General features: G+C 35.9%; 1 protein-coding gene across 2 annotated transcripts; it reads right to left on the bottom strand.

The window, feature by feature from the left end:
- Positions 1 to 16,487: 16,487 nt before the first annotated feature.
- On the bottom strand, positions 16,488 to 64,873 carry SMC2 (structural maintenance of chromosomes 2). 2 transcript variants are annotated; one of them, XM_008525753.2, is made up of 25 exons: positions 64,117 to 64,873; positions 63,057 to 63,285; positions 62,274 to 62,423; positions 59,926 to 60,048; positions 58,784 to 58,822; positions 56,075 to 56,185; positions 55,835 to 55,879; positions 54,340 to 54,573; positions 53,980 to 54,129; positions 51,979 to 52,212; positions 50,478 to 50,637; positions 49,856 to 49,973; positions 49,104 to 49,242; positions 48,613 to 48,732; positions 46,521 to 46,725; positions 44,407 to 44,542; positions 42,090 to 42,214; positions 36,904 to 37,097; positions 35,770 to 35,913; positions 31,729 to 31,923; positions 29,667 to 29,867; positions 27,597 to 27,713; positions 24,259 to 24,419; positions 20,313 to 20,460; positions 16,488 to 19,301 (listed from the first exon to the last, which is right to left on the bottom strand). In XM_008525753.2, exons 2-25 carry the CDS (start codon positions 63,222 to 63,224, stop codon positions 19,143 to 19,145), a joined length of 3,576 nt encoding a protein of 1,191 aa, XP_008523975.2. In that variant the 5' UTR covers positions 63,225 to 63,285; positions 64,117 to 64,873; the 3' UTR covers positions 16,488 to 19,142. The 2 variants fall into 2 exon arrangements, with proteins under 2 accessions (XP_008523975.2, XP_008523977.2); XM_008525755.2 differs by having other exon boundaries at positions 64,126 to 64,308.
- Positions 64,874 to 72,089: the final 7,216 nt, after the last annotated feature.

Genomic DNA, 72,089 nt, shown 5'->3' with positions numbered 1-72,089 from the left:
AGACCCGAAACTATGAGACTTCCAGAAGAAAACATAGGCAGTACGCTCTATGACATTGGTCTGAGCGGCATATTTTCAAGTACCATGTCTGACTGGGAAAGGGAAACAAAGAAAAAATAAACAAATGGGGCTTCATCAAACTAAAAAGCTCCTGCACAGCAAAGGAAACCATCAACAAAATGAAAAGACAACCTAACAATTGGGAGAAGATATTTGCAAACCATATATCAGACAAGGGGTTAATATCCAAAATATACAAGAACTCATACATCTCAACAACAAAAAAACCAACAACCCAATTAAAAAATGGGCAAAAGATCTGAACAGAGATTTCTCCAAAGAAGATATACAGATGACCAACAGGCATATGGAAAGATGCTCAACATCATTAGCTATCAGGGAAATGCAAATCAAAACTACAATGAGATATCACCTCACTCTGGTCAGAATGGCTATAATCAAGAAGACAGGAAACAATAAATGTTGGAGAGGATGTGGAGAGAAGGGAACCCTGGTACACTGCTGGTGGGAGTGTAAACTGATGCAGCATTATGGAAAGCAGTATGGGGTATCCTCAGAAAATTAAGAATAGATCTACCATATGATCCAGCTATCCCACTGCTGGGTATTTATCCCAAGAACTTGAAAACACAAATAAAGATACATGTGCCCCTATGTTCACTGCAGCATTATATACAATAGCCAAGACTTGGAAGCAACCTCGGTACCCATCAAGGGACAAATGGATAAAGAAGATGTGGTATATATACATAGTGGAATACTACTCAGCCATAAGAAATGATGAAATGCAGTCATTTGTGACAACAAAGATGGACCTTTAGGGTATTACGCTAAGTTAAATAAGTCAGAGCGAGAAAGTCAAATACCATATGATGTCACTCATAAGCAGAAGATAAAAACAACGAAAAACAAACTCATAACAACAGAGATTGGATTGGTAGTTACCATAGGGGAAAGGGGGAGGGGGAGGGCAAAAGGTGTGATTAGGCTCACATGTGTGGTGATGGACTATAATTAGTTTTTGGGTGGTGAACAAGATGTAATCTACACAGAATTCAAAATATATTACAATGCACATCTGAAATAAAAATTATTTGATAGACTGATGGATGACTAAGATGATGGTTAGATATTTGATAAATAATTATAGCAAAATATTTATTGTAGAATCTAGGTGATGGGCTTATGGGTATTCACTGAATAATTCTTTCCACTTTTCTGTATTTTGGATAAAATTCATAATAAAATGTGAAAAAAAGGATATAGTCAAAATTTGTCCATCTTTTTATGAAGTTGCAAAGGCCAATAAAAATTCGCACCAACCTATTCTACGACCTATGTTTGCAAGATGGAATGTATGTTTGCTTGTGTTTGAATCCATGACTACACATGATTGTTATTTATAAATCTTTTGAACTTGGGAAACTCTTAAATATCAATATCTGAATCTTAGCTCTGTCTAAACTGTTCCTGGATTTGTGAATGTTACCTTAGCTTGGGACCAGAGTGGTTTATATCAGACTAAGTGAGGGTATCTTCAACTTCTTGGCGTAGAAGTATTCATCCTAAGTCCAGATCCACAAGGCACCAATCTGAACAACATGCACTTAACGATTAAATGCACACATAGAGCTAATTTGGCCTATGAAATTTGACTTTTTTTTTTAACAGTATGTCAGTAAATTTGGAGCTAAATTGTTTCTAATTCCATTTTAATGATTCTAATAAAACTTAAAGCCCCGATAAATTTAAGGTAGCATAATTATAATATACTACGATTATAAAGATGTTTTATTTTGCATGAAATACAGATTTGTGAGTACTTAATAATTAGAATGTAGACTTCTAATGGAAATGCAGTAAACATTACTGTGCTATATAGCTTCTTTGTTTTACGGAACTCAATTGTGCATTGTAAATCTGACATTTAAATTCTTTTCAGGTACTTTGTCATATAAATTAAAAAATTAGAAAGAAGTAAAAGCATTTAAGTTAGGCACTGCTGAGATACAATTTGGACTGTATGCAATTTTAATTAGAAACTTTGCTTTGTAATTCATTTGCCATGCAATACCACAAATATGACTTAACAATTGCTTATCATGGATTTTTTTTTTCTGTTTTACAAGGTGATATATATGGTATATGGTTCTCTGTGATGATTGAGAGAATCACCATGGATTTTAAAACTGGTGAAACAGGTGTACCCTTTGAATAATTTATACATTACACATTGTATGTTGAAAAGAAGGGAGCCCCCTCAGTGTCCAACTGCAGAGCTTAGTCTAGGATAAGATGAAGATAAAAAGATTCAATTCAAATGATTGGTGAAGCTATTTAAATGGACACTGATGGGAAGTAATGTAATGTGGACAGGGTTTGGCATGACACTACTTGTATTAAAATCTCAGCTCTATCATTTATTGTCTGTATGTCCTTGGGCACATTACTTAAACAGTGTGATTCTTATTGTCCACATCTACACAAAAGACCGGCTGATACCTACCTTTCAAGAATGTAAGATTTAAGCAAGCAAAAACTTTTAAAGTGCTTATTAGAGAATATGACACAAATATGAACTAAAAAACTGTTAGCTATCCACTTTATCCCATTTCCTATGGACAAATAGGACATTAGCACTTCTTTGTTAGGATTACAGCCTCTTTCCCTACAACATCCAATATAACATTCCTGCAAAGTGATTCTTTCATAAAAGGAGGTGACATTTCGGCACACCTCAAAGACTGATTCTGCCCACAAGGCTGCATTTGTTGGCCAGGTACATCTCAAGGTCAACTGATTGCTTTCTTTCAGTAATTATTTTTCACATTTGCATTATTTTGCATCTTACTTCAGAAATAATTTCAACAACGCTGATTTCAATGGTCACGTTAAACATTTGAAACTGAAACTTGCCTATTTGATTCTGTATTTTAATTAATCCCTTGAGTAGCGGGACTATTTACCGGAGGTTTTTTTGGGTTTTGTGGTTTTTTTGCAGGAAGATTATGTAGGTGATCATTTCTTTTTTAACTTTGCATAACTGAGATGACATTCTATTGCTTTCTCACCTGCTTAACAAAATTGGCTGAATAGAGAATTCATCTCTTACTTTATCCTATGTAGATTCTATTCAAGTATCTTCTGCTATAACTGATATATAATATTGTTAAGGACATATCAAGGCCAGTCAGTTTTTTTCCTTTGTATGGTATTCTTGCCAAAATGCTCATGAAATTCTTTATTTATACATTAAAGTATATATATTAACATTTAAAATTTATATATATTTAGATATTATTTATATATATTTAATGGATTTACCTAGGTGTTTTTCTCTTCATTAAGCATTAAACACTCAATGAGACTTTTTGAGCTCGTCTTTCTTCACCTTAGGAAAACATCTTTCTCTTCTATCTTTATTTTTTCTGGTCCATTTGTTCTGGACTCTTCTTCAGGAGCTAATTATTGTGTATTAGGTCTCTTTTAGCTAAACTCCAAGTTATTATTATTTTTGGTGAGGAAGATTGGCCCTGAGCTAACACCTGTTACCAATCATCCTCTACTTTGTATGTGGGATGCTGCCACAGCATGGCTGATGAGTGGTATAGATCATGCCTGGGATCTGAACTTATGTACTGCAGTCCACTGAGATGCAGCAAGTGAATTTAACCACTACGGCACCAGGCTGGCCCCTCCAAGTTACCATTTTAATTCTTTTTCTTTGTCCTTTTTTCTGTAACTGAAAGAGTACTTTACATTTGTTTTCCATATTATTGATTTGACTTTTCAGACTGACCGTAACTGCTTCTAATGTAAATTTTAGTTCTACTTCTTAGCATCATCATAAATTTTCTTATCTTACGCAGTTTCTCTTAATTTTTCTGCCTCTGAGCACTATTTTATTTCAGACTCTTGTTTTATTTAATCATACCATATTTTTCTTATTTCATAAATCTTGTCTTGTTTCACAAATATTGAGAGAAAAGGAAGGATCTAATTTCTTTTTTTGTGTGTATTTGGTTTTTTAAAAGTTTTACATTTTCTCTGCATTTTAAGTACTTTATTCTTTGTATTTTATATTGCAGGATCATGTCATACACAAATTCCTGTCAAGTAATTTTTTCAGGGTTAATTTATTTAACTTAACTACTGGAAGCATCTTGTCAGTGTCACAATCCAATGCACACATCAGGATAGATGCAGAGAGGGCTGATGGCCACTCTGAGTTTATTATACCAGTGTTTCAATATATACATAGCTTACATCTGTTAAACATACACAGGTGTTCTGGATGAAGTAATTAGCAACTGCCAAGAATTCTTAGTGATTTCTCAAGGAGCCCTCGCTCGGCCTCTGTTTTGATATTATCATGTTATTGCTGTGCTCATATATTTTTATCTCGGAGCAGGCAAGGTCTCCTAGGCAACGGCCCCTCCTGCTCCAGATATCGATACCGTGTCTCCATCTGTGCCCCCAGGCGACCAGCCTGGCTTAGGTTGCCTCCCCCTGGAGGTCTTACCCATCATTGGCTGACCTGCCTTCTCACCTCTGGGTCACAGTTTGTTGGTAAGCCTTTTCCAGTGATTATTAACCCTTCCTGGTTCAGGGGTGGCTACACATCTGACAGCCCTGTGCTTACTCATATGAAGGTGATTTATTTCTTGGACACCCTCACTAACCACTTTCATTGCTGTTCAGGTTTCTTTTCTTAGATGGATGGCTAATAAACTGACATAAATGTGTATGGCCCGCTCAGACTAGGCTGATTTGGAAACAAAACAGAGTCAAGGATAGTTCAAGCAGGAAAGCTCCTATTAGTCGCTAGCCTTCTTCTAAGCGGAATCAGTTTTCTTTATGTAACTTCCTTTGTGTCCCAGCCTCCAGTTTAGATACAAACTATGGTTGTTCCTAGACTTCTTAACAATGTTATCCTCAAAACCATTATTTTAAAAACATGAAATATGCTAGTATAACAATAATATGGATGAATTATTTAAATATAAAAACTCACAATACCACTATCCTATAAGAGATTTCACATTTTTGCATCCTATTTTCCAAACCTTTTATGTAGTCTTTCAAAACTTTACATAATAAGAAAAAAAGTAAACATTTGTAGTATTTTCCTAAAAGCAATCATAAATAAAGCAAAGTGCACACTCATATTTTGACCAAGGAAACCTTTACAAGATGGATGAGATCTAGAGTTTGTTTCTCCCTCAGGATATAATGTTCTCTCTTTCTACCCAGAGGGGAGTGAGGTAGGTCAGTGGGCCATGGCAAAATTAATTCAACATTGTCTGAACACAGTTCAAACAATATCAAAATTATGCCATTCACTGTTGGAACTTAAATAACTAGACATGTGAGAAGCAGCAGAAAACTTGACACGAAATGTTGCCTTAAATTCTTTTGTAAAAATAAGTGAACGGCATCCAAGACAAACTAATGGTCTATATCACGATAAGAGAGAGTGACATAAAAGAACATCACCAAGGAGGGAAAAATGAGTGTGAGCCAATGTTATATCCTTCAAATCTGAGTCTTCTTCTAGGCCAAAGTCGACTTGGCATGTCTAGCTTGTGAGAAGTCTGCTTCACAACAAGGAGTAGGCTGATTACAATATTTAATTCAGAATGCACGATGGAATTTCTGCCAAAGCCAATTAAATAGGAAGATCACTTTCATATCTCCTAGATCAAAAAGAAGCGCGCTCAAATAAAATCTTGGAACTGTATGATACTGACACAATGGAAACGAAATGGTTAATATTAACTGGGAAACAAAGACTAAAACAGAAAGTTTTTCTAAAGGAGTTACTCTGGAAATAGGAATGTGGGTAGAGAGGGGGAGGGATAATTTATTTTCTTTTGCTTTCAGCATCATTTAATTTATAGATATAAAATATAAATTCTGAGTATCTTTTGCCAGGCACATGCATTTTTCTTATATCTTAGAATGGTTAAAATAATTTTAATACCGCAGTTTACAGTTTGAAAAGGAAAAGAATATCTTGGTATAATTCTTAAGATCTAGCACTATTAGTACTTTCTAATTTTGTCTCATGTGCATATAGAATGGACAAGGTATATGTTGTTTGGGCATTTTTGCTTTCTTAGGAAATGGCAAATAGAAGTTTTCAACATACAGCTTGCCCCCATATTTTCTAACACAAGTGATCTACAAAATGATGCCACTCCCCCCCGAAATAATTGCTGCCTGCTTATTTTATATTTTGAATCATACCAATCAAAAAGGTGTGGATTTTAATAAGAAAAGCTCATTTTGAAACCCTTTAACATTGAATAATATATACATGCTGTTATACCAAGTGAAATGGTGTTTTCAAGTACAAACAGGAGTTTGGAATAAGAATGATAATTTGGGTGAGAAGGTAAAAACTAGAACTGAAAACCTATGAGCATGTGTTCTCAGGAAAAAATGTAAAAACACCAAGACTGCTAACGGCAGTTTCAGTAGAATCTGTCACAAACAGGTCTTGTACCAACACATTAATCTGCCGGTTTTCACCCTGAAAGATTCAATGCTAAGAAATTCTTCCATTTGTGGCAGTTGCTACATTTAGAAACTTAACGTGCAACACGGCTTTTTATCTGGATTCTTTGATAATGTTCCCTGTGATATGTCGGGCAGCATAAGTGATTGAAGGGACTCTGCAATAATTAAGTTTACTCAGATTAGCTGGCATTACTCTTCCAAACTTCTGATGTTCCTTTAGAGAAAGAAAAAAATTTATGAGTCAAATTGCTTGTTGGAATATTTTTAGCTAAAAATATTATAAGGGTCCAAATTTCCTTCCCAGACAAGCAGGAGATCCAAGACTTAACCTGGGCTATAGTTCTAGAAACCACGGCTGGACCTGGGAGTGGAGTAGGAAGAGGGATTTGGAAAAAAAATTGTGGTTTGAGGGGAAGAAATGTTCTGCAGAAATACTGGCAAAGAACAAGAGCAAGCCAATTATTAAAGATCAAAAACAAGGCCAGGGTGAAAATGTGAGAATCAGGTTTGTGACCAAGACTTGAATCGGGTAGGTGCAGGAGGGACGAAGGGAGGAGGAGAGTGTCTGAGGCTGGTGAAGGATGAGAGGTGCCTTAAAGGTGCCTTGTTGATTCTGAAACTGTTACCCAGACTCTAAGGGTCAAGTACCTAATGTTGGCCCAACTTCATTCCCATCTGGGGTTACTGACTTAGGTCTGTTGTGTCTGTAGTTACACAAAGCAGGAGGCACCAAAAAGTGCAGTAAATTTTCCGAGTGTGCTTGGAATTGAAAAGCTAGCGAAAAGACAAATTTCACACCATGCATTTGACTTTGAATAAATCAAAGTTCCAATTTAGTAAGGATGGTGCCTTTGTAAGCAAATCAGCAGAAAAAAAAAAAAGCGCAAATCAGAAGGCCTAGATAGTTTCAGGTGTGGTTTCTTTTCCACTGGTTTTTGCCTAAAAATGCAGGAACGTTTAACTATTTCTCTCCTCGTTCAGGAACATTTTAATTGTGTCTCTGGTTACTGCTATAGTTAGAGTTGTGCTAAATTTTCAAGTTTGGATCCTGGTCCATGTCCACATTTTAATAATTTTTGTCACATCATTTTTCTCCTGTTTGATCATTTTCCTTTTGTATTTTAGGAGAGAGTTTCAATTTTAGTCTCCTAATTTCTGATTAGACTTTCTAGCATCAATTTTCCATTCAAATCAGATTTGTTAAGAGGACAGTTTAAAGTCTCATAGACTTTTCTCAGTCCAGTCCTCGACTGCCTTTCCAGCTTCACTTTTTTTATTGAGGTATAACTGACATATAACATTAGTTTCAAGTATGTAACATAAAGATTCAATATATGTAAATATTACAAAATGATCATAAGTCTAGTTAACATCTGTCATCATAGATACAAATTTTTTTCTTGTGATGAGAACTTTTAAGATCTCTCTCAGCCACTTTCAAATACGCAATACAGTATTACTAACTATAGTCACTATGCTATACGTTACATCCTTACAACGTATTTAAAATTATTTTAAAACTGTGAGTTTGTACCTTTTGACCCTTCACCCATTATGTCCAACCCACTATCCCCAACCTCTGGCAACCACCAATCTGTTCTCTGTGTCTATGAGCCTGAGGTCTTTTGTTTCTTTTAGATTCTACATATAAGTGAGATCATATGGTATTTGTCATTCTCTGTCTGACTTATTTCATTTAGCATAATACCTGCAAAATCCATCCATGTTGTCACAAATGGTACAATTTCCTTCTTTTTTATGGCTACATAATATTCCACTGTGTATGTGTATGGATGTGTGTGCGTGTGTATATATATATACACACACACACACACATGCATATACCACATCTTCTTTATCCATTCATCCATTGATGGACACTTAGGTTGTTTCCATATCTTGTCTATTGTAAATAACGCTGCAATGAACATGGGGTGCATCTGTCTTTTCGAGTTAGTGTTTTTGTTTTCTTCTGATAAATATCCAGAAGTAGAGTTGCTGGTTCATTTAGTATTTTTAATTTTCCAAGGAAACTCTAAACTATGTTTTCCATAGTGAGTGTACCAATTTACATTCCCACCAATAGTGTACAAAGGTTCCCTTTTCTCCACATCCTCCAGCTTCATTTCTTGATTCCATTTACATGATCTATAACCTAGTTATATAGAAATATTTTCAGTTCCCCAACATGCCATGTTCTTTCATGTTTTCATGCCGTATGCATGCTCTTCCCTGGAATGCCATTGCCTTTTGCTTCCAGTAACAGTTCATTCAGTCTCCACTCATATAGAAGTAATCAGAGGCTCCATGCCTATAGCTCTGTCTTACAAACAGATCACTTGTGGTTTGGTTACACGTACCATAATGAACCTACAAAAGCATATGCTCTACCTCTCATCCTAGTACTTGAGATTTCCTCAATTATAAATTCATTAATCTTTCTCTTGAAAAACTCTTTAACAACTGTAATACTTTCCATTTAAAGAACACTTGTTGATCTCTGTTGTCAGGTGTGCCAGAGATTAAGGATAAAGAGATGCATCAAACCTTGTCCTTGCCCTCCTGCTCTAAAGAGGGTTAACACAGAAACACTATGGCAAGTGCTCCAAGAGAGGTCTTGAAAGTACTGAGGAAGTTTAGAAGGGGCAATAACTCACTCTACCTGGGCAAAGCTTCGACAGATATGCCATTAAATCTGAGACTTGAACCATGTAGAGAAAATGTCTAGGTGGAGATTGAAATAAAGGGCTTCCAAGCAGAAGAAACAAGAAATAAAGTAGCATGGAAAGTTTGAGTAATCGCAAGAGGAAAAGAAGTAACAGGGACATAGAGTAGGGGTAGTAGTCAGGCAGCTCATGCAATGCAGAAAGTATTGGGCTGGGCAGAAAGACAGCTTGAAGAAGTCCCATAACCTCTGTAGGCCTAAATTGCCTCAATGAGGAAAAAAATGGGGCTGGATTGGGTGAGCTCTTTAGATGCGTACGTACGTAGGTTGGGTGGGGGTGGAATTTGATTTATACAATCTTTCCTACTATGTCCCAGGCACTGTGTTGGGTAGAAGTAAGGGAATTCAAAAAGGGTAGAAAGGAGACATCTAAATAACATTTTGGGTACTACAGTATTAAACAGCAAGGCAATGTACATCACATGTGAAATGGCCTTAGCTAGAATTCAATGATTCAGCAATTCCCCATTGTTTGAACAACTGAGTGCTAGACACTGTGGTAGGCACTTAAAATGCTAGAATAAGCCTAGGCCCTAAGACCAAAGTGTTTGAAGTTCCGTTGGGGTGACAAACTAAGCCGTAGGACAACATGACATATACTACAATTGGAAATGCACCTTTGGAATATTACAGAATAATTTTTATTTATGTTAGTGGGGATAGGGTTGAACATGTTTTTTCAGTACCTCGTATCTGTCAAGAAAATAAAAACATGTACCATGTTCTAATTTAATTTTTCCAGCAATCTATCAATTTGATATTATCAATATTATCGATTTCACATTATGAGAGGCACAGTAAATAGGTTACATTACAATTTACATTTTCAAGACTTTGAGAAACTAATTAGACCCAAAATGGGAGAGCTATTCCAGATAGATTTCCTTAGTCCCAAAATAAGTCAGGAAGGGTGTTTTGAAGCTGTCACTTTTCAGGGATATGGAAAAGCTTTACTCCAAACAAAGTACAGTGGAACAGAGATGAGAAACACTAGTAAAAATGCTACTGTGTAAGGAACCTAGCCTTGTCAGAAAATAATGCTCCTCTACACAAACTGTATAAGTGTATCTCCAATAAGCTATAGTGCAGTCTTTTTCATTGAAGATTTCTGGGGAAGAATCTTAGGATACATTCTCAGAGTCTGTAGCATCTTCTATTTTATTTTTTAATTTTTTTTAAGAGTAGTCCTGAGTTATCATCTGTTGCCAATCTTCCTCATTTTTCGCTTGAGGAAGATTAGCCCTGAGCTAACATCTGTGCCAATCTTCCTCTCCTTTATATGTGGGTCACTGGCACAGCATGGCTGACGAGAGGTGTAGGGCTGCACCCAGGATGCAAACCCCCGAAACCAGGCCGCTGAAGTGGAACGTGCCAAACATAACCACTACGCCACAAGGCCAGCCCCTCTTCTCAGTATTTTAAATTCTGTGCTTTTATTCTGGTAAGTTGAAAAATGAACACATACATACTTGGGGCTCATCTCAATGACTTGCATCTTAAGTACTGCATGGTGATTTCAATGCCAGCATTTATACTTGTCTAAAATCTCTTCAGCGTGAAGTAGAGGTATTTTAATGCAATGGGCTATGAAATAAAAGAACAGAGGTGTTTTAAATGTGTGGATGGTATATTCCTAGTCGGTGATGACCAAATGACATTACAGCATGCTGCACAAGGTTTTACAGTGGTGTAGAGTGAGGAACGTGGTGGGGAAAATGACTCAAAGCATGGTTCACATTAACTTGCTAAAATTGGAAGAACCTGCTCTGCGGCAGATCCTATCATGGTCTCACTCTAAACAACAACTGTATTTCACCCTTTATCTGCATAATTAGATACGTTATTGGGCTAAACTCTGTTTCTGTGGTTGTACTTATTTTTTGTTATTTTACAGTGTTATGAGAATGAAAGCCGAAAGGAGTTCATTTCAAAGTTTATGCTCATACATATTTAAATAAATCTTGTATGGAAAGTTTTTTTCCTTTAGTTTTTACATTATTAAACAATGTTTTAGAAACAGTTGTGTAGTTGAAAGAGCACGAACCTTGGAATTAAACAGACATATTCTGATGCTGCTGACCTTAACTGAGGAAGTAAATTAGCTTCTCAGAACCTGTGTTTTCTCATCTATGAGAATAACAGCAATTTTGTTGCTAAAATCAAGTACTAGATGAAATTATGTGCCTTCAATGTATGCTTGTTTTCTTCCTTTCTTTTCTCTCTTTATCCTGGGACCACATTTTGCCATTTAAATTTCTCAGTAGCAACCCACGGATGAACAGCACAAACCATGGATTAGCAGCACAGTGCGTTTTTGGTCCATTTAGCCCTGATGGAAATTATGTGAGAGAGGGAGTGGGAGATATAGCTTCAAGAATTGGAATTATTTATAAAAGTAAATTACTCATGCTCTTTCTGGTCCCAAAAAGCAGAGATTATCAGGATGTGTTTAACACCTGTTTCCTTACGCTGAGCTAGAAGCAATTTCAGGATAAAAATCTTTTATAGATTTTGTTTTTTCTTTTTCTTCAAATTAACATCTACCTTAAATTTTTAATCCTAAATAATTAGCAATAAAGCAAACATCTAAATTACTAATGGATTTAAAATTTTGTCTTTGATTAAAGTTGACAGATGTGAAATAAAAACCTTTCAACTTTGGAACACAATAGTTTAAAAAATTTATATACTTTTCACACCTACAAAAATAGAATGAGAAGTAATAGATACAATATATAAAAGGGCTGATACTACCGATTATTTTCATTCTTGGGAGGAAAAGTGTCCAGCATGAAATCTTTGCTTATAAAATCTTACTGTGAGACTTCATTACAAGCATGGTTGTTATGACAAAATCTTAACAGTAACTTTCTAAAGTGAATACGGGTCAAACAACCTCATTCTAGTCTGTTTGCTAATCCACGCAGTGTGGTGCATAAGCTAAATATCATGATCTATTCCATCTTTAACTTTTATGATCTTTATACTTATTTATTAAGTGAATAATTCTTGAGATTAGGCATTAATACGTCTTGGACTCTAAAGAGATGCACTCAGCAGTTTACAACCTACGAGAAAAACTAAGATGTATTCAGCTACTATTATTATGAACTATTTTTTGATGCCTTATGAAAGGGGGATAGGAGAAAAGGATCCATAGAGGTAGACTTTTGAGTAGAACCCTGAAAGATGGGTACACTGTTGGTAGGAATGAAATAGAGTGACTGTTCCACAACGACAAGAGAGCTGAGCAAAAACACAAAGAAGAAAGCTGTGTTCAGGAGAGGCAACTGCTGCACATTGGGTGGAATGTAGCATTTATAAAGGCATTAGTTTAAGACAGTCTGGAACTTCACAAAGCTGGCAACTAGAGGGCTTAGAATGCAAAATCGTTTAAATAGGGTAGTCATGTGCACTAGGATCAATACACAGAATGGAGCAAGAATGAGCCTTGAGCTTTAAGAGAACTTTAGAAGATGCTTAATCACCATCAAGTAACAAAGTTCATCCTATAAACCACATAAGAAAAGCCGTCTTGTAAAGGAAAACATGTAAATCCTCAACCCAATGAAGAAAACTCTGGTCCTTAACCGGTGGTAAGAAAAGGAACAGCTTATGCCTACCATTGTCATACATTTAGGGATTAGTAACCATACTATCTCACTAGATTGTTAGAGATGAGCTCTAGGAGTAACCCTTAATCTTTGTTCTGTACTAGGGATTTAAATTTCTCTCTCCTTGCTCCTACCCATGCATGACAAGCATGGAGAGAATCTTGTCCAAGCAAGGCAGAAAGTGAGTATTATCTCAGCTCCAGGTACAAATCCAGGAGTATACCTAATTCAGTCGGTTACATTACAATGGCTAAGAGTATGGGTTCTTTAGCTAGACAGTCCTGAGTTTAAATCCTGCCCCTCACCCCCACTTTCTAGCCGTATTATTCAAGTTTCCCACCTAGAGTTGAGAATAAATACGTAGTTTGAAAACGGAGTAGCATTAGATAATGTGGATATTCTTTCTTGATACTAACAACAAAATGTGACAAGTGATAGCTTTGTAAAAGTTAGCTGCAATGTGGAATCTGAAACCCTATCAAAGTTCTTGTCCTCTGTAACATTAAAATCCAATGGTCTTGGGGCTGGCCCCGTGGCCGAGTGGTTAAGTTTGCGCGCTCCGCTGCAGGCGGCCCAGTGTTTCATTGGTTCGAATCCTGGGTGCGGACATGGCACTGCTCATCAAACCATGCTGAGGCAGCGTCCCACATGCCACAACTAGAAGAACCCACAACGAGAAATACACAACTATGTACTGGGGGGCTTTGGGGAGAAAAAGGAAAAAATAAAAATCTTTAAAAAAAAAAAAAAAATCCAATGGTCTTTTCCGTACTTAGAATGGCTATTTTACCCATGTGTGATCTTGTAACATCACACATTGGTCACTGGAAAATACCACCCACTGAGTTATGGAGATCTTCAAAATGTTAACATATTTCATAATATCAAAAAAAATCCCATTTGTTAATATTACTACCAATGTTATCAGAAAAGTCTTTAAGTACTGAGAGGATGTCAAGTTCACAATGACAAATGTAAGCTTGCAAAAACTCCAGTTTTCATTTGAAAGCTACAATTTTATTATTTGCAACAAATATGTCAGGTTCACATGACAGGCTCACTTTGTTCATTTTTGAGAAATGTCTACCAAATACCATAAACTTAATAACTATAGTTTGTCTTAGTCATCTGTTTAGGTACAAATGGTATTCCATGAAAAAAGCAGTTACTTCAGACTCCAACTGAAATAACTGCATTTCTGCAAAATAAACATCATGTTTTGGTATGTAGCAAAACTGCTTCATACATAATTCCAATTTTAACATTAAGAATATTAAAGACATACTCAGGAGGTTGATATACAAAAAATCTAATTTTTACAGCTTCATCAGACACTCTTAAATGAAACTGCCATTTAAGAAAAATTCAAATGCATGGCAGTGACAAATGCAATCAGCACTCAGTACAATGTTGCACTGCCTTGATTTATGCTAAGGTGACAGCAGTTTTACCGCTCATTGCTTTTGCACCATTCATGCAAATATCAACATGTGAGTTACAAGTTCTTTATATATATTTTGCATGCAATTGTTAGCCCTTGCAAATAATTTCTCCTAATCTGTGGTTTGTCTTTTCACTTTCTTAACAGTGTCTTTTGAAGAGATGTTTTCAATTTAATTTTAATGTTCCATTTATCCTTTTTTTTCATTTATGGTTTGTATTTTTTGCATCCAAGGAAATCTTAGCCTAACCTAAGGTCACAAAGATTTTTCTCCTGTTTTCTTCTATAAGTGTTATAACTATTACTTTTAGGTCTATGACTTATTTTAGTTATTTTTTATGTATATTATGAATATACACAAAATATCTAGCTGTCAGAACCATCTGTTGAAAAAACAACTCGAAAATGGATTATTTTTTATAGATGCTAGATTCAATTTGCTAAGATTTTCAGGACTTTTGTTACTATGTTCATGAGGACTACTGTCCAGTAATTTTCACGTTTTGCAATATCTTTGTCAAGTTAGTATTACAACACTGGCCTCATTAAACAAGTTGGAAGTGTTCCCTCCCCCTTGAGTTCCTGGAAGACTTTGTGTAAGACTTGTGTTATTTCTTCCTTGAATGGTAAAATTTACAAGTGAAGCCGTGTGGGATTGGAGTTTTCTTTGTGGGCAGATATTTAATAATAACTTTAATTGCATTAATAGATGTGAGGCTATCTAGTTTTTGTCTATTCCTGTGTCCATTTTGGTGAGTTTTATTTTTCTAATAATTTTTCCACTTTGTCTAAGTTGTCTAACTTATTGGCATAAAAAGTCATAATTTTGTATCCTTTTAATTTAGGTAAAATCCATAGTAGTAACTTTCATTCCTGATATTATTGATCTGTAATTTCTCTGGTCTATTTGATTGGTCTAATTAGAGATAAAATGATTTTGTTGCTGTTTTGAGAACCAGGTGCTGGTGTCATTGATTTTCTCCGTTGTTTTTCTGTCTTATAAATTGGTGATTTCCACTCTTTATTATTTCCATCTTTCTATTTAATTTGGGTTTACTTTGTTCTCATTTATCTAGAATATAGATTAAAGTAGAACCTTACACCATTGAATTACTATCTGTTTATGTTTTCTAATAGAAGTGTTTAAATCTATCATTTTCTTCCTAACAATTGCTAAAAAACTGAAATGATACAAAGTATGACCCCTGACCATAAAAGAATTAAACTAGAACACAGTAAGATAAAGCTACCTGGAAAATCCCCAAGTATTTGGAAATTAAAAAATACACTCCAAAAACATCCATTGGTGAAAGAAGAAATGTCAAGATAAATTAGAACATAGTTTGAACTTAAAGAAGATGAAAACACAACATATCAAAATCTGTGACAGGAAGCTAAAAGATTACTTCAGAGGGACATTTATAGTTAGTTGCTTATTAGAAAAAAACCCAGAGGTCTCAAATCAATAATCTAAACTTCTACCATAAAACTAAAAAAGAGCAAAGTAATCCCAAAGCAAGCAGAAAAAAGGAAATAAACTAAGAGCAGAAATCAATGACTTGAAGCCAGAAAGACAAGAGGGAAAGTCAATGAAACATAAAGCTGGTTCTTTGAAAAGGCAAACCTCCAGCAAGACTGACAAAAATAAAAAGAGAAAAAGACACAAATTGCTAATATCAGGAATAAAACAAGGGATAGCACTTCAGAACCTGAAGACATCAAAAGGATAAGGAGGAAACACCATGACCTCTACACACAAATTTGACAATTTAGATGAAATGGAACAATTCCTCAAAAAAGCACAAACTATCACAAGTCACCCAAAATGAAACAGATAATTTAAACAGCCCTGTAACTATTGAAGTAATTGTATCCATTTTACCACCCCCCAAAATCTCCAGGCCCAGAGTGTTTCATAGGAGAATTCTACCGGCTATTTAAAGGACTAACACCAATTCTATACAATCCTCCAGAAAATAGAAGAGGAAACATTCCCCAATTCATTTTATAAAGCTAGTATTACCCTGAAACCAAAGATAGTATGGTAAAAAAACAAAAGAAAGAAACTAACAGGCCATGAATATACACAGAAATCGTGACCAAACTATTAGCAAACAGACTCTAGCAACATGTAAAAAAAGTTATACACCATGACCAAGTGAAGTTTATTCCAGAGATAACAAGGTTGGTTTAATATTTAAAAATTAAGCAACATAATTATATTAACAGGATAAGGAAAGTTACAGGATCATGATCATATCAATCAATGCAGAAAACAGCATTTGACAAAATTCAACTCCTATCCACGATAAAGTTATGATCAAACCAGGAATAGAAGGGAACTTCTTTAATTTGATAAAGAACATCTACTCAAAGTCTATAGCTAACATTATACTTAGGGGTGAAAGACTAAATGCTTTCCTCCTAATTTTGGGAAAAAAGGCAATATGCCAGCTCTCATCACTCTTATACAACATAGTGCTAGAAGTTCAAGCCAGTGCAATAAGGCAATCAAAGGCATACAGATTAAACAGGAAGAAACAAAACTGCCCTGATTTACAGATGACATAATTGTGGGAGTGCTGGCTTGCTAGATTACTCTACCATATTGGAAGAAGGATTTTCAAGTCTTTGCTTTTGCATTTGCAGTTAGCATACCTGAAATGCTAAAACAAAAAACAAAGGAAAACACAAGGAACCCTCTCTTCAAACATTTGAGGTCCTTCCTAAAGATAATTTTCACATGTTGTGCGTACTGCTCATCCATGTATCTCTTAAATTTATTATATACAATAGATGCAAATGTTCAAGCTGTCAGAGAGGTGGTGTCATCATGGGGTCTGGAGACCAACTGCCAAGATTTGTACCTTGGCTCCACCCCTCACTAACTGCATTATCACTGTGGGCAAGTTTCTTAACTTCTCGCTCAATTCAATTTCCTCAATTACATAATGCTGATAACAGCAGTTCTTACCTCACTGGATTATTATTAGGACTAAATGTGAAAACATGTGCAAATGAAAACAGTGTCTGATGGATAGAAAGAGCTCAATGAATGTTACTCAAATTAGTGCAGATGTGTGAAATAAATGTCCCCATTCCCCTGAATGTGTTCCCTCTAATCAAATAATGATTACTCACAAAAATTTGATATGTTTGAGGATTTTCATCAAATAGAAAGATTACATGTAAGATAAAAATTAGGAAAATAGAAAATTTGTAGTAGAGGAAAAAAATTAGTACATATGGCAAAATATTCAACCTCATAAGTTATTTATAAAAGGCTGTTAAAACAGCAATGAAGTACTGCTATATAACTAGTAAATCAGAAGTATTAAAATTAACAGCCAGTGCTGGCTAGGTTGTGATCAACAGGTATACTATATTGATGACAGTGTAATTTGCAATACACTTGGAAGGAAATAAACTTATGTCTGTTATATGTGATATTGGACTTCCTGTAACTGAGCATTTACAGCTTTGTCTCTCTCTCCTTCCACAGTGGACAAAACTAATTCCAGATTCAATCCTTTCCAATGTATCCCAAAATATCAGTTACTTGAGTGTTCTCTGACATCCTCAGATATGCATGAGAGTGAAGGATGAGTAATGTTAAACCTAGGGCCAGGAAGTATGAACATGTGTCAGGGAAAGGATAACACAAAGACTAAACAAGTAGCAACAAGGGATGTGGGGCCAAAATAACATACCCAAGATCAGATTAGATCATGTCAGAGCTTTCAAGATTCAGTTTGGAGACACTGCTCTGGTGAAGCACTTCGGATACTAAGAACTATATATAGAGTATTCTTAACAGAGTTTGTTAGCATCATCTTTTGAGTTCTTAAAGGAATTTCCTCCTTTTGAACTGGAAAGCAGAAGACACTAAGCAATATAAAAATCATCAAATTTTGAGTCCTTTTGGTAAAACAGATGGCTCTATTTATTTACATATGAATCGGACTGAAGGAAGAAGAAAAATTTGGTTAGTCTGCTGGCTCCTACGTTCTCATTCACCAATAGATTGCTATTGATTGCATTATGAAAAGGCTGACAAAAATCTTTGAAAATATTAGGAGATTTTAGATAAATTTGCAGCAGAGAAGAGCATGCAACACACCTTTTCCCAAGCTTCTATTAAAATATTCATAGACTTTTAAAAAAATTGGGATTGCAGAGACGAATTACTATGCATACAGAAACATGATATTGAAGCATCATTAAAATGAGAGAAATCTTTCAAGATCTGTTTCCCATCTGAGTTTTACTCAGGGATCTGGCACTGTGTCCTCAAGGAGCTAACTACAAATAGCTCCATGCACGCCTAACAGATTTCTTGGTGTTCCCTTTGTTGGTCCAGCGACTTGCTTTATAATTCTTCCTGACCGAATGACTTTATTAGCAATAGAAAATACACTAATATTACGTTAGGAATTAAGCTTAGTATTTAAAACTATCAGCTATATTTATCCTATAATTTAATTTAATTGGTTTCTTTGTATTTTTTCCTTTACAAACAGAATTTACCACCAACCAGGTATCTCAGTCTCCCTAATATATAAAGACTTGTGTAAGAACATCTGATGACATGCATAAAATCACAATCACAGTAATTGGACCATAGTTAATATGAAGAAAAGAGGAATCTATGCTCATTTATAAGTGATTATATAAAGGAAGAGAAAGTATGCGTTAAGTAACAAAATAACATTACCTTTTTATATAAACAAGTTAGATAAACCCCGAGTTCTTAAAAAGTTTGTTTAAAAAACAGGTCAAGGTAAAGGAGCAAATTTGTATTTGTAACTTCCACATCTGATCATTTGGGTCCTTTTGCCTTGGATTTGGTCTCGTTTGGAATCTTTCCATTTTGACACTGAGTAAATCTGGCTACTGTAGAAACGCCATCCACAAACTTGGTTTTGAAAAGGACGTTTGCATTGTTGAACATACCTTCCTTTAGGGACACCACAATGAACTGAAGGGAAAAAGAAAAAAAGCATAAAAAATACTTTTCATAATATTCTTCAAGTTCACTCCTTTTTTTATACTGGGGTTAAGAACTGTTTGGAGATATTTTGATTTTGCTCTTTCTTTAAATGCTTGGCTCTAAGCAAATGCACAACCTCAAATGCAAGTAACAAACAGTCATAATATTAGGCCCTTAAATGGATTCTAGCTTTCCAAATTCAGTTTTAGCAGTCTCTTAAATTTTACCCTGAGTGCTGCATTACTCGGGTTTACTGCCTCCTGCTGGTTGACTGCCTGTTGCTATCTTCTGCAGCTGGCATCACTGTTTTGTGCTAGCTCTAAATGCCCTAGTGAAATATTTTTCTCTGTGATATTTTAATAATATCAAAGAGAGCTTCAAGTTCCTACAACACTACTACTAGCTCAAATGGAACATTTGCATAATTAAGAAAAGGTCCTACTTCACTGTTATCTGCAAAAAAAAACTGCGATAATAAATACATTCTATGATAATTATGAAACGAGAAGCCCCCCAGAGTTGCACAATGCATTATCTATACAACCATGTTCGGCAGCCCCAGTTCCTGCAGCAACAGTTCAATAAATATACAAATTGCTGTTAGCGTCAGAGGCTTTTCTCTACTTTCTAGCCAGGAGAAATGAAGAACACCCCCTCAAGTACCATATGATTTTCTGACACTAGGTATATTCTTGAAATAGTCTTTTGATTGTGCATCCTCTGGTAGCTAGAGAAAATAACTGCATTAACTCTAAATTAATTCCAAATTATGAAAAAATTAGATTCTCGCTCATGCTACAACCAACAATTGTAATGCTAGGTTATTTCTCTAATAGGAGACCAAACCCTCTTTCCTTCTATACCCATTTGAATACAAGTATACATTTAAAGAAACACACAATGCTTAAGTATTCCTCAACGCTCAATATCTTAATATTAACCACAACTAAAGAAGATTTAGAAAAATACTATTACTGAGACATTTTTTCTGGCTCTTACCTGAGAATGTGTGAAATGAGTACGCAGCATCTGTCCGATATTCTGGGTATGAGAAAGGTCCAAGGCTGCATCCACCTCATCCAGGATATAAATTGGAGCAGGTTTGAAGAGGAGCATGGACAGTATTAATGACAAAGCCACTAAAGACCTAAGAAAAGGAGAGCAGAAGAAAAGCTGCAGAACTTGATTTTACCACTTTTTACCAAAAAATTGAAGCAAATCTCTGTTATTACTATTATTATTGATGAATAGTGTATATTTAGTAGCTGAAAGATAGTCATGGCAAACAAGAATTTTAAGTTTTAACACTTTTATTGTATTAAAATGTTGCTTTTATTTTAGCTTTCCATTTTTCCTCTCTTCAATGAGTTTTATTTTGAATAGAATAAGTTCCTAATTTTTATTCCAGTCAGATAATCAGGATGTTATATTCAGTACCCATCCTTAAGAAAAGATCACGTCAGTGTTAAGAGTTTTTCTTTCCTTCTCCAACTGCTTATTAGATACATAGGTAGCAGGTGAGTGAGGGCTACATACTTAAACTTGTTAAGACAACAGCTACTGGTAAAACAGTAACTGGTTTATAACTCTTTCAAACTTTTACTGTGTATGTACCCACATGCACAGACACACAAACATACACAGGCAATCTATTTTTTTATTGGCACTATTTGAGAATAAGTTGCATAGATTTATGGCCCGTTACTTTAAATACTTCACATTGCCAGAAGTTCAAACAATCCTTATGTGATGGTTAATTTTGTGTGTCAACTAGACTAGATCATGGGGTACTGACATATCCAGCTAAACATTACTTCTGGGTGTGTCTGTGAAGGTATTTCTGGATGAAATTAGCATTTGAATTGGAAGACTCAGTATAGCAGTTCTGCCTTCTCCTGTGTGGGTGGACATCATCCAACCCATTACGGGCTTGAACAGTAAAGAAAGCAGAAGAAAGAATTTCCTAGATTACTTGAGCTGTGACATGGGTATTCTGCCCTCAGTGCTCCTGGTCCCCAGGCCTTCAGACCCAAACTGAAATACAACACTGGCTTTCCCGGGTCTCCAGCTTGCTGGCAGCAAATTGCAGACTTCTCAGCCTCCACAATAAAATGAGCCAATTCCTTATAATTAAATCTCTTCATACACACACACAAACACACACACACACACACAAACACACTACTGATTCTGTTTCTCTGGAGAACCCCAATAGCCTTATTTAAAATTTGTAGTTTATGCCTACTTTTAGATTCTGCAGCTCTTTTTAATTTCTCTTCTAGTTAACCAACCCTTTTAACCAAAGCTGTTTTCATTCTAATCTGATATAGAGTTATAATAATTCTTATTTTTTCTTAAACATATTTTATTAAAAAGTCGTTTAGTTTAACACAAAATATTTTTAATTATTTAACATTAGAATAAAAATTACATTTGCAGCACATTTTTCTGTAACTTCAAACATCTCTTGGTATGCAGCACTACAGTAAATAGTCAATCTAATGCTTACCGCATCCCAACAGGTATTTATTAAGAAACATGTAAGTGGGAAAAAAGTATGTGCACAGTGAAGGGAGTCTAGGAAGGTGAAACTAAAATTTCCAGAAAGAAAATTAATGAAACAGTACGATAAAAATCAAACAATAGTGAGACTGACATTTACCTCCATAGAGGGGAGCTGAAGTCATTCAACCTAAAATTTTTTTCACTGCCTTTCTCTATGTCAAATGTTTAAAGCATTGAGTTTTACACTTAGTCATTCAGAAAAAAAAACTCCCACCAAGTACTAAACTACTATGCTGGATAGTGGTATATCTAAAAATAAGTTTATATCATCTTAACGAAGGAAGTAATGTTTAGGTCCCAATAAGAAAATAAGCATACATTTTTTATTTTCCTCAAAACATTTTCTAGAACTTTGGCAAAAACAGTTAAACATACTGTGATCTAAATTGTGGAATTCAGTGTTCCTTAACAGGCAGCAGAAGCTGTCTTTTAGACTTTTAAAATATTCAGGAATTTTATCATGAATGAAAAATATAGAGTGGACTGGTATTCTGCTCATTATTTGATAAAGGATTTCATAAGGAAAATTGAGAGGTCTTAGTATTTTCTATGTATCTAAGAGTTACACAATGGCGTTATAGGGCACATGAGAACAATTCATGGACTATGGTTTGTACATCCACAGAGGAAAATAAAAAACAAATAACCATCTTCAATTATGTGAATATTCAGTGTTCCCTCAGGAGGTTTTAATTATTTGGCTCTCTGCAGGTAAGGAGTTAGGCCACATGACCTTCTAAGTTTCTCTCAGTATGAATCACTGTGTAATGCTGGGAGAAACTTCCCTGAAGCCCAGACCATGCTATTTCCACACCCTTCATTCCTTTAGGTAGATCCAAGTTTCCGTCGGTATCATCTTCCTTTCACCTGAGAATTTCCTTTAACTTGTAAAAGCTCTGATGGGATCAAATTCTTTCAGCTTTTGTTTTCAGAAAAAATATTTCTATTGCCTTCATTTGAAGAATGTTTCTACTAGGTATAGAATGCTGGGTTGACATGTTTTTTTGTTAGCACTTATAGATGTTGTTCCAGACTTCTGTCTTGCACAGTTTTTGATGAGAAGTCTAAGTCACTCTTATCTTTGTTCCTTGGCATGTCATATGCCTTTTTACCTCTGGCTGCTTTTAAGATTTTTCTCCTAATTACTGGTTTTCAGCAATTTTGTATGACATGCCTTGCTGTGGTATTGTATGTGGGGAGGAGTGTAAGTGTTTATCCTACCTGGGGTTCACAGAAATCAAGTCTGTGGGTTTACAGAACTCATCAAATCTGGAAAATGTGGACACATTATTTCTTCAAGCAATTTTCTTTTTGCCTCCTCCTCTCCTTTTGGAACTCCAATCACATATATGTTAGACTGCTTGATATTGTCCCACAGGTCACTGAAGTTTTGTTTTTATAGCTTGGTGTTTGTTAGTTTAGCCTGAATACATTCTATTGCTATGCCTTGAAATTCACTTCTGTTTCTTTTACATTGTCTAATTGGCTATTAATCTCATGCAATGAACTTTTCATTTCAGGTATATTTTTTTTATCTCCAGAAGTTCTCTGATTCTTTTTTAATAGCTTCCATTTCTCTCATCACTTTCTTTTTTTCCTGTTAATTCTTGGAAATAGTTACTCTAACTTCCTTGTCTGCTAGTGTCATCACCTGTTATTTCTGAGTCTGTTTCCATTTACTGATTTTTCTCTAGGTTATGTAAGAGCCACATTTTCTTGTTTTGTCTAGTAATTTTTCCTAGATGCTGGAAATTGTGATGATGTTGTTCAGTCTCAATTTTGTTGTCTTTCTTTAAAGAGTATTGGGCTTTGTTCTGAGAAATAATTAAGTTACATGCAGATCACCCTGATCTCTTCAAGGCCTTCAGTGAACTGCAGTAAGGCATTCTAGAGGACCCTTCACTTCAGGGATAGTACAGACCTAACGCTAAGGTATAACTCACTGGGGCCTCCCAAAATCCTAATCTCTGTTCCCTTAATCTAGTGAGACAACTGGGCTTTGTGTGGGTTCCCCTCCCTGTATCCGCAGTGCAGAAATTGCTCCCAGGAAGAAAGCTGGGTAAATACTTGGCTCAGTACTTTTCTTTCCTTTCTTTCAGATATTCTCCTGGGCTACTCATTTTCCAATGTCTGAAAACAATTGCTTTTCATGTATTTTGTCTAGTTTTCTAGTTGCTCATCCTTATTTCTCCTTTGTTACCTACTCTTTTAATCAAATATTCTAACCAAAATTTATAGTCTTACACATTAGTCTCCTTAAACACTACATGCAAAGATAGCTAAGCAAAGCAAAACAAATAAAATTGGGAGGCAATGAGATGATGGATTATAATAAAGTAAGAGGAATTAGGAATTATAATATTGCAAAGGGATTACTCACCTCTGACCACCACTAAGTTCAGTTAGGTTTTCTTTCCAAGTATTTCCTAATGCAACCTTGAACTCCAGACCATCCAAAACAGTTTGCCCCTCTGGTGGTGCAAGCATAGCATTTGCACCAGGTAAAAGAGTAGAGAAAATAGATCCAAAGTCCTTGTTCACCTGGATAAAAAAATGATATTAAAAATATCATAGGAGGTTTTCCAAGAAGAATCAAATGTTGATATGTGTATATGCAACCCACCAGGTGTATTCTGTTGTCTGTTACTCTAACTCGGGGGTTGGCAAATTATGGCCCATGTGACAAAGCTGGCCACGCCCATTCATTTAAGTATTGCTTTGGCTGCAAGCATTACAACAATAGAGTCTAGTAGGTGCAACAGAGACTATATGGCTCACAAGGCCAGAAGTATTTATCATCTGTCCCTTTACAGAAATAGATTACTGATTCCTGCTCTCACTTCCAGAGGGAACTAGAAGCTATATCTCTAACTCTACCCTGAAGCTTTGATACTTTTGCAGGTCATATTGCAGGAATCATCAGAGGCATACAATTATATAATATAGGACACTGAACTTTCAGTTGGAGAAGCAAAAGCAAAACAAAAACTTTCTTTTTGGCATAAAATGTTCTCCTATAAAACCTGTTTTCTGTTGACTGGCGGTCATCAGCTAATGTTAAAAAGCCTAAGAAGATCAAGGTGAAGCCTAGGAGAAAAGGAAGCATGAAATCAAACAACCAGATCTGTTCAAGGCACTGAATAGTTCTTTTCTATATGCTTCTTCCCATAGCCAAAGAAGCTAAGGTGTCAAGGGACAAGAATAGGATTGGACCCCAAGAGAATAAGGCTTAAAGAAGCTGTTTGGCCTATCTCCATCAAGCCATAGTAGGAGATTACACAGAGATTTAGGGCCTATATTCTAGCTTGTGACTGGGTAATTTTTGTGCATATGCACCTGATCAATGATTTGAAAATTCAGCCATCTGTCTTTAAAGACATGAGTAATTTTAAAGAGTTCTGCAGCAAATTTGAGACTATATATGAACACACTCATGCACACACCCAAGTCAATTTGACAGCCATGCTCTCTAGGGAAATCTCCAAATTAAAGTACAAAACTCAAGTGCAAGTATACTTTTTATCAATATTTGTAGTAATACGGAAATTTCCTAGACAGAAGCAGTGTTTCTGAATATAGATTTACTAAGGAATTCATATTTAAGAGCAACTACACACAGGCTGAGTAATATCCTACACAGAGGAAGCAGGTTCTAGTTTTATCTGGAATAGATTTCCAGAGCTAGGCAAGGTTCATCGCAGTGCAGGACCACTGTCTTTTTTGGGAAAGATGGAAGATAGCATAATATTTATAAACCCTCTAGGTTCTTTTTCTTTCTTTCTTTTTTTAAAAGTTTTTTGGCCAGGCGGGTAGAGGCAGCACAGGACTAACACAGTGGAGTACTACTAGACCCCAAACATGCCCATGGACCCCACATGGAAACTCTTCCAGAGTGGAAAAGAGAAACTAACCAGTTAATGGGCAGAGAAGAGCACAGCCTTATCTTAAATAGGAAAGGAATTATATTCAAGGAGAGATTTCAAGATGAAATGCAATCGAATTTTGAAAATCCAGTGAGGTTAAGAGGAAACAAAAAAAAAGAAAACACAACCAGTGCCCTAAAATACTCTGGCTTTGTGAACCAAGTATGTCTGATACCAGAAGGAAGTATATAATGCTCATAATTATAGTTCCTACCTCATTAAGTTATTGTGATGATTAAATGAGAAAATTAATATGTAAATACAGTCTGAAATATAATAAGCACTGAAATTTACTTGCTTTGGGAGAATCTTTGAAATTGGGGAAAAATCCACTTAAAGGATAAATTTGTACTGGCACTAAATCCAGGAACCATGGAGAAAAGACAAAACTTCCCAGATCCAGTGGTAAATCCAGATGTTGTACAAGAAAAATGGGGCCAACCTTTTGCATGCATTTTTAAAAGACAGATACTACAAGAAGATGGAGCACTGAAAAGAAGTCATAGAGCAGGAAAAACAAGATGACTGATTACTGAAAATAAAGTTCCTACAGAGGCAAGGTACCCAGTTAAATCCAGAAGCTTGTTAAAGCATCAAACAACACAGTAACTATGTTTGGAATCTTTTGAATAAGAGTCTTTTGCTATGATGGATACAGGAAAATTTCTACACTGAGAGGCTAAGGAATTATCCTAAAGGAGACAAATAGATGCAGCCAGCGAAACAGAAACAACAGTGAAGAACCTCCAAATCTACCAAAGTTGTCATAAAACAAAACAAAAATGGTAATTGGGATTCTGCCGAATAAGAGACCAGTAAAAGAGAACACTAGACTTCCTTGTTTATTGCCTAATTCTTAAAGGGCAACAAGGGTGACAACAGTTAGCAACAACAGGCAATTTTCACTTTGGTTCTAATTTAGGAAAAGAGACTACCAGTTTTTCCACCTTTTGGCTTTATGATCTTAGGCTATTTCATCTCTCTAAGCTTTGGTTTCTTCATCTATGAAATAGAGATAATAACTATCAAAATTATGGAATTGTCTTAAGATAATTCATGTTAAGATAACTAACAGTAACTGCTTAATATGTGTTAATTAATATAATTATTAAGCTAACATGTACAAAATGCTTTGCTAAAAACCTACAGAATGCATAATACTTATGAATTCTGAAGTGCAATGAATAATTTGTAAGTGGTAAAGAATACACCAGTCTTGCTACCTGGAAATGTTCTTAGAACTAATATTTGACCTGAGTTGGGAAAGAGAAACCAAGGAGGTTAGAACTGAAGGGGTGATTGGGAGAGGTTTTCCAACAATCAGAGCTTCTCCAGTGTGAAAATGAGATTGCTTCCAGTTTCCAGCAGAGGGTGAGTGAGGTATAGCAGATATCGGACAGTACTAGGGTTTCTTCCAAAAGTAAGAGCCTATGATGTCATGGGAAGGAAAGAGGACAAATGGTATCCTCTTTAAAGGTCACACAGACCTGGCAAACAAGAATGAAAAATGGCGAAATCTAGAAAGGTGGAATTTAATATAACTTAGGAACCAGAGATGTAGAGTACAAGAATATGATGGAGTGACTCAAACTTAGCTTTGCGAATGGGAAGTAGCCAAGTCCAAAAGGACAAAACACATTTAAAAGTCTATGAGGTTTTAATTAAGGCGTGAGTATGTGCCTCAGTCAAACACAAATCAGCCATTTCAAATTCACCTTCAGAGTACAAATCTATTGACAATGTTTCTCCTCCTTGCCTCATACAGACCAAATGATTATAGTTTCAGCTCAAATACCTTTTGCCAAGCAATATTGAGGGCTTGGTTCTTCTTTCTGTCAAGGTCCTCTATAGTTGCAAGGATTTTAGATTTGTCATTTTCTACAATTCTCTTCTTCTTTGTCAAGTCATTATACTAATAAGATAAAAAGCATACTTAATTGGGAAAACATAAAATTTTCTTGATATTCTACAATTAGGAATAAAGAGGTTTCATTATTTTTATATATAATATATATTCTCTTACTTACCAAAAAGATATACTGCATTAAGAGTTATAATGTAAATCAAATTACAAGGCAAGTAAATATATCACTTCTATGTAAAATTCAATTACTGTAGTTGAAAACTTAACGGAGATAAGCTCCTGAAATATTCTGCCTCCTCTAACATTCCCTTGTCCTCCTAGCAGACAAGGCAAAAAGGAAAATGTGTCATACGTAAACTCAAAAGTAGCCCCACATGCTTTCTTCTTAAGGTCAATCTTAGCAGTGACACAAATAAAATTTCAATTCTTCACCATGATGTACAAGTCCTACATACTTATCCTTATGTATCTGTGACATTCTGGCATCAGCCTCCTCCCGAGGCTGCAGCCACATGGTCTTTTTTCAGTTCCCCCCAAATTTTTTCTTCCCAAAATGCTCCTTCTCCCTATCTGACATAACCGGTGCCTCATAAGTTTCAGCTCAAACATCACATCTTCAGAGTGACCTTCCCTGGTTAACGTAGAAATTTACTGAAAAAAAATTTGAAGGAGGCTGAAGAGGAATAATTATACAATGAGAGGCAGGAGGACTTTCTAAAAATCCTCTTAACTCATTTCTCCTCAAAGCCTGACATTTCAAGGAGGCTTCAAATTCTCTCTTAAAAACTCGAGCCAGTCTTCCAGCTTCCTTGCTGTCCCTTCTCCTTTATGGCCAAGCTCATAAAACCTCCTTTCACATTTTTATATTATTCTTTGCATAATTCCATGTAGTTTCTTATGCGGGGACACACAAAATACAACAAAAAGTAAAACGAAAGGCCATCTGCGGATCAACAATAGAGCTTTCGTCTCTGGTAAGCAGATGAGAGTTGGTGAATTCCTTTTAAAAAATAACAGAACCAGTTATCATTATCTAATAAAAGCAAACAAGTAAAAGTGAACAAGTCTCACGATGTTATGCATTTCCTTACACAAATATGCCACATACTGCAAAGCTTTAATGGAGAACATTTTATAGAGATCACAACACATGCATTATTAGCCTGTTTGGTATCTAATATAATACAGATCCTGTGTAGATACTAACATCAATAACAGTTTAAAAAACTCATTACAGCAAAATTTCTTAAAAGTAATTGAGCTCATAAGTACTATCACTTTTACAGAGCTCTCATTAACTCTATTATGCAAATTCAAATAGAATTTTGCAGAATTAAAGACGGTATAGGGCATAATATAAAATGACTCAGACTGCTATTTCCTCTGGGGAGGAAGAGGGACTGCTTTCCCCTTTGGATTTTTCTAGTGACACAGCAGACTCAAAGTTCCGTCAGGGTAGGGGAGATAGATAACATTATCAAGTAACTGAGAGCATTAAAACAGAGAAGATGCTGCTGGATTGACAGATTAGTAAAACAGCGGTTATGTATAGAACAGTCTTAGTCATTACTTATATAATGATTCCAGTACACAGTAGAGTCAAAAGGAAGACAGTAGTCACGGAGTGACCAGTGAGGAGGCAGACAGCAGGATACCCTATTTTTCAAAGCATTTCAAGGCAAGTGAAAGAAATGATAGAAATGTGAGGAGTTAACATGATTAAAAAGTGTTTCTTTTATTTACACCAAGAATAAGAAGAGCAGAACACGGGTATGGCAAAGGACAAAGACAGTGGAAAGGTTATCCAACGTACTACAGAATACATAAACAAGCTGTGACGCAAAAAGAATGAAGTAAGAAAAGAAAGAACTGAAAAGAGAGAAAAAGAAAACAATTATCAAGGGCATCAAGCAAAAGGATGACTAACAACTATCGCAGTGGTCATATAGCCATCAACGCTACTCATGTTCTAAGGTGGACAGTCACAGGAACAAGACTCACTCGCTCTTCAGCTTCTGTCAGTACGTTCATAGCTCTCATGTTGACATTTCTTCCTAGTTTCTCCTTCATTTCTTGCAGCTTCTGAAGTCTCTGACCAGCTTCTTTTGGGTTGTTAGTTTTGAAATCATATGCACTATTGGGTTGCCCAAAGAGGTGTTTCTCTGCATTAATCCAGTCATTATCTTTCAACATTTTGGACACCTAGCCACATATAATAGAAGGATCTATCACTGCTTACAAACTTACATTTAAAATCCAGTTTCTTAAAATATTTATTAATTTTAAATCAAATATTTTGGAGAAAAACCCCACAATGATTCATTTGAAAAAGTTTAAGTATGAATTTGAATAAGTATGAATATTTTTATCTGGAGGATAGGCTCAAGAAATAAGGGATAGTATAGAAAAAGATCTTCCTATTACTTCAGCATTAGAATAAGAGCCAACTCAGAGAAATTTTTACAAAGTATATGTAAAACATCTCCAGTAGAATGAAATATAAGTCACCTGAGGCTCCAGATTTGACCAAATTCAATCTACTGCTTCAAAAAAGAACTTGTGAAAATTAAAATTCTTATAGGATTACTTACATCTTAGATTTGGTAAAATTTGTGGAAGCCTAATCCTGACTGATATCTAATAATTCTACTCAGAATTATAATCTAAGTAAAAAATTGCCCCAAAGTTTGAGTCCATCCCCTCGCCTCTCTCTTTTGACAAGGCAAAGTAAAATACTTCTTCATATAATACAACTGATTAAAAAATTTAAATCACTTCAGGAAGACTTTCCTCTACTCGAATTGTTTAAGGTTGGTTGTAACTGGTAGAATGTAACCCTTGTCAATTTGTTTATTAATTCCATGGCTATTGTCTCACCTCTAGGCTCCAACGTAAAATGATCCTTCCTAGTCTATCCTTCCTGCTGACCTATAAGTTCTATGAAGTCACTCTGTGTACACGTTGCTCATTCTTCTATCTATAGTGCTTGCCATAGTATCTGACAGTAGTCCATACATAATAAATATTTGATAAACTACGTATTTCAATGAATCTTTGACTTTTTAGCAGTTCCATTTACAAATCCCTCTTTTTACTTCCTTAACTGTAAACAAAATCCCTTAGCAATCACCAACACTAGCATTTTCAATTGGCAAAAAACTATTAACAGTAATATTATCATTGGTAATATGTCAATAAGTCCACTAACACTAGTGGGAAATCAATACTAATAAAATATTAGGATTGTATGATGTGGCCATAAAAATGTTTTTTAAACCAAGTAATGAACACCTGAAAAAGCACTCATGGCTTTTTCAGAGGGTGAGGATACTGTTTTGTATGTTCTGATCTTTATAAAGTTAAATCTCCTATACTCTTATGATGCTAAAAAAGATTTAAAAGGTACCAAACTGTTATGCACCTGTAAGAAAACATGACGGCTGAAGTATTAAGACCACATGGATGCAGTCTCTTAACCAAGCAATGAATTTCTGCAAAAGCAGAAAGTACTTAAGGCATTGTGATACATGAAAGGAAGAAACTTTCAAGAGACCAAAAAACTGTAGGATAACCTCAAAAAGATCATTGCTGCAGCCTCATTTGAAATCTAATGTTTTGCCAAGCAGTTGACTGTACTAATCCTCTAAGAACATCCAGAAGCCAATTACGTCCTTATTTTACAAGTTGCCTGTATATATTTCTGTGAGTTCTTCAAATTCAATTTGAAATAAGGTAAAGAATATGTATATTATTACTAATACATTAGTAATTATTTCTATGAACATTTAGGGACAAAAAACAGTCATTTCCATGGGAGACCACTAAATATTTGGTAAAAACATCTTATAGATAGGAATACCTGAAAGTAAATTTAAAAGATATTTGTGCCATTTGGTGAAAATGAGCATTGCCGAGAAGCAGTCAACATAACTGTAAGCCTCAAAATTATGTTACACAGTAGTTCTGCCATTTATACTAAGTTCTTCATCAAGCAGTTTACTGGAATATTTCAATGACCCAGCAGCAAAAATCTGATTAAGCGTAAAAATGAATGGAAACGTGCCTTTGCAGCAGCATCTTCAGCTTCTCGTTTATGTTTGCTGATGTTGTGGTCTAGTTCCTTAATTTTAAGCTGAGAATCATTGTTTTGCTCTTTATATTTTGCCACTTCTGCATATTTAGCTTTAACTACATTGTCTTGGGCTGTTATCACTTCCTTTTGCTTGGTCACCTCTTCTTGAGCTTTCTTTACTGATTCCTGAAACAAATTAGAAGACAATATACAGCAAGGTAATATGGAAATATTTTTAGTTTACTAAAAGATCATCTAACAGACTTCTGGGCAAGGTGGCAACGTGATTGCAGGCAGATGATGACCTAACTCTACATTTTATATCTCCTTTAAAATGACCAGTGAATTTTCACATGGGAGAAAACCTGTATTACCACTAGAAAAAAGGGATGGGATGCAGTTTTCATGCTTGAAGCAACCAAGTTTCTACTGGCTACAGTTTGGCTGGCATCAATCAAGGGGAGGAGGGACTGCTGGAACCTGACCTGTGATGTCTCTCACAAAGTGTTATTTCTGGGGAGTCAACAAGAAGATAATCTGACATACCTCCTCCAAATGACAATATTAAGAGGAGCAAAGAACAGGGGTAGAAGTAAGGTAGGCTGGGATTTGCTTTTTCCCTTTTATAAACGTTAAGCCATAGGACTTTACCAGTGGCAATGGAAGGTCAGTGTTTGGTTCTAGCACTGGGGTCAAAATAGAGAATCAAAAAAGAACAGAAACGTCTTTGAAGAGATACATCTGTGACAAATAAAAACTTCTTGCTCTGACTTTGACTATCTCCCTACCTCTCAAGGTAGAAGCTACGCAACCTCCAAAGTGGTAATTACAGCTAGTATTTCTATCTCCCTCCCCCTACCCCAACAGCCTCTGCTTCATCCTAGATCTTAAAAGTTCTTCTGGTAAAGATATGGTCACAAACTCACACAAACATCTAAAGACAAAAAGACCAAGCTCAACTTAGATTTGGGGGGGGGAACAAAGTAGGAGAACAACCTGCTAAAAAAGACTGAGGAAGAATAGATCTCTATTATGTGATTAAAAGCACCAGTAAAAAGTTGGGAATTTTTTAGGCATGCTCATTAGAAAACAAGATAATTGTGAGTAATAAAGAATACTTGACATTATGATTAGGTTATTGAATGTGTTCTAAGAGTACATTCTTTCTCTTTAATAATTCTCTTTAATTTCCTTATAATGTTTAACTTGTGTCTTTAGAGGTCTTTTGCAGAAGAATGATAAATCATGACATTCATCTAAAAAACTCAAAGATATTTCAGGCTTTTTAAAACTTTTTTTTTTTTAAAGATTGGCACCTGAGCTAACAACTATTGCCAATCTTCTTTTTTTTTCTGCTTTTTTCTCCCCAAATCCCCCCAGTACATAGTTGTATATTTTACTGGTGCATCCTTCTAGATCTGGCATGTGGGACACCGCCTCAACATGGCCTAATGAGCGGTGCCATGTCTGCGCCCAGGATCCGAACCCCGGGCCACTGAAGCAGAGAGCGTGAACTTAACCACTCAGCCACAGGGCCGGTCCCTTTTTAAAACTTTTCAAGAAGAAGAAAAGAAAGTGTTAAATACTCTGGTGACATTAACCAAAGGAAATAATAACAGACACAGGTTTATTACTAACACTGTATCTGACGAAGATTCTCTCATGCTAGAATTTAAAGATTGCATTGCCATTGTGGGTGTTTTAATGTTTTTTACAATGGTAAGAAGAACCACGAGAAATTTGTTACTTAAGATTGAGTAGAAATGAAATTTTAGTTTTGCTTATCTGAGCCTAATTAGTTAGTAGGCAGCTTCCTTTCTTAATTCCCTGGGAGTGTCCTCAGGCACTCATATCAGCCAAGGGAAACAATTTAGGATGTAGAGCCCAAAACAATAATCTTTAAAAACTAAGTGATCCATTTTACAGTTTCCATAAAGAAAAATGGATATCCTCTTGATAGAAATATATATGTCTTGATTTTATCTTTATTTAGATTAAGGAAGGAGTAGCTTATTTTATTTTCACATTTCTCTTTAGAAACACAGTACCTAATTTTTAAAAATTCTACACTATGATGTCCATGAAAGACAGAGAAAATATGGAGGAATGAGACGAAATAAATATGAGATTAAAAGACAACCAATCAGAAGGAAACGAAAAATATTTTTAAAAACCAAAATTTACTTTAGAGGAAAACTAGAAACTGAACAGAAACTGGAGAAAATTCAATCAGCAACTCAAAGCTAAGAAGCTTTTTGATCCCTTATCTTCAAAAAGGAGTAGTTAAAAAATTGTATTTGATAAACAATGTTAAAAAACTTGAATTTCACCATGAACAGAATCAAGAGGAAAGACTTATTTTCCAAACCACTGCACGCCACATGGATTAAAACAATCATTTTAAGGGAAAAATATGACAGAAAATGTAGATGACAAAAGCAAGGCAAAAACACTCTTTACCACAATGTAGATAAATGGGTAGAACTCTCCTGTTAAAAGCTACATACATTTAGTTAACACACAAATCAATGATACTTAGTTATAAAAACAGAATCTGTAGTAACATAACAGAAAACTGAAAAAATGAAAGTTACATCACAAACAAAAGTAGGGACATTTTGTACAGCATGGTAACTATAGTTATTAATACTGTATTGCATATTTGAAAGTTGCTAAGAGTAGATCTCAAAAGTTCTCATGACAAGAAAAACGATGTTGAACTATGCATGGTGACAGATGTTAACGAGACTGTTGTGGTTATCATTTCACAATATACACAAACATCAAGTCATTATATTGTACACCTGGAACTAACATAACATTTTATGTCAATTATATCTCAATTAAACAAAAAGGAGGGGGCCAGCCCAGTGACACAGTGGTTAAGTCTGCATGTTCTGCTTCGGTGGCCCAGGGTTCAGTAGTTCGGATTGTAGCTGCGGACCTAGCATTGCTTGTCAAGCCATGCTGTGGTAGGCGTCCCACATATAAAGTAGAGGAAGATGGGCACAGATATTAGCTCAGGGCCAATCTTCCTCAGCAAAAAGAGGAGGATTGGTGGCAGATGTTAGCTCGGGGCTAATCTTCCTCAGGAAAATTTTTAAAAATTTAAAAAAAAGAAAGGAGTAGAAATAACATGAAATAAAACAGGATTCAAGGTCAAAATCACAGAAAGGGACAAGAGGACACCCGAGATATCCAATATTCATGAGGGACAATCTCTGACAAAGACATACCACAACATTAATTTGCAGGTAACAGAATGTCTTCATAACGTTTGAGACCCCCTGACCCCTAAATCTACCCTTCATAGCCCTGCTTCTGATATCAGAACATTTCTCACTCACCAGCTGCAACAATATTAAGCCTCAGCAATAAAGGATGCTGCAGGGACACTGCAGAACAAAGGGACTTAACCTCCTGGTCTTGATGTGTTTTTCTCAAAAGTAAGCTTGTCATGTGCAATGGCTAGCAGCTTGCATGGCTTCCCCTGGCATTCCAGAAAGCTATTTCTCAACAAGTGCTGCCCATGTGGCACTTCCCTATGGACAATTTCCCCTGGCATTCCAGGAAACTTCACCACCCACAGGCCACAGTTATGTCTTCAACTATATATATCAGGTTCTCAGCCCTGCAGGTAGAATGGGGCTGTTTTCCAGATTTGTCCCTTCCATGGGTGCCCTGCTTCAGCCCTACAGGTAATAAGGGCTGTTCCCTGTATCCATTGCTCCTATATTCTTTAGAGTTCTATTTACCCCTTGGCGATCAATCCCGCATCATTCTAAACGCCTGTTACAGTTAATACTTTTTTATTTAAATTTTGCCTGTTCAAACTACGGTGCAGTTTTTGTCTTCTGAGTAGACCTGGACTAGAAAAATTAGTAATATTATTTCAAGATTCTTTGTGGATTGGCAATCATTATCATAATAAAAGTTAACAGACCGAGACCTCTAAAGTCAAACATGTTCAAGTCAACATTTCATAAGTAGATTAACATTTCTAATTTCTCCAAAACCATAAGTAAATCTTACCTTATTTTTAGCCACCTCAGCTGCCATTACTTCAATCTGACCTTCATAGGATTTGATAGCTTCATTTACAGCTTCGAGCTGTTGTTTATAGGATGCATGCTCTCTCTTGAGCTCTTCCAGCTCCAGAGTGATAGCTTCAACTTCCTATAAGAAACACAGTATCTGGGCATTCAAAAGGTTATTAACTACTGAAAAATAAATAAGGACATGTCAACACAGTCAATAAAATCCTCATGCAAGACTCAGAGCTTAGTTACTCAACTATCAAAAACACATGTAAGCTGCTTCCCCATAAGAAAGGAGAGGAAAGGAAATTTATTTTCCTATACTTAAAAAAAAATGATGACAAATGCATGTACAATTTTTATGGTTTCAAAGAACTTTGCATAAACTATTCCCTTTATTCTTTTATTCCTATAGGAGAAATAATGTACAATTCTATATAACAGATAAATGAGCAGAGGTAAAGCCTTTTTTTAAACACAATTATTCAATGTCAAAAAAATTAATTTCTCAATTTTCTTCTTTACCATTATAGCCTTTAGTTCATTAGAAAATACTTTGTGCAGCTATTTAATGACAGAATCATAAGGTCAGTTAAAAGAAAAACTATGAGGAAAAGTAGAACAGTGATTCAGAGCATAGTCTTTGGAGACAGAAAAAAACTGCATTCAAATTCTAGTTAGCACTATCCAAAAGATATAATCCAAAACCCCCAGTCTACAATTGAATGGCACTTTATAAATACAACATGCTTCATCTCACATCATTCTTTCAGAGTTAATCTTCACACATACGATCACCAAATAGAAGTGTCAACACTGAATCTCTGATATTACATGTAGCCCCACTATGTGCTATGAGCTTTGGTCCACACTCGAATGAAGCATTTAGGAAAAGGCAACTTTGCTCTTTCTTTAAAATAAAATTAGCAAGCCAAGGCAAGTCATATTCACAATCACATGACACTCAATTATAGGGTTTTCAGAGAAGAGGATATTTTAATCTGACTTATAAGATGCATAATTTATTTCCTAAAGAAGTATACCTTGCTTTTAGATTTTGTGATGAACAAGGCCAACCAATGATGCTCTACCACGTTTAGATTGGTTCCATTTCAAGAAAGGTCATTACCTGTTGTTTTTCTTTCATTTTCTTGCTAGAAGCATCTGCTTTCGTTTTGGCACAATCCAGTTTTTTCTGAGCATCCTTCAGTTCTTTCTCTCTTTCAGCTTCTGCATTTTTCATTTTATTCTCCAATACTTCATATTTTTCTTCTGCTTTTTTTTTAATTTCTTCAGTGTTTTTTAAGGTCTCCTGACTTTCCTCTGCATCATAAAGCAGGCACATGTGGCTAAATGAGGTCCTTCAACTATTAACAGTTACAGATAATGGCTAATAAATTCAACATTTAATAGAAGAAATGTTAGAAGCTGGAGTTTTAAAAAAACTTAACTGTTCCAAACTTATTCTACAAATGGTATGATGAAACACAAATCCTGCCTGAGAACCATATTTAAATTATCTAAACATCTGTAAAGGAATTATTTCCTGATAATCACATAAAATTGAGTAACATAACCTTTACCTATAACTTACCTACTTTTAAACAAGGTTTTGAAACAACTTTAATAAAAAAGGATCACAGACCATCTTTTTAATACAACTGTATGCTTCTTATAATCAGAACTAGGAGTATGTTATTTTTCCTTTATTTTAGTTGCCAGAAAGCTTACAATTAATTTTCAAAACAAGCTTACTTTGTGTTCTTTGCTAATTTATATTTAGTTAAGGAATCTCTTATTAAAGTAGAGAAATATTCTGAGAACATGCCTAGGATGAAGTATAGGAGAAATATCTGTAAATTTATGAAGAAAAAAATTAAAAAACAAGATAGAATAAACATGTTTCTGTCACAACTGACATGCTCTGTTAGTGTTAAGACCTAGGTACAAATAAAACCCTGGAAGCCATGACTGCACAATTTCCTATACTATTTTTCATTGCATAATATTATTGTGAGAAATCAAAAAAGAAATAAAAAATACCTTGGAAAAAAAATTAAAAATGGAAATAAACTAAAACTTATGGAAAGTAGCAAAAGCAGTCATAAGAGGGAAGTTCACAGCAATAAATGCCTCCAAAAAAAACAAGAAAAAAAATCTCAAATAACCTAACTTTACATCTCAAGGAACTAGAAAAAGAAGAAACAAAGCCCAAAGTTAGAAGATGGAAGAAAATAAAGATCAGAGTGGAAATAAATGAAATAAAGACTAAAGAGACAATAAAAAAGATCAATGAAACTAAGAGCTGGTCCTTTGAAAGGTAAAACTGACAAACCTTTAGCTAGACCCACCAAGAAAAAAAGAGAGAGGACTCAAACGAATAAAATCAGAAAGGAAGAAGATGTTATAACTGATACCACAGAAATACAAAGGATCCCAGGAGAATACTATGAACAATTACAGGCCACCAAATTGAACAACACAGAAGAAATGGATAAACTACTAGAAACATACAACCCACAAGACTGAAACAAGAAGAAAGAGAAAATCTGAACAGACTGGTAACTAGTAAGGAGGCTGAATCAGTAATCAAAAACCTCCCAGCAGCAGAAGGCCAGGACCAGAAGGCTTCACCGGTGAATTCTACGAAACATTCAAAGAGTTAAAATGATTGGTAAATCATTCTCAAACTCTTCCAAGAAATACAAGAGGAGGGAACACTTCCTAACTCATTTTACAAGGCAAGAATTTGCCAATACCAAAACCAGAGAAGGATGCCACAAAAAAATAAAATTACAGGCCAAGGAGCCAGCCCTGTGGCATAGTGGTTAAAGTTCCACGTACCCCACTTTGGGAGCCTGGGTTCATGGGTTCAGATCCCAGGTGCAGACCTACACCACTTGTCAGCCATGTTGAGGTGGCAACCCACACAAATAGTAGAGGAAGACTGGAACAGAAGTTAGCTCAGGGCTAATCTTCCTCAAGCCAAAAAAAGAGGATATTAGCTCAGGGTGAATCTTCCTCAGGAAAAAAAAAAATTACAGTCCTGATGAACACAGATGCAAAAATCCTTGACAAAATATGAGCAAACCAAATTCAACAATACATTGAAAGGAACATACACCATGATCAAGTGGGATTCATTTTAGTGACACAAGGATGGTTTGACATCCACAAATCAATGACACATCACATTAACAAAACATACGATAAAGATCACATGATCTCAACAGATGCAGAAAAAGCATTAGACAAAATTCAAAATCTATCATGATACAAATTCTCAACAAAGTGGGCAGAGAGGGAATGCACCTGGACATAACAAAGGTCATATATGACAAGCCCACAGCTAACATTATACTCAACAGTTGAAAGCTGAAAGCTTTTCCTCTAAGATCAGGAACATGACAAGGCTGCTCACTCACCACTTTTATTCAACATAGTACTGGAAGTCCTAGCCAGAGCAATTAGGCAAGAAAAAGAAACAAAAGGCACCCAAATGAGAGAGGAGGAAGTAAAACTGTCACTATTTGCAGATGACATGGTCTTATACATAAAAAAAACTCTAAAGACTCCATCAACAAACTGTTAGAATAAACAAATTCAGTAAAGTTGTGGGCTGCAAGATCAATATACAAAAATGTATTGTGTTTCTATACACTAATAAACTATCAGAAAGAGAAACTTTCAAAAAACCCACTTAAAAAATTGCATCAAAAACAATATAATACCTAGGAATAAACTGAACCAAGCAGGTGAAAGACCTGTATACTGAAAACTATGACATTCTTGAAAGAAACTGAAGAAGATACAAATAAATGGAAAGACATCCTGTGATCATGGATTGAAGACTCAATACTGTTAAAATGTCCACACTACCCAAAGCAACCTACAGATTCAGTGCAATCCCTATCAAAACTGCAATGGTATTTTTCAAAGAAACAGAACAAACAATCCTAAAATTTGTGTGGAACCACAAGACCCTGAATAGCTAAAGCAATCTTGAGAAAGAACAAAGCTGGAGGAACCACGCTCCCTGATTTCACACTATATTACAAAGCTATAGTAATCAAAACAGTACGGTTTTGGTATAAAAACAGACACACAGATCAATGGAACAGAATAAGGAGCCCAGAAATAAACCCATGCAAATATGGTTAATTAATTTATGACAAAGGAGACAAGAACATACAATGGGGAAAAGACGGCCTTTTCAACAAATGGGGCTGGGAAAACTGGGGAGCCACAGGCAAAATAATGACACTGGACCATCATCTTAAGCCATACACAAAAATTAACTCAAAATGATTTAAAGACAAAAACGTAAGACCTGAAACCATAAAACTCCTGAAGGAAACACAGGCAGTAAGCTCTCTGACATCAGTCTTGGTGATAATTTTTTAGATTTGACACCAAAAGCAAAGACAACAAAAGCAAAAATAAACAAATGGGACTACTTCTGCACCACAAGTGAAACCATCAAAAAAATGAAAAGGCAACCTACTGAATGGGAGAAAATATTTGCAAATCATTATCTGATAAGGGGTTAATATCCAAAATGTATAAAAACCTCACACAACTCAATAAAAAGAAACCAAACAATTAAAAAATAGGCAGAGGATCTGAATAGACATTTTTCCACAGAAGACATGTAGATGGCCCACAGTTACATGAAATGATATTCAACATCCCTAATCATCAGGGAAATACAAATCAAAATCACAGTGAGATATTATCTCACACTTGTTAGAATGGCTATTATCAAAAAGACAAGAAATAACAAGTGTTTGCTAGGATGTGGAGGAAAGGGATCCCTTGGGCACTACTGGTGAGAATGTAAACTGGAGCAGCCACGGTGGAAAACAGTGTGGAGACTGCTCAAAAGATTAAAAACAGAACTACCATATGATCCACAATTCCACTTCTGGGTATTCATCTGAAGGAAACACACTAACTTGAAAGATATATGCACCCTCATGTTCATCGCAACATTATTTACAACAGCAAAGACATGAGACAACCCAAGTATCCATTGATGGATAAATGAATAAAAAAAATTTGGTGAATATATATATACACAATGGAATATTATTCAGCCACAAAAAAGAAGGAAACCTTGCCATTTGCAACAACATGAATGGACCTTGAGGGCACTATGCTAAATGAAACGTCAGACAGAGAAAGACAAATACCATATGATCTCACTTACACCTGGAATCTCAACAACAATCACCACCAAAAAATCCAAGCTCATAGATACAGAGAAAAGACTGGGGGTCGCCAGAGGCAGGGGGTGAGAGGTGAGTGAAGTGGGTGAATTTTAATTCTATAAAAGGAAAAAAAAGAATAAAAATATTAGGAGGGAAATAGATGTGTGTGGATATTGTCCTAAGGACCAAGAAAAATTAAAACTACCATATACAATTAAATTCTGATTTAAAGTGTAAGGTAAGTTACTTTTCTTTTTAAAGACTGGCACCTGAGCTAACATTCTGTTGCCAATCTTTTTGTTTTTCCTCCTCCTTCTCCCCAAAGCCCCCCAGTACATAGTTGTATATTCTAGTTGTAGGTCCTTCTGCTTGTGCTATGTGGGATGCTGCCTCAGCATGGCCTGATGAGCGGTGCCATGTCCACACCCAGGACCCAAACCAGTGAAACCCTGGGCAGCCAAAGCAGAGTGTGCGAACTTAACCACTCAGCCACAGGGCTGGCCACATAAGATAAGTTCTTAAAATTGGAGACAGAGATAGCCATAAATTGAGTTACATTAAACATTTAAAAATTTAGTATAACAGAAATATTATAAACATAGACAAAGTTAAAAGACACGGACATAAATCAAAAGATATTTGTAATGCAGGTAACCTACAAGACATAAGAACTCTCAAGTATGAGAACAATGGAAACAAACTATGAGCAACCCAATAGAAAAATGGGCAAAAGAAATAGAGAATTCACAGAAGTAGAAACCGAGAAGTGTGAGGAACATAGAAAAGAAATCCCAAACTTCACCAGTAATCAGAGAAATGCAAATTAAAATGCTAATGTACTATCTCTTCATAATAATCAGATTGGAGAATTTTAAAAGTCTGAAAAGGAAAGGATTTGGAGAAATGAGAACTTTCATATGCCACTGGTGGAAATGTATACTGCTACAAGAGGGCAGAACTTTGGGAATACAATACTAATATGTAATAATTAAAGTAAATATTTAAAATAATTAATTCAAATAAATATATAATAAAGAGATCTTTTAAATATCTAAAGTAAGGTTATCAGTAGAAAAAGATTAAGCACAGAATGTTTTTATCTTACCAATAATTTTTTTAAGAGCATCTAATTCTTCTTGTTGCTTGTGATATGAGCTTTGCTGCAGCTTCGTTTGTAATAAATCTGCCTCCTCAGTCTTCATCTCCCACTGCTGTTTTAGTTGGCGATACCTTGGAAAAAGGCAAGTTTACAACAAATGACGACAATTTTTTTGATGTTTGAGACATGCATTCAACAGCTCCTCAAGACCAAATTAGATTAATAATATATAACAATATACAAAGTTCCAAAAATTTGGGTATTAATTGTCGCGTTCAAACATTAAATAATGTTCCCTACATTTTGTAATGAGACTGATGGTGTAATAAGGCACAGTACTGTACATAAACATTTGCAATGTACTTTTCTTGCAAACTCTAATTCTACCCCAGTTCTGGCTGCTTTCTTTCTTTGGAAGCTATTTGGCTAATTCAGCTGCAGTGAAATTTCAAGTTATAATAAATTCACAAGGCAGCTTGTCATTAGAAGTTCATGAGGTTTTTAAGAAAAAGGAAGCAACTTACAAAACATAAATACTCCCTTGAGTATTTTTGCCTGAGACTTGCTAGACAGCAATTAAAACCATAATTTTAACTTTTTAAGCCATTTTTTCAATTCATTTAAAAATGTGGAGAGCAGAAATCTGAAAAAAGATATAAGCTATTTTCCTGATGTGGTCTTTGAAAGAATAGCTTAGTTGACCCTTCCACTCTCACACTTTTCAAAATCGAATCTATTTCCTTTCCTTAACCTCAGTGCCCCAATTAGTCCACTAGACAATTCTACAAAATAAATGATCCAACACTGCTGAATGAAGTTAACAGTTATAAGCCAAATGTGACTACAAGCTCATTGCCTTGCCAGAGCTTCCACATATCGTGCAGAAATTTTGTTGCATCTTTCTCACATAAAAAGTTCATTCACTTTATGGTTAATTTATGTTAATGAAGGAAAAATGCAGGATTTACACGTATATGATGTTTGAAAGTGGACATTTTGATACAATTTATATCTTGGAATGGCCACTTCCACTGATTATGACAATCTTTCATATATATCATGTCCCAAAAAAGTCTTGGTACTATTCTAAGCTTTGATAATTTCAAAATATGAATGCTAAAAGTTTACCCCCCAAAAATTTTTCAAAGTTTTAGATTTTATCTTTATTCAGTGTTGTGAATTCTGAATAAAATAGTTTAGTTTTATCTCAGTTCCCATTTGCCAACCTCAGAGGGACTAGGAAAAATTACAATTAAAGTTTCAAATAATGTACTTTGTAAGTTTGTGGCATTTATACTCCTGAAGCTTTTGAAGCAAGTAAGGACTCTCTGGACAACCACATGGCAGGTTCACCCACACCCTTCAGGTGTCCTTTCAACAGGCATCTCCTCAGTGACACATCCCCGGCGCTCAATCTATAATTTCAACACCTCTGTGCCCTGGAGAACTTGTATCTCCTTTCCTGTTTTACTTTTTTCTTCTTAGAACTTAGTATTATCTGACATATGTTTTACCAATTTAACTTTCTTTATTATCTGTTTCCCCAACTATACATATGAGAACAAGATGAAAGAAGAGATTTGTCTGATTCACTGCTGTATTCCCAGCTCCTGGAAGAGTACCTGGTACCTAGGAGGCACTCAATAGTGAACAATGTTTAGTGACAAAAAGAGCTTGCATTAAATAGCATGGTCCAAAATTTGAAAAAATAAAAATATGTATATAGATGTATCACAAAGAAACAGAAGTAATGTTGAAAGGCACACTAACATACCTATATCTACACCCACTCTGTAAGGAAACACTATAATTTTAGCAATGACTTTCTGAATGAACTTGTTTAGCTCCTCCATAAGCAACCCAGTGATTTTCAATATCTATAGGACAGCCATAATGCTGCTAAATTTAGTGTAGACACCTGATCAGTGCTATACTGTATCTTACCATTTCAAATCAAGGACTCAAGCATCCTCTGGTATCAACCTCCAGAGTATCTAGAGTATCTATGGGTTTCCCCATCAATCCCAACAGAATCTTAACAGAGTATATCTCAGAAAAGAAAGGGGAATATTTTGCTGTTTTTCTTCTCCTTGTTTAATTGGCTTTTCCTAATTTCTTATAACAAAGACATTTTTATCAGAAAAAATGGATAACTGATAAACAAGTTATCAACTCATAATTTATTCAAATAAAACCAAAGACATTATGAAAAAAGTCAGAAGTTGCATTTCTTTAAATAAAAGTAGATTCTCTTTCATTTTTACTATGCAAATCTTCAACCAAAAAAATTTTAAAAATATAGCTTAATCCACAGAAGTCTTACTTTTCAGCAGTGTTTTTAAGACCTGCTAATTCCTCTTCTAGAGCCTGTAGCTCATTCTCCTTGGTTCTCAGCTCATCTTGAACATCTTTGAGTTCTTGAAACTTGTTTAAAATAGAAGCTGCCTGGGATCGAGCACCTGATAGAGGAAAATTGAAACAGGCCTTGGATATTAAGTGACCACATATTTAGTAAACAATAAAAAGTTTTCTAAGAGAATTATACTTGAAATGATTCAATAGCACATATTTTACAGTGAGATTATGAAGCTACAGATTTTATCATTTGACTCTTAGGACATACATACTTGGTAAGAAATACTTTTAAGTAGATGTGGTGGATAATTTATGCAAAATAATCACTGCCCCTGCCTAATGGGCCCATCCCTCCCAGGCCCTCTTTCCTCCCAACATTAGGCTTAGCCAGGTGATTTGCTCTGGCCAATGAAATGAGAAATGTGCCTCTTCGGGAAGTAAGCTTTAAGAGGCAGCACATGATTCCCCTTTTATTTTCCCTTTCCCATAAGAAAAGTTGTGTTCAAAATAGGGACTGTTTCTCCTTCAGCCTGGGTCCCAGAATGAGAATAACATGGAACAGAGACAAATGACCTATATAGTTCATGTAGCATAATTACAGAATAAATTTGTTGTAAGCCCCTGAGATTTCGGGGCTGTTTGTTACCACATCATAACCTGCTTAAGCTCTGATATAGCAGAGTCAGCAGAGTAAACTAGTTTCACTTTACAAGCACCTATAATTGTCTGGAAGTAACAGGGTGAGGTGTTACGTTGGAAGAAAACTTTATAGGTTTGATGGGAGAATACAAAGGTCAATTAGCAATGTTATTATGAACACTTTGTTAATATGATATGGGATTACATATTTGGCCATCCCTTAAGTAAGAACTTCAAGAACATTCAAATCAATGAAATCCAAACAGTTTCTTTTGTTTCACATATTTAAAAATACGTGGTCTCTCTTTAACTTCCAACTGTACATACTCGTATTCTTATTGTGTACTGAGGAACTTGGTACTTGATCATGGAGTTCATTTCATTGGTTAGTTTGCTTGGCTTAAAAGAAATTAAGTCATTTGCCATCTCAAAAGGCATTACACAGCTTCTTGGTTTGGTTGAAAGCACAAACTCTGAAATCAGACTATCTGAATTCAAATTCTGGGCTTGGCCACTTACCACCAAGTTATTTTAACCACTTTGTACCTTTGTTTCTACAACTACATATTGGATATGATAGAAATATGCCTACTTCCTAGCTGCTATAAGGATTAAATGAGTTAAATATTTCAAGCCCTTAGAATAGGGCTTTACAGAATTATAGAAATGTTCTATATCTGCATTATCTAGTTACCCACTAACCATTTGTGGTTACTGAGCCCTTGAATGTGACTAGTGCAACTGAGGAAATTATTTTTACTTAATTTTAATTATCTTAATTAAATGTAAAGAGCCACATGCAGCGAGTGGCTACTGTATCGGGCAACACTGTCTTACAACATTGTCTGGTACACAAAGTGCTGTTCAGTGTTTGTTCTCACATGATCACTTGACACAGATGTGGAAACTCAATGTGGCAAATATGAGAATTTATGACTAACATTATAACGGTTATCTAGGAATTCCTTTCTTAAGGCATTAAAGCACCATCTCAAGGGCAGATTTAATTTTTTGTTTTACTTTTGACAGGAGCAGTGGCATATACACAAATTAGAAGTTAACATGTTTCCTGAAGGAGAAGTGAGTAGTTAAGCTAAAAGTGTACTGAATAAAAAGACTTTATTTTCCAGTGACTAGTATATCTTGATAGGGCAAAAAGCAAGAAGAAATAGACAAGAATAGACTTATCTGAGATGAATAAAAAAAGCTATAGGATTGATTACTAAGACTATGAGTTCCTTGAGAGCTATGACGTTGTATGATTTCTCAGTATTACTAAGTACCTGTCACATAGTAGGTATTCAAAAGAAAATTCAATCCTTAGATTAGGAATAAAATTCTGGATTAAGTTATTCCAACCCCACCATTTACTGTTTTAAAAAAAAAACAACCCCATCCTATTTACCATACAGAATTGTGAGGACAAAATGATATAAAACCTACCTCCACTCAATGTCCCATGAGGATCAAATACTTCACCTCCTAGAGTTACAGTTCTAGTCATTATCCTTTTATCAAAGGCCACTTTTTTTGCATTATCCATATTGTCACAAACAAAAGTTGTTCCAAAGACAAATTCCATTGCTTTCTGAAGTTCTGGTTTGTATTCAACCAGGGAAAGAGCCACATGAACATTGTCGGGGCCGACCTGTGGGAAAACAACAGATATGTCATAATACAGAACTCCCTTCCTTTCAAACATTCTTTTATAAAATAGTAAGAACTGCTATAATAGAAATTTAAATAATACTTACTTAGCACTCTAATTCTTTTTGACTTTCTAAAATGCTATGGAAAACAACAGTTTTAGAAAGAAATAACTTCAAGTTTAAACACTAAAAGATCTACTGATAAGTAAAATATTAAAATGTTTAGCTAAGTATTTGGCTAAAGTACTAGGCACTATGAGAGTTTCTATCAAGCAGGAGCCACTACCAAGTTTCTAAATCCAAAATGGACTATCTGGACACACTTTCTTCATTAAAGTACAGCAATTACTGGATCAACACAATTACATAAAATATTTTGTTTCAATTATTAGTAATTTGGTTGTTCCACAGTGAATACTTTTTCATTCAAATTAAACTTGCTAAGGCAGCCACTTGCCAGTTACAGAAACAAAAACACAACTAATAATTGAGTTAAAAAAAAAAAATCCCTCAGTCCTTTATTTTGATCCAACTGTCTCTTCTCAACCTCTGTTTATAATGTCTACCTCTGTCCATCTTTTCAGAACAACTAAGCATTCTTTATGGAGTTTAGTAGCAGCAGCAGCAATCACAATGAAGGCAGCTGTATGTAACATATGTTCAGTATCGTCCTCCAACAGCAGCTACCATTAACGGGTCTGGCTAAGGGATCTGAGTGGAAGTACTTTTGCTGTTACTTAAAATCCCAATTTACTTTTAACACTGGGACTTGATCTAAGGCTGAAGTAACTTCCAAAGCATTCTAAGACCCAAAGGTGATTTTTCAAAGTAAAGGAAGTACCAACCAAAAATACCACCTTTCAATTACTCTGTACTCACCTTCCTTCTGATAGTATACGTATCAATACAACTGTACTTTGAAATAATTTTCATGGAAGGCTTCTCCATTTCAGCACGTACAGTGAATAGCCATATAGTATATTAATTAGAAATGCATTTCTAGGTTCCACAGAGCTGTCTTTTCAACTTATGCACTTGGAATGCCTGCTCAGTAACAAATTGACATCACTGCTGAACATTACGACTGGCTCCATGTTTTTACCCAGTATTACACAACCAAAATGGCCAGTGAAATGTATTTCCTTGTACTCATCTGTTTTTTAACTAGGAGCCATACCACTTTAGATCCACTTCAGCAGCTGACTGGGTATCCAGGTCACTTGCTTTGTACCTGTCCACAGGTTGGAAGGCAATCTAGAAGAACTCCAACAGACAAGCATCTCTACAAGATTGATGGTTGCCTTCCACAACAGTTGTTGCTGTGGACAGCTTAAGTGCGCCCGGCATGAAAAAAAACTGAAGAATTCTGGTATTTATCTATAAGCTATAGAATTCTAACTATCCAGAAACAGAAATTTAATATTTACTATCACCTTATAGTCATGTGATTTAAGATTTAAAGACAATCTAATATTCAACTTTGAAACATCAGAGGGAGTTTTAGTCTTCCAACATTTCTATTTTCTTTCCACCTCATTTCACAAAAGCCAACTCTATTTTTTGTATCTTAATTTTTTTTAAGCATGGTAACATAATAAAACTTTGTGGCTCTGCATATGATTATGTCCCCCAACATTAATGTCTTCTAATTTAAGAAAAGATGAAGGGGTTGGCCTGGTTGCACAGTGCTTAAGTTCACAGGCTCCGCTCGGTGGCCTGAGGTTTGAGGGTTCAGATCCCGGGTGCTACCTACACCACTCATCAAGCCATGCTGTCATGGCATCCCACACACAAAACAGACGAAGACTAGGACAGATGTTAGCTCAGATACAATCTTCCTCATCAAAAAAAAAAAGATGCAGACAAAACATACAAATAAGACTTACAAGATTCTGAGCGACCCTCAGAGTTTCTGGAGCAATACATCTGGCTGAAATTTTATTGAGTGGAATTATGGTGTACCGACGCTTCAATTCCCCCTTTTCTAGTAGCTTTTTTCCAGTAACCTAAAACACGTATTTGAAATAAAAAAACATTATTAACGATGACGGAAAACATTCAAATGGAAAGAGTGCAAGTTTAGGAATCTATAATCAAATAAATGTCTAATGCCTACTAGCCCAAGCAATCACAAGTCTAAGATTGATAATACGCATTCTGGGCTCCTGAGTAATAAGCACGGCACTTCCTTCAGAATATAGTTACTCAAATATAATACAATCAATAATATAATAAAAAAGTCATTAACTGAATATTTTTACCCTGTAAAGACAAGCAAAGTGAACCTTAAAACATCAAGAAAATACCCAATTCTTCTAGCAGCAGATGAGTTTTCGAGCTAACCAGCAATTATAGATTTTCTCTAAAATCAATTTACCTCTGTGTCTACTACAACATTGTAGAGTCGTTCCCCAGCCACCAATTCCAAAGCTGTGGTTGCAGAAGCATCTTTCACACTAATCAGAGAAGCTACAAGTCCTTTCACACAATTTCTATTCCAGTTCTTCTCTGGATCCCTAAAATAGAAATGTTGACAAAAACTAATCTTAGATAAGAAAATAGAAAAAGTTGTACTTCACTAGTCAAGAGCTCTTTCTGATAACACATTAAATTGAGAGCAAAAGGATCATACAGTTTTAACAAAAATTTTTAAATGTCCCAAATGACTAGCCAGCTACTGTTTTTTAAATCAATCAAAAGATCTTTCAGCATATATTATGTTTTTAATGCAACAAAAACAACTTTGATGTTCTAATCTTTGTAATACATATATTATTGAAAGTATTTAATGAAAAACCTATGTAGTAAACAAATTATAAAAATGTTAATGTAGATATTTCACACTAATGATAGAATATAAAGAAACTTGGGACTGAGATAAAATTCCCCTTATTTTGGTCTTAAGATTAGTGGCATTACTAGCCATTAAACTTCACAAGAATGTCCCCTGGCAACATCTGAAACATTCAATAAATGTTTAAGGAAAAAAATACCAATTAAGGAAAAGCAGCTTATAATAATTTTCATACAAAAATCTTAATGTCAATGAAATTTTCAAATTGCTTTCCAGCTTAAATAAAATATACCTTGGTTATTACTGTGTTAAAATTCAAGGTTTAAATCTCTGACCTGTAGGCAAATCGAAGATTGGGAAATCTGGCCAGGAGAGCTTCATAGGTTTCTTTCAATCTACTGATATCACGAGACAGCTGCCTGCGCTTTTCCAGAAGGTTTTCCTCTTTGTTTTCTGAACAGTAAATTGTAAGTAAACTGAAACAAAGTTCTAAAAACTCGTATGTTCTACTGTGGTAAGGAAAATATTAGTAACCTCTATTTCCAAAGCATTTCTAGAAGCAAAACTCAAATTTCTGATAAGGATTAAATAAAAGCACGCTTAACATTCAAATTTTAAGTGTTAAGTAGACATTATTTCCAAAAATAATACAATTTTCATCACAAGAAACAACCTATGAATTAAATGTCTACTAACGTAAAAATACACAAATAACATTTTTGAGTTTTTAAGTGGCACTTCAGAGTAACTGAAGCAGGAAATTCTCAGTACTGAGTTTTCAAACCTACAAACGGCTATTTTATATTTAGGTATTTTTGTGACTATATTTACAAACATTTCTCATACTAATTCCCATTAATAGGGAAAACATTTTTTTGACTTGCTATTCCTTTAAGCTAGTTTCTATCAACAATCACTACCTCCTAATGATTTAATATCATGTCTTTAAAGGCAAACCTTCATAATTTAGCTTTTTCATTTCGGCTTCAAGTTTTTCTTTAAGTTTCTTCACAGCCTCTAAAGCTTCTTGATCCTTTCTGTAGCCACTATCCATCTTCTTAACTTCAGCTTGTTTAGTTTTCAGTTCCTGTTGGGCATGTTTCAACTTCATCTGAGCCTGTAATAGAAAAATGTAACAGACTGTACGAGGCAGATAGTGCTAGTGATTAAATGGCCACATAGTCAGATTGGTTTAAGAAACATCAGCCTTGAAAATTTAACTGTTTGGTGATTTGAATTAATATCTCAACAGATGAATCATTTTCCAATATTTTCTCCTCAAAAAACTACTGAGTATAAATGTATGTTTAACATAAATCATTAAATAATTTGCAATTTAAGTTGATATTTTTAATACTTATAAAAATCACAACTCTAGTTTCCCTCCCTTCCACCTAGGTATCCATATTTGTATTTGTGTATATTTGTGAGTGTTGTCTAATTAACAGTGGAGAAGCTGTACTGAACAAGGGAAAATATATAAGAAACGGAAGCAAACTGACAGAGAAATTTAAATGTAAGGAGTCTGATATTTAAAGCTAGTTTATGTAATTGAGGACTGGTCTTTAAAACCATGAACTACTATTCTAAGATCTAAACGGGTGTATCCTCCCTCTAAAACTGAGTAACAGTAGACCTTTCCCAATATAAAATAAGTTAACAGAAAAACTGAGAGGACTTTAACTTTTCCTACTATTGATTTCTTATAATTTTTTTGTGACCATCATCTTTGAATAAAAAAATTGCAAATATATAATAGAAAACCTTGATAGGATCAATAGGCAGACACACACACGTCAGTATATAAAGATGAGTCCTCCATTAAAAAAATAAAGGAATGTGTGTGTACATGTCTTTTTTTTTCTTTCTGCTATCAAAACTCTTCGTTCATAAGACTTTAAGATGCACAACTATCTAAACAAATTTGAAAACCGTTCTAACAGATTGACAAATCCTTGAAGATTATGAAATCACACTAGGGAAACCAAAAACTGGAATGGGGATAAATGGGAAGTAGAAAGAAGTCTAAGAAGGATGTTATAAAGTTTCACACACAGGTTGTAAGAACTAGGTGTGGTGGGCACAGACATGGACAAGTCATTTCTGGTTTCTTGTTCAAACTTAAGATTTCAACTTTATGATGTCAATAAAAACAGCAAAAAGATGAAAATAAATCGACTAACTTCAAATATTCCACACAAAGGAGTGAACAAAATAAAGCATTTATTGTCCTTACAATTTCAATTAACCTATAAACCTATTTTATGTTTTACAACATCTTATCATTAATATTTAGTAATCAACACATTTGAATTTTGTTGTACCAGGTGCTACAGAGTGGCAAAATAAATATTTTCAACACTTTATAACAAGTGCCAAAGCATAATGTGAAGCAGATTCTCAAAAAAACCCCACAAAAACAAACTGCAATCCTGTAGTGCTTAATGTCTATATTTACCTGTTTGGCCTCTGTCTGAGCTTTACTGATGTCATTTTTACAGGCCATCATTTGACCAGCAAGAGTTGCTTCTGCTCCATCTTCATTACTGGACAGGCCGGCAGAAACGGCATTGAAGTGCTGCTGTGCAGCAGCCAAAGCTTCAGCATCTTTATTACTGGCTTCTTGAAGGGCATTCAGTCCATCTGTTATACTTTTAACCTCTTTTTCCTTTGCTGCTAACGTTTTAGAATCCTTTAGAAAGAGTTTCAGATTGAAAAGTATTATATTTTAGGAAAATCATCCATTTTCTTATACATATGTACCCTGATGTCATCAAATTTCACAGCAATTTGAAGTGGGCATGCGAATAAGGAAAGTAATTTTAACCATCATAACAGTAATTTTAACCATCATAATTTAAATACTTTATTCCCATTTTGAAATTCACTTTCCCTCAGTTTTTAGGATAAATGTGCCTCTTATCCTACTAGAAATACTTTCCTTTCATATGCTCTAGTCAAATCTGGGAGATAATGAGGTAAAAACATTACTGCAAATTTAAACAAACCACTTGAAGAAACTAAAAATCAGTTTCCAAATCTATAAAATTGAAATAATAGCTATCCTACATCAAGCTTAAAAGTAGAGATTTTATTAGGAGCAAGTATATGAAAATATTTTTATAAACTATTAAGGGCCATACAATTTGAGTATTAAATAACTGTGCAAACAGCATTACTAATATTTAACATCGGTTAAGTTATATTAACCAGATATCTAATACTATGCAAGACACCAGCATTGAAAAAAAATCTAGTTATACAGTTTGCATGAAAGTGATTAGAAATTTTGGCCCATTTGTTTAAATCATGATTCATTAAATACTTATTAGACTTTTACCATGTATCAGGCAAGTTCTAGACATTAAAAACAAAGGCTCCTCAGGGAGTCTATAGGCTAGGGTGGAAGACACAGTAAACAAAGTAAGGTAAAGGGACAGAAAGTGATATTTTAAGAACAACGATAAGGGAAGGCCCTTGTATGATGACAGTTTAAGCAGAAATCTAAATGAAATAAAAGGAGTGACCACGCTAATACCAGGGGGACAGTATACTCAGCAAGCTCTGAGGAATGTGCTTGGGGGTTTAGAGAACTGTGGTTGGAGTACAGTGAGCAAGTGATAAAAGGAGCCAGGAGTCATGTTACGAACGGTCTTGTAGGCCATGGTAAAGACTTTGGATTTCATTATACACAAAACCCCACAACTTCTCTCAAAACCCCCACTTCTACTTGATTTGTCCAAGCGCTATCACCTAGACCAGCATCTACTGCCTGGATTCCCTGCTTCTTTCCTTTATCTTCATGGTTTATCCTCAAAACAGCAGGAACACTCTTATTAATACATAAAAAAATGTCACTCTTCTGCTCAACCAACTCCAGTGGCTTCTCATATCACTCAGAAAAAAGGTCAAAGTCCTTCATACGTCTTACAAAACCACACGTGATCCTACATCCCATGATCTTTCCGCATTCCCATGACTTAGTGCTAACCAGCCACAGCGATCCCGTTGCTTTTCTGATATCTTAGGCACTTGGGCAATTGCTGTTCTTCTGCCTGAAACATCTTCCATCACAGCCTCCCAAGTTATCTACATTGTTCTCTGACTGCCTTCGGGTCTTCAATGAAACATCACCCTCTAGATCAGATCTTCAATGGCTACCCAACTTAAAAATCCCAGCTGCACCCCTCTCCCCTATACTCCTAATCCTCTCCCCTGCTTTATTTTTTCTCCACATCAGTTATCAGTAGATAACATGCCATATAATTCACTTATTTATTTTCTTTATCATCGATTTCCTCACTGGAATGAAGAACAAGCCACTTTGTCCCTTTCTGTCATTTTCTCCAGTGCTACACCCTCAGTCTAAAAAACTACACTTGGTCCATAACAGAGACTCAATAAATATAAACAGAATGAACAAATGTACACTAGTGGAATTAAAAGCTTTTTTGCTTACCTCGACCATATTTTTTTCCAGCTCTTTGCGTTTGTTCTCTTCACTTGCCAGATTTTTCTTCTTGAGATCAAAGGCACTTTGAGATTTAGTATTAACTCGCTGAGCTTCTGCAAGAGCATCTTCTAAAGATCGGAGTATACCTCCAATTTCCTACAGTCAAAGGCACCCAATTCAATCAATGTACTTAAAATATGTTCATGTTGCCATTTTCTTAGATGATTTCCAAATGATTTACTTTTTATAAGCTATTTTATTATCATACTTTAACAAATCAATAAGGAAGAAAATGCCCAGTGAATCCTAAAGTTACTTATGTATTTTTTTCAGAGTATATTATCTATTCTTAAATATATGTCTGACCTTATCTTTTCTTTCCTCCAACTCTTCTATTTCATGACTAAGTGCTTTTATTTTTTTATCATTTTCAGACAATTCCTCTTGAAGCTTTACAATTTTATCCTGCATTTCTTTTAACTCCTCAGCTGAGCGTTCTTTGGTATCTTCAGCCAGCAAAAACTGATAAGCAATATATAAACGACTCAAATGTTCTATTTCCCTCATTACTTTTTGGTACTCCAAGTAGGAAGATCTTTCCTGAAAGAGAAATCACCAATAAAGTATAACTCAAAACTCATATTTTTTAACAAATTTGGAAAGAATCAAACTGTAACAATATGCATAAAATTTCCCATTACATGATATAATTGATTTTGTCTTGGATTATGTGATCACAGATTATAAATTTTGGAAAACTTAAAATAACATTAGCACTCTGACTTTTTAAATATTATACCATCTCTAGGGAATCCTATTCCGCCTAATATATAATCAGGCACTTCGTATGAACAAAGAAATGCAGACATAAGGTTCACAGACTCACGATAGTAAGAAGTCTACAAATACCACCTACACAACCACCAAGGATATACTATTAAATGTATTAAATGTATCTTGTAGTAGTATTACCAAGACGCCCAACCAACATTCATTTATATAACTATTTACACAAGCATTAAAGTTTACACGTTATTAAAGTTGATTTCCGTAAGGACCTGCTGGGGCAGATAATGTGACAATTAAAGTTCCTAAGCTGCAGATGAAGAAATAATTCAGAGTGATTAAATGACCTCTCCATGTTGTCAGATTTACAAAGAATTTGGCAAAATCTGGAATGAAACCTAGGTTTAAACTCATAAGCTAGCGTTTTCTACTAAAACATGCATACAAAGGGGATACCTTCAAGATAACAATTTTTTAGTTTTTTTCAATAACTTCTACACTATATGGATTCAGAAGACAGCTTTGAGAAGTATAAATTTTAATGAGCATTTAATATTTTCCTAAATGTATAACCTTAAAAACAATATGCTATAAATGCAATCTTTCAGTGAAATATTGATTATGACGTCAGAAGCCACAAAGATCAGTCTTCTGTTTTAATACCTTTCACTCACTAATTGTCTTGACAGCAGTAATTGTAGTGACAGCCCCTATTATCCTAGAAGTTAATCACTCTACAACAGTTATCAAGAGTGCCCTATCTTTAGGAAATGGTGTTCCACTCAATTCTAATTACCTAGGAAAATCTAGATTTCTCCTCAAGGAAGTATTAAAGTCTGGCATATCACCCTCTGAGATTAAGAGCAATGTCCACAGTCATTATGACTTAAGAGACAGGAAGCACAAGTCCTCTACAAGCAGAGCGGAGTATGGAGTACCAATTCTAACTCCTTGTCTCAGCCCAGAGAAAAATCCCTGAGAAGTGGTACACATTTCACCCCTATGTATGACCTTGAATACATCACCAATTTTGAGAGACACTGTAGCTGGCTGTCCTCACATATATAGCATATACCTCTTTTAATTTTTGAATGGTTGGTGTAATCTCTTCTTCAAGTATCTGTAAAAGAAAGGAAAATCAAATTTTTCAGTATGTGAAGTACCATTAAGAAAAATTCTTAAAGAAGCAGCATGGAAGACTAAGGAAAACTGAACCGGGGTTGGAGGTGGGGGACGATTTCCCTCTTTACTGCAGAGGAACTCTAAATGCAAAATTACTCTCTTCTCTAAAAATGTTTTATATAAATTCAATTACCGTCTTAATTTCTTTGAGCTTAGCCTCCTTTTTTTCTATAGTTTTCTGGGCAGCTATTTTTTTGTATTCATACATCCTGGTTCCAGCTGCTTCTTCTATCATGGACAAAATCTGCAAAGACATTATGTTAATGTTTTAAGAATCCAATTCGATGAATCTCACTGGAATTTACATTAAGTATATCATTTAAGGCCTTGACCTCACTAAGCATCTTACCAAAATAATGGTCCAAATGGAACACAAAAGTACAGTACATAAAAATGCACATATTATTCATAACTCTAACATTCAAAAAACATTTCTGGCCTTCACTTCAATTCTAAAATCAAACTTTATGCTACACTGAGGTTCTAGAGTACATCTCTTTTTAAAGCTAAAACCAGTAATTCCTCCCTTCTCTTTTCCTTCAAATACAAGTCTAAAAAATGTAAAGGCTAACACCATTTCAGAAGTTTCTACTTAACATTGTTCCAAGTGAAACTTCAGCCATTTTGTGCCTACAAGGATGAAGCATGGCATAACATTTTGCATCCCAACTGTGGCACATGCTTTAAGAAATTGGGCAAGTAACTTAATTTTCTCTGTGCCTGTTTCTTCATCTAGAGTACTGATAAGACGCTGAGAATTAAACAAAATAATCCATGTGAAAAGCACTCTGCAAAATGCAAACATTAATCAATTATAATTTTATAAGAACAATTTTGCCAGCACTCCTTTTCCAGAAGCTTCTACTCACCATCAGTCACTATCCCAAGAGGATTATTTCTCCGGAAATCACTTTGATTTCTATGTATTTGGCAGGTTTCCAATTACAAATTTCCTCTTTAGATGTTATTTAAAGAAAATAAGCATGACCTATGTTCAAATTAGATTGGTACTGTCAATTATCAGCCTTCTTATTAGCTATTCTCAGTAGAAAGGAATAACTAAAGAGTTTTCTTCTTGTACAAAACATTCATTCCTTCATACTAACTCTTCTCAAGGGGGCTCCAAGAGAAAATTAAGTCTTAATACACCCTAAGTAATCCTTTGTATGTAATGAACTAAAATCCTTTTCTGTAGAGTTTTTCTGTAGGGTTTAACTCTGACATGGAGCACCAGTTGAGAAAGGCTGTTTTATACAGTCAAAATTTCTTTTAATATTGGGCACATAAAACTCCAAAAAAAAAAAAACCAAAGTGGTAAGTTCCTTGACAACCGTCTTGGCAACAATTTTTTGGATTTGACACCAAAAGCAAAGACAAACAAGTGGGACTATGTCAAACTAAAAAGCTTGTGCACAGCAAAGAAACAATTAAAAAAAATGAAAAGGCAACCTACAGAATGAGAGAAAATATTTGTAAATCATGTGATAAGGGGTTAATATCCAAATTCATAAAGAACTCATATTACTCAATAGAAAAATAGTCCATTTCCAAAATGGGAAGAGGATGTGAATACACATTTCTCCACAGAAGACATACAGATGGCCAAGAGGTACACGAAAAGGTGCTCAACATCACTAATCATCAGGGAAATGCAAATCAGAAGCACAATGAGATATTACCTCTGTTAGAATAGCTATTATCAAAAAGACAAGTAAGGGTTGGTGAGATATGGAGAAAAGGGAACTTTCATGAACTCTTCATGGGATCATAAATGGAAAATAGTATGGAGGTTCCTCAAAAAATTAAAAATACAACTACCATATGATCCAGCAATTCCACTTCTGAACATGTATCTAAAGAAAACAGACACTAACTTGAAAAGATAGCTGCACCCCCACGTTCACTGCAGCATTATTTACAACAGTCAAGTCATGGAAATAGCCTAAGTGTCCACTGATGGATGAATGGATAAAGAAATTGTGGTATTGTATATAATGGAATATTATTCAGGCATAATAAAGGAGGAAATCCTGCCATTTGCAACAACATGGACGGACCCCGAAAGCATCATGCTAAGTGAAATAAGTCAGACAGAGAAAGACAAATATAATTTCACATATAATCTCACTTATATACGAAATCTAAAAAAACACACAAAACAAAATTGAACTCATAGATACAGAGAACTGATTGGTGGTTGCCAGAAGTAGGGGATGGGTGGTGGGCAAAATGGGTGCAGGTGGTCCAAAGATACAAACTTCCAGTTATAAAAATAAAAAATTCTGGGGATGTAATGTACAGCATGGTGACTATTGTTAATAATATTGTATGGTATAATTTGAAAGTTGCTAAGAGTAAATCTTAAAAGTTATCATCACAAGGAAAAAAGTTTCTAACTGTGTGGTGATAGATGTTAACTAGATTTATTGTGGTGACCATTTTGCAATATATACACACATTAAATCATTATGTTGTACATCTGAAACTAAAGTCAATTATATCTCAATTTAAAAAAATTATTAGAAAGAACTGCTTAGCAACGTCCCATGCCCTTTCTTATACATATTTAATCCTCAGAACAGACCTAAGATTATTGACTCCAATTTATGGATGAAGAAACTAAGGCTCAGAAGGGTCATGTTACATAACTAAAAATATATACAACATATGTATTGGGCACAGTGCCAATATTTAAAAGAAAACTTTCTTTACTAATCATTCTTAAATACATGTTTCCAAGAATTTTAATAATAGAAGAAATTACGTTAAAAAATTGATCACCTAGAAGATTAAAACAAAATCTATAATAACTATTTTTACCGTCCATAAATAGTACTCTTACCTCTGGAGGTTTCATATTCAATACTTTTGTAATTCGGCCCTGAAAATAAAATGGCAAACTTACTAAAATGATAACAAATTACAAAAAGGGTAACCTAAAGGCATGTATATTTATCTGCACTGAAGCCGCTACATGAAAAGATGTTTCTTTTATTAGATTTGAGACCAAAAGTACCTTATAATTCTAGAACTTCGCTATTCACTTTCTCACTTACCAGTGATACAATTTACACTGGTATTAACTAGTAATAACTACTAAATGGTACAAAGTTAACTCAGATCATACATATTTCTGAGACAGTTAATACTAATGATGTAGAAGTCTCCACTTCTAACACAGAAAAGTATAGAAATAAATTTTAAATTTATTGAACATTTCTTGATTTTTTTGAAGGAATAGCCCTCCAAGATAATTTCTAGAAATAGACTACATACTTCTAGGCCTCAAACAGAATAGTAAAATGTTTTATTTCAATGCCAGAAAATCATCAGATTCATTTAGTACCAAAAAAACAGACAAAACCAAAAAAAGAAACCACCTGCTACCCAACTCTGAGAGAATCATATTAACTTAAAATTTACATCCATTTGAAGCAAATTTTCACTTGAGGTGTGATGTAGTGAAAATAACTGTATTTTGGTCCCATCAGGATTCTGCCATTGACCTGGCTGTGACTTTCTCAAAGGATAGACGGATGGGTCAAACGAGATAATGTAAGGGAAAGATAACCTTAGCCTTATTTTCCATTTGAGTAAGTCTCTAAAGAAGGAAACTATTTTAAAATTTAATATATATTTGAAACAATAAAATGCTTTATTCCAACACATTAAACAGATATATTACACAATATTTTAAAAATTTTTTTACAGTGAGCATGTACTGTTCTTGTAGTAACAACATGAAAGTCAAGGAAAATTACTTCTGGATAGTCTTCAAAATTCAAAGGTATACAGTGTTAGAACACATCAGTACAAATAACTAACCCGCATTTCTTAACAGGTGCCCAAACAACATAATAGTAGATTAAAAAAATGGGAAATCCAAAAAGAAACATTTCTCCTACTTAGTTATAAAAGAATAACTTAAAAAATAAAAGATGTCAAAACCATCATGAAATAGATTAAAGACCACAAACAAAATACCTGCATGATGAGAAAGTGAGGGTTGTTGACATTAAGGCCAACGGAACAGAAGAGATCCTGTACTCTGGTATTGTTTGCATTCACTCCATTGATTAAATATTTATTTCTGCCACCAATAACCACCTAAAAAGGGAAGCATTTTAAAAGATGTAAGTGAACACACATCTTGAGCTAAGACGATAAATTCCCAAATATATTATCTTTCCTTTGTTTTTTCTGTAACTAACGGTAAACAAAACTAATTCTGAATAATAGTGGAGGAAGTGTGACATGGTCAAAAAGAATACAAGATTGAGTGAGGACAACTGGCTTCTAATCCAGGGAGTTTGCTAACGTACAAGCCTCCTAACTGCCCCTGCCTCAGATGAGGTCTCTACGGTCACTTCTAGCTTTATGTTTCCAAGTATGTGTAAAACATATCTTCTAGCCCTGATCACCCTCTTTCTGATTTTTCCACACCCAGAGTGTAACCCTTCTTCCTCCACTTTTTAATTTCCAAAGGAACAGAAGTCAGATACTTAAAACTAAACACAAGTAGTTTCATATCAATCCTAGACAAGAACTGATAAAGACATGACTTGTGAATACATGAAAGACAAGAGGACTCATGGAGCTTCAGCACAGGGTTCATTAACTACAACTTAGACCAGACGTCAGCTAGCTCATCCTCTACGACAGCACTTACATTGTCATTGATCAGGAACGACTGTCTCACTTATCATATTGTGAGGTCCTTAAAGACAAGATCTGTTCCTCATTTTTTTCCTATCTGTACTTCCCAGTGCACTCAAGACTGCCCAGTACACATCAAGCACTTAATAAATACTGAGGAAATGTTAATTCATTTCTTTTCCTGACAGGATTATTAGGCTGGTGGATCATATATTAACATATTTGAATAGACCTATTATACCCATAAGTAACTTGACAAAGCCTTTATAAGAAAATTCCGTTGGGGGCCAGCCCCATGGCTGAGTGGTTAAGTTTGTGCCCTGTGCTTTGGGGTTTCGCTGGTTCGGATCCTGGGCGGGGACATGGCACTGCTCATCAGGCCACATTGAGGCAGCGTCCCACGTGCCACAACTAGAATATACAACTATGTACTGGGGGGATTTGGGGAGAAAAAAGCAGAAAGAAAGAAAAAAAAAAGATTGACAACAGTTGTTAGCTCAGATGCCGATCTCTTAAAAAAAAAAAGAAAGAGAAAATTCCGCTGAAGCTACAGGCATGTGGACTGCATGCGGACAGGAATTTCAGGTGAATCAGTAGCAGACTCACTGAAAATCCCTAAAGGGGAATTATTTGATGGATGCTTAACGAGAAAGAATAGGATTCTGTCCCAAGCTGGTGAACACTTTTCTTTTTACCAGAGGCTTTCATTAAAAAAGAGAGAAAAATATGAGTTACATAATGCTAAGAAGGAGAGTAAACGGGAGCTAAAAGAATGTTTAAAAATAAAACTGACAAACTAAAAACATTGACTGTAATTCAAAACAAAGATTTTAAGGGACAAATACAAGGTCCTGCAATGGTTTCAAAAATCTGTTTACATACAGAAATGGCAGTAACATAACACATGAAAAAAATTAGAGTGATTTTAAGTAAATCAGATATGATATATCATAATGTATTATGAACTCTCCAATGTCATATTGGGAAAAACTCAAGTAGAGTACTTAAACGAAAGAAGTGACAATTCTGCTTAATTTGACCAATTCTGGTATATGTATTTTGAGGTGCCATGCATTAAAACAAAAAGATATAAAGACCTGAAAGCAAATTCGTGTTCAGCGTGATTAGACAAGCGAAGGAACTAGAAACAACTAAGTATCAACTGAAACGCCGAGAGAGATTTAGCACTGAAACAGTTTGACTTACAGAACACTTCACTATTGAATTATGGTGTAAATTACACTTGCTCTTGGTGCTCTCAAGAGAACCACGATTAATGCGGAAAACTAGAAGACAGCACTTCGGCTCCATTTATAGGAATAACTTTCTAATTAGACTTGTCCAAAACCAGAAGGGGTTACCTCAGAAGACAGCAAAATTAAAAGTACTATAGGTGTTCCAGCACAGAAAGAGAAGATTCAGGTAGGGTTCAAGAGTTAAGCACTGTTGAGTACTTATACAGATGGATGACTTTTCAGATCCCTTTCAATCTTTTTGGTAAATGATGGAATCGCTCAATCAAAATTTTAACATAAAGGGGATATTCTTAAGGAATCTAGTCAGTATTTGATGCATCAATTTTACTACAAAGTTTCTCTCTCCAGCAAAGTTATAGCGCCAAAACACACAACAGACATGCAAGTTGTCAGGTATGCAAATACTGAGCAGCCACTCACCTGCCTTGTTACTGTAATTTCATCATGAACCTCAAATCCTAAAGGACTCTGCTTTTTGTCCGAATTATCAAAGGTGATCGACACTGAGGCTTTGGTAATACCAGCCTGACCATTTTTGTAAACTAAATCTTGTAAATTAGAAGCCCGAACCTAAAATAAAATAAAAGTTTATCAATTACAAAACCCCATATTGCACAAAATGGCACTAAAAGTAGGTTTCTTGCTATTGGAAAACTACCCATGCAGTATCCATTAAGTAGCCAAGGAGAGGCAGTCACATTCACAGGCAATGAAAGCAAGGAAAACGGGCAACAACCTGAAATGGGTGCCTTTCTCCACAGGACTTTTTCAACCCTGAATTGAATTGTTTTCCACTCACTTCTCAACAAAAGTTCATTTGAAAGATTTAAAGGAAAACAGTGTCTAAGAATTTCACTATTCATCCAACCCCATTAGTAGATCCTGAAAAGGCACCATAATGCAGCAGGGGGAATCCAGACTCTGGAATGGACTGGCTTAAAGCAACAATGCCTAAGTTTCAATGTTGTTCCAAACATCTTAAGAGGATGAACTTTGGGCAACCCCTCTAAGTTTCTATTTTCTCACCTAAAAAGTGAGGTAATAATATCTACCTTTAAAGGAGTGTGGTGAGATATAAAATAATTGATATAAAGTAAAAAATGCACATGAAGAGAATATTGGCAACAGTTTCCAAGTTCAATGACGATTCCCTTGAGGTTCCCCAAACTTAAATTCACATAAATCAGAAAGTTTACACTTTACCTGGGACAGGTTGGAGATACCCAGCAAAAAGCAGATGGAGTCCAATACGTTGGACTTCCCGCTACCATTCAAACCAGTGATAGCATTGAAGAGGGGGTCAAAACCATTGACTTCAGTCCTCTGAGCATAGGACTTGAATCCTTCCAGAACGATTGACTTAATATGCATTTTCACTACCGACTTGGACAGGAAAACCTCTGCTAGAAACCAAACAGTCCACAAAGTAGTTCTGTACAAAACAGAAATAACACCACATAAGTGGAATGTAACGTTGGAATTACAGTGAATGTGAAAAACTAAAACATTTAAGAATAACAGCTCAATAGAAATAAAACAGCCACTTGCCAAGCTATTCCTTCTCATGTAGATGTCTTTCTCTAACTTAAAAACGTACCAAGAGTTAGTCACCATCTGGAAGTTAACTAAACCGTTAGTTCTACCTAGAAGCCAACTACTTACTTTCCAGGATTTCCTTCCATCATTATCACACTCTAGCTCACAAAGACTACTGATTATTTCACATCCCATTCCCTTTGCCTACAATGTCCTTCTCCCTGACACTGTCGTGGCTTATTCCTCTTTACTACACTCACGTCTCTGCTCAAATGTCACCCTACTGAGGTCCTTCCTGACTTCCTATATGATAAAGCACCGTTACCCATCCTTTCACTCCGCTTCTTTTTTCTCTCATTGCACTTAAAGCTGACACTAAACAGTACTTATTCGTCTATCCAACCCTACGTCCACCGCTGTATGCCCGAACAGTGCCTGACTCAAAAGCACACGGGGCGAGAGGGTCAGCAAATACTTATCAAATACACGACTTTCATATACTCTCCAGCCTCTTGCTTTCACTCAGGCTGTTCCCTCGCCTCACCAGGCCTTTCTGTCAACACCTCCTCGCCCTACTCCAAGGCTGGATAGGAAGTAGCGATTCTGCTAGAAACTCTTTAGAACGAATTTCGGTCTGAAGTTCTTTCTTGCTACTCGTTCCCCCACCCGCATGCCCCCATCTCCCGCCAGGAATGCCCGGCTAGGCCCAACCGGCGCGCGCACGCACCCGCCTCACCGCTGCGTCGGGCTGTCTAGGCTCGGGGCGCCCGCAAACCCCTTGCTGGTCACAAACGCGCAGAGCGGGCCAACTTTGCCCGGTTTCGAGGGCTAGGACGCAAGCTCCTCCATAGCGGCTGCAACACTGACCCCGCGCTCGGAACCGGGACCGGAACTATTTATATCTTTGAATTTCGGCGCGAGCAAAGGACCCCACTTCCACTGCCTATTTCATTGGCTGGTGCCTAGGAAATGCCTGACTTAGGGGTTCCACTTTTCTTTCCCATCGGACAATCAAAGTGATAGGGAGATAGGAAGGAGGGTCGCGACAATGACAGCTCCAGCGATGCGACGGTTCGGGCCCGAGGACTACAGGAGCAGGCGGCATACGTTGAGATCGGCGTCCGGCACGCTTCGGGCAGCCCCGCACCTCAGCTTCGGGGCCTTGCGCTTCGGCGGCCCCGCCCCTCCCTGGGCCCCGTCCGGCGGCGGGCGGTGTCCTGGAGACCCCGCCTTCTCGCGGGCGGGCGGGATTCGCCGGTACACAGTGCTGTGGTCTCAGAGCGGCGGCGGTCGGGCGGGAGGGTGGAGCGACTCCTGGTGCCCTCCTCTTGATTCAGGAGCCCCGGAGTCTCCCCGGTTGGCTCAGATTCCTCAAAAGTGGAAGCTGCACTTTGTTGGGTCTGGGGAGGCGCCGGCCTTCGAAGGACTCCGCTCGCGTTCTGGCTCCGCCCGTCCGGCTTCGGAGCGTGGCGGGCTTTTCTCTTGCTGTCGGAGGGGACTGCTGTATCCGCTGCCCAGGGCCGTGCTGAGCCCCGGGGAGAAAGTGTGCGGGGAGGGGACCACGGCTGGACCAACAGGTGTTCCTCTCCTTATCCTGAAAAGCTGTGTAAGGATAACAATGGCAGAACGAACATTCCAGAGAACTTTTTTGGAAACACCTTACGACAACTACTGTTGAGGCCAGTGTGCCTCAATTCCAAGGGCTTTTTTAAAATTCTCGTAGCAGCCCGATGAAATCCGTGATACCGTTTTCATTTTCACAGATGAGCAAACTGAGTCACAGAAAAGTTAGCAACTTCTAAGTAGTAAGTGGAGAAGGTTGGATTTGTTCCCAAGCGGTCTAGCTGCAGAGTGCGTACTGGTAAATATTTTATAATACTCCTCTTCGTGTACAGAATCCAGTACTAGTAACAGATCCTGTTATTAGAGTGTATTGTTCTCTCCTGAAAAAAAAAGCTGGTCAGTTTACTCACAGTTGAGCACATTGGTACTAATGAGTTAGGAAGAGCTTGGCGTCAGAGTGCACTGTGGAGCTGTCAGAGGTTACATATGAAAAGATAGTGCGGCCAGCGTCCTAAATGACCATGTATTTAAAGTTGCTTTCCTGGCATCGGAATGGCTTTGCAGTTATTCGGCACACCAGTATTAAACTACCAAGGATGGGCCTATGTTTTAAAATTCTTTCTCTGCTTAAGAGAGTAAAATGAGTTTTGTGGGGGTTTTTTGTTTAAGAAAGAATTCATTTATTTAGTCTCATATCCCACCCCTTCTGTAATGTCAGTCATTACAGGCCTAACATCAATTTAGTTAAGCAGTTAAATTTGTCTACCTTGATTCCTGCATTCCCTACACTCCACAGCTCTTCACTTATATTGATTCTATTCAATCTTAATACATTTATTTTCAGCTATGTCCGCTTTGATTTCATTCCTGAATAAAAAATTTTTATTTGCCAACAACCTCTAATGTGGATTTTATCGACTTGTGAGATAAACAGTTCTTTGGGGTGAAAATATAAGTGTTAAGACAGACATTATTAGCCTTTGTGCTTATTTAATGGATTAATAATTAGTGGATATATTTAACAAAAGTGGATGAAAACATACGCAAATGCACTTTTGCTAGATAAGAACTTCAGGGAAGTTATAAGAATATACACATCTAACCGGTCCACTAAAAGTATTTATTAAAATGAAGTTTGCTTTTAAAAGAGAGATCTGTATCAGTTTTCACCTTTGTGCAGGCCAGAGACACTAAGGAATTTCTGTTAGCATGGGTGGTCTTGAGGAAATCACTAATGGCTGACTTACAGCTCTGCCTCCTGAGATCACCACAGGGAAGTGGAGAAGACTGAGGCACAAAGACCCCCCATAATTTGGAGAGATGAGGACTGAAGTAAAGTTAGAGTATAGGGTAGATGTGTTATAAAGTACTGTTCTTGTTTTATCACCATAGATCAAAGGCTTTAGAAAGCTTCAACTGTGGCAGGCTAGTGGAGTCTTAGTCCATGTGTGAAAGGCAGCAGTACCAGCAAGGAGCCGTTAAAGCCAGAAAGATTTGGTCTTATAACTCTTCCAGGCCATTGGGAGGGAACCTCTTTCCCTGGTGCACTTCCCTAATTTTGGAGTCCTAAAGGAGCTCTTCTAGGGAGCTGGGTGAATCCTCTCTCCCTGGAACCTAGAACGGAAGAAAAAATGAAAGACTTTACCTTCACTGCAGAAATAAGGAAAGGTTGATTCATTTTGTTGAGAGATTAATTTTGGCTATTTGCAGGAGATGAATTGATAATGACAGGAAGTTCATATTGTAAAATTGTAGTGAGTAGCAGCACATTTTGAATACACCAAGTGTAACCTGTCTGGCAAACTTGGAAAGAAAGACAGCTGAGCATAATTGAAAATGAGGAATAGAAAAGGTCATGATTATATTCATTCACCTATGAGATCTGGTTAGCCCCATTCATTTTCATTCCAATGACAATGCTGTTTTCAGTATTACGTGTTCTGTTTGGTTTGTGAAATCTGCCTATTCTTTCACTATGATTTCTATTATTTTGTCTCTTTAATCAAGTTAAATAAATTTATGTTATCTTCTCTTTCAGGTACTTCTGTGATTTCCAGCTTTTGAGTTCCTAATTCTACATGTGCTAATTACAACATGTGCTGGCTCTTACCCATAGTGATTTCTTTCTGCCTGTGGTGCTGTTGTGGGATGAGGTTCATTTGTTTATGGGCGTCTCTTATGCCCTGAATTGTGAAAGAGTCCCTTCAGAGTAGTTATGTATTTCCTTCTGCCAGAGTTCTTTGGCTCTTAAATATCCTGGAGCATTTGTAAATGATTATTTCTCAGTTTGTGGTTCCTGGATTATGCAGATGTTATAAATTTATATCAGTTGCAGGCCTGAGGTTTTGATTTCTCACAGGTACCTTTTGTTTTTCCCCTTATCCAAAGCCCCAGGCAAAAAAATAAACTTATTTGCCTCTTCCCCAGACTAGGAGGTAGTTTTTCCTGTCCTAGTGACTGGCAGTTCTTTAAGGCTCCAGATTTGACCTAAGGGCCTTGTTCCAACACCTCTGCATCACTGAAGCTCAAGGCCTTGTGCTGGTGCATTAAAACCCAGATACCGCCTCCTGAGTCCTACAGCCAAGTATAAAGTGTTGGAGGGCTGCCTTGGCATCAGTTCCTGTCCTTCAAATTTTCCATTTGTTTCTGGCACTGAGAATTTCCTGTTTGTTGTTTTTTGTTATTGAGTTTGGTATGTGGTTTCTATAACAATAGTGACATTTTACCCAGTACTTCTGTGAGTCTATGAAAGGAAGTTGAGTCAACCACGTTGGAGGGGGTCTTCTCATTTACTTTTCACGAAGAACATCAGTGATATTTGTTTTGCTCCTGCCAAGCCTTGCTTTCAGATTCTCACATTCCACATTCAAAGTAGCTTTTCCTAAAAAAAAATAAATAAATAAACAAAAAAAGAAGTCTAGTACCAGCTCTTAAGAAAAGATTTTCACTCACTACTCATAAAATCCAGTCTCTTCTTACTTATTTCATGTTTGCTCCTCCAGTTTCTCCAGCTCTCCTTGGTTTTTTATCACTTCCATGGAGGTTTATAGCCAAAGCTGCTCGTCTCATCTCTCTTCTGCGTTGCCACATCCCTTCCTTTACAGGATGATTGTTGGCTCCTCTTTCTCAATGTTATTCTCATTTTATTGTTCTCACTCTGTCATAGTGGTCCCTTATTATTTTTTATTTCGGATCCATACTCATGTGCTTGATCTTCCTCCAATTTATTCCCTTTTGTTACCAACTCAGTTCTTTCTAGATCCACATAGAGTCTGCGCTCAGATTTTCTTTTCCACAAAATCTGCCTCTTCCGTAATTAACGTTTCCTCTACCTGTTATATCATTCTGGAGTCCTCCAGTCACAAGTATTTCCTCTTTAAGTTCTGACTTAAATTCCTACTTCAACAATACTTACTCCAGTCTCTGTCCTGTCTAAAGTTCTACAAAATACGTGTTTCTATATCAGAAATACGATATCCCTCCACTCTGCATAAACCCTTGTGAAAATTGCCTACAGAATTAATCCTGACCTCTTTAAAGTGGCATGCCTGGCATTTCGTAATTTATTCTCAATCTGCTTTCCTAGACTCATCTCCTACTGTTTCTTCCTAGATTACCAGGTCTTTTTTTATTCACTACTGTGAACCTAGCACCAACCAATAACAAAAATAAAGTTAGATAACTTTGTTAATGAATAGATGAATGAATGAATGAATTTAATAGGTACTTATAAAATGTATATCGTATGCTAAGAATTGTATTAGATGAATAAGATGTGGATTTGTCCCCAAGGAGTCCGTAATTGAGTGGAGGTATCATGTATAAAGACAGAACCAGAGGGAGAGAAGAGTGAAAGACGTTATAAATAGAGTAGATTGCACAGGCAAGGGCATAGACAATAAACTTAGTGTATGAGGCGAGAAATAGCAAGATTTAGTGTAGGAGATGCACAGAAGCCAGATTATGGAGCATTTTATGTGCCATCTTAAACAACTTTGTGTCATTCCTGAAATATTGATGTTCTCTTCCCCATCTCTGTGTCTTTGCACATGCTGAACTTGAAATGCTCTTCTCCTCTCCATGTCTACCTGCATGTGAATTTCTATTTATATTTCAAACTCAAAATCTGATCCATTTTTGGATTAATTGTTTGCAAGTTCTTCTGTAGTCCCTTAACCCTTTAACCAAACTTTTCTTCTGACGTCTGTTCCTACTGTGACGTACCTCATTACCTAGCACATGGTAGACAATAAATATTGCTTGAATGTAAATAAGTTTAGGGGGTTCATTTGCTGCTTTCTGATTAAGGTAAAGGGCAAGAATAGAATTTTAAAAAGACTTGAAAAATGCTGAGGATTGAAATATACAATATATTTCACAAACCGATCAATATTTTCAGGTTCAGCAAGTTAATGGTAGCGATTTTTTCTTATTGACATAACATTGAAAATTTGTTTTACCAGCTAGCAAAGGATTCTATTTGTGTAATACCATCAATGACCACTGTGACATTCACAAGGCTGAGTAATCTGCTGTGGAATATACATTCTAGCTTTTTGCTTCAGAGGGCTCTTGGAACCATTTATTTTCCCCTGTCCTGCTTTTTTGACTTATAAAGTAATAAAGAGCTTCTCCTATGCTATGGAACAGCTCCAGTTTCAGGTTGAAAGAACATAATTTAAGTATCGCCACTTCCTTAGTTGCTACCGCGCTTCCTTTGTGCTCCTTTATTACACACACAGACTACTGTTACATGTTATTGTATTTACTCATTTATATGTTTGTCTCTCCCCATTGTGAACACCTTGATGTCAGTGGTCCTGCCTTATTAATGTCTGTAAACCTAGCATGCAGCCCAGTTCTTGTCACAGACTTGTGCTCCATAAATGTTTACTGAACAGACGAACAACTACATGAACACGTAAAGATTATAAAGGTGTTCACTCTTTCTAAACCAGAGAACACTCATTCTCTGTTTTCTAGATTTTTCAAATGGACCTTGGTGGTGGTTTTGTTGTTGTTATTTTTATCCTTATTTAAATTCCTAGGTAATTACCTGCATATTCCATCAAAAATTAACATGCATAGAAACTCAGGAATTACCTTGATCACTCTCTCTCCTCCCTTTTGCATTCTGGCCTTATCTTCAAACACTGACTTCCACTCCACCTCTACCCGATTTTGAGCGGATGGCAGATAGGGCATCCCCCTGTTTATTCCCTTCAGTCTCCACTCTCCCTATACTGCCTTCTCCCAAAATTCCATTCCCACCCATAAGGGTGGGGTCTGCCCTTTGGTTCCCAAGAGATTTCAGATCAGGGATAGTGTAACATCAATACATTTCTAATAGTTTGAGGGGTTTTTCCTTCAAAATATAGCATTGGTGGGGCATTCACAGTAGAGTTCAGGGGGTGCTTCAGCAATCCATATCTTGTTCTCTTTATGTCCTTTGTCAATGGGCAAAGAAAATCATGTCTCCAAGTCTTTTCTGTCATTTCCAGGTCTCGTCTCCCAATCTCCTATTGGTAACTGCTTGAAAAAAAAAAAACACCGCTCATATACTTCTACAAGGACAAGCAATAACATACAGGTATAGAATGATCTAGATCCATACACAGTAAAGAAACAAGTTTTTAACAGAAACAAACTCTGCCTACATTAATATCAACGTGTTAAAATAATAAGCAAAGCTGTTTATTTCCTTGGTGCTGCATGTCTAAACGCTTTCTGTTCCAGCAGAGAACCATCGCTCTAGATTTGTATAAACCTAAGTATTCATTCTGATAATTTCACAAAAACAAAAGCTTTTTGTGTCTAAAAGCTTAACTCAATCCTTCACAGTTTAGGGGAAGAAACAACACGTGCAACTTTCAAACAACAGTTTTCTCCATCTTTGCTCTTCAAGGATTTAAAATAATCTTTTATTTCAGACTTAGCTTGAGTCATCTTATTTATGATTAAGTTTATTGCTTAAAATATTAATGTATACTTGTTCTATGCCAAGTTCAAAACACTTTTCCTAAGTTACGTCTTGTAGTTCAACAATTCTTTTATTATTATCTCCATTTTACGGATGAAGAAGCTGGATCATGGAACTAGACTTTGATCATAGAGCAGAGCCAGGACTAAAGTCCATCCATCCATTCAACAGATGCTTGAGTGCCTACAGTGTTAGTGAACAGTACAACAAAAATTTCTGCCTTATGGAGCTTATATTGTTGTGGATATCAGTTCTTATTTTATTGATTATAAAGCATAACTTTTTACAACAATCTTATACTGCCCTAGGAGTAGCTATGAGTCTTAATGCTTCAAATAATTGTCCTTTCCATGTGACTACTGGAGCTCTCAAGTCATTGAAACTCCAGCTGGCCTATTTCAGCAGATGCTTGGACATTCTCAGTCAAGCTTGGATTTATAGTGGGGACCCAGATTTAGGTCAAAAACATATAATCTGAACCACTTTGACACTGCTCATGGGGAGTGAATTCCTAGGGAAGAAGCAATGTCTCACAAGAAAAAAATGCTATAACAGACTAAAAGGTAGATTTGTAAATATTTATAAAAAGCAGATTGGATTTAGCATAGGTAGAAGTGCTGAGCAGGGGCAACAGGAAGAAAATGTTCTTAATAGTGCTGGTTGGTGGCATCTTCTTTGTATACAAGGAAATGTTGCCAGCAATTCTGCTTGGAAGACTAATTTGGAGTACTTTTTATTTTGTATATTTTTTATTAGTTAATGGGATCTAGGAGTGTAACAACCTGGTGAGAATTTCCCTGCAAATGGCAATCAAATTAGTCTTATTCATGAAACTCATAAACAAGCTATAATTCAGCATTTTATGTCTAGGGAAAATAAAACTGGGGTCATGCTGTTTAAGAGGATAAGGGAATTTAACGGAACACCAGGGGATTTATTGCAGATTTATGACAAAGATACATTCTAACTGGAAGCTTAATTGTGATTTAAATTATAGGTCAAGCTGTGCAATGTGTTTCCTTTTTAGGGGAAAATCTTTGGGGAGGTACAGTGTGCTTGTTTAAAGGAGAAACAGGAAGCAACTGAGAAAACAGATTGCATTTTCTGTTGGTTTTTTTTTTTTTAAATTTCAAGCTGCTTTAAGTCAAATTGCCCCT

The sequence above is a fragment of the Equus przewalskii genome, chromosome 26 (assembly GCF_037783145.1).
Source record: "Equus przewalskii isolate Varuska chromosome 26, EquPr2, whole genome shotgun sequence".
NCBI lineage: Eukaryota > Metazoa > Chordata > Mammalia > Perissodactyla > Equidae > Equus > Equus przewalskii.
The sequence above is the reverse complement of the archived record's forward strand: the minus strand, read 5'-3'. Positions and strand labels throughout refer to the sequence as shown.

Bases quoted from the DNA above. Each gene is read 5' to 3' on its own strand.
- SMC2 (XM_008525753.2), bottom strand. From the start codon at position 63,224: ATGCATATTAAGTCAATCGTTCTGGAAGGATTCAAGTCCTATGCTCAG. The intron at 54,574-55,834 runs GTATATGCTATA...TTTCTCTTTCAG, and splicing joins CCATTCAAAAATTAAAAGAG to GAAAGATCTTCCTACTTGGA. The intron at 31,924-35,769 runs GTAAGATTTACT...AATTTGTTTCAG, and splicing joins CTGAGGTGGCTAAAAATAAG to GAATCAGTAAAGAAAGCTCA.